This window comes from Bubalus kerabau, chromosome 1 (assembly GCF_029407905.1).
Source record: "Bubalus kerabau isolate K-KA32 ecotype Philippines breed swamp buffalo chromosome 1, PCC_UOA_SB_1v2, whole genome shotgun sequence".
NCBI lineage: Eukaryota > Metazoa > Chordata > Mammalia > Artiodactyla > Bovidae > Bubalus > Bubalus kerabau.
Window position 1 is genome coordinate 63,503,530 of NC_073624.1, and position 60,948 is coordinate 63,564,477.

Genomic DNA, 60,948 nt, shown 5'->3' on the forward strand with positions numbered 1-60,948 from the left:
TCTCTCATTAAAAATGTATGACCCTTTCCAAAGAGAACATCAGCTGTATTTAAAAAAGAAAGGACAAACAAAAACAAAAAACACCTTTTTACCATCGTTTATACTATATAACCACATAAGTAAGGTATTTCTTCTAGGCTCCAAATAAATTTTTACCCTATATTCATTTTTCTCACAAAAATTTGCAAGAGAGTCAATGAGAGTCTCTCTTCTTTTAAAACAATGGTCAGAAAAATATTTGAAAAATAACTAAGAAATAATTTTTTCATCAGTCTTTCCTTTTTTTCCATGCAAACTCCAGTATTACAGATAGAATTCTATAGTCATTCAATACCTAATGGCTCCTGAAGGAACCTTATTAAAAATTGTAGCTCAAATTAACTGCATTGTAGATGCACTGGTTTTTCTTCCTCAGAGAAGTTTTCTTTATATTTCCCTCAAAAAAAAAAAAAAAAAAAAACTCATCTGTAACAGTACACTCAAAATATATTAAATGGGTCAGTTTATTTTGGAGAAAAGCATTTTGGAAAACCTTTATCACTGAGCAATATCAGAAAAGTCATAAAACACATGACACTTAAATTACAAAAAAGAAAAAAAAAATTTTGGACGTTTGCCGACTGGATTTTTTCATCCTCACAGATTGGGTATTTGAGAAATGGTTGGTTTATGACTAGGAAAATGCAAACCAAAGATTTAAATTTTTAATCATGAGTGCACAAATGTGAATTCATTTTATAAAATATGTCAAAGTGAAGGAAATCTTTTCTACCTAAAACATCATGTTTCTCTTATTATATATAATCAGAAAAATATTCAGGTTGAAACCATGACTCGGTTCCATCTAGTATCATAAAGGTGAGTGCATTTTTTCTTTATCTACATCATTAATTATATTTTTGAAATCATATATCTCTAAAAATTACTCTCTTTAAAATGCAGCTTGAAGGCACTCTGTCAATTCTTGCATTATTTTCTCTGCCTATAGCTTTGTAAACGTGTCAGAGCTGAACTCATAAATGTATCACGCTTGCCTGAGGAGGGAGTTAGGTAGTATTTTTTCAGTCAATTCCCTCATCTGCATAATGAGGCCCTTAAATGGACCAACCAAATACATTTTGGGCACAGAGTAAAAGGCTGTTTATATCTTTGTTATAATATGAATAATATTGATAATAACACTAATAGTAAAATTCATTATATTTTGTTATATGATTAATTACTGTTATCATTGCTGTTACTATCTTCCTTTTAATATAGTTTCTTTCCCTATTGTATCCTTCAAAACTAGTTTAATAAACAATACAGCTATCAAATTATTATTTTTGAAAGCAGAACTTGATAAAGGTTGTCATGCAATAACTTTCTGAAATAAGTATATAATCTTATAGGAAACAATATGATCTCTTTCATTTTTTAGTGATTGACTATATTTAAGGAGTCCAACAGGAAATTTTACCCTGTAACTTTGTTTATGGGCTAACATTGGGCTAACAAGAAGCTAAGATTGTGCTTTCATCACCTTTAGTTAAAAAGGAGTGAATAGAATTAATTTTACATAAAGGCAGAATAGAATTGATTTCAATGAATTGCTCATAAATACAATATTTTCTCTTTAACTTTTTACTATGACTAAACCACAACTTATTTAGAAAAAGAATGCATTCCAAATCAAAAATAAATTTTTGAATAGAAAAATTAGCATGTAGAATTTTATGTACTTTATGTTTTCAGAAATACTATATACTCAGTAACTTGATTAATCTTCCCAATGACCTACTTCCCAGTGAAGTACGCTAAGTATTTATCATTATTACTTGCTTTTATGACTGTGAAAAACAACTTTCTGTGTGTTAATAAGTAATCAAAAATATACAGCAGGGAATTATCAAAAGCTGAGATTAAAATCTAAGGTTTTTAAACACAGATTAATTTTTTTCCCCACTAGACAAATTCTAATATGAATTTGCATTCAGTTCAGTTCAGTCGCTCAGTCGTGTCCAACTCTTTGTGACCCAATGAATTGCAGCATGCCAAGCCTCCCTGTCCATCACCAACTCATGGAGTTCACTCAAACTCATGTCCATCAAGTCGGTGATGCCATCCAGCCATCTCTTGCTCTGTCGTCCCCTTCTCCTTCTGCCCCCAATCCCTCCTAGCATCAGAGTCTTTTCCAATGAGTCAACTCTTCGCATGAAGTGGCCAAAGTACTGGAGTTTCAGCTTTAGCATCATTCCTTCCAAAGAACACCCAGTGATGATCTCCTTTAGAATGGACTGGCTGGATCTCCTTGCAGTCCAAGGGACTCTCAAGAGTCTTCAACACCACAGTTCAAAAGCATCAATTCTTCGGCGCTCAACTTTCTTCACAGTTCAACTCTTACCTCCATACATGACTACTGGAAAAAATATAGCCTTGACTAGATGGACCTTTGTTGGCAAAGTAATGTCTCTGCTTTTGAATATGCTATCTAGGTTGGTCATAACTTTCCTTCCAAGGAATAAGCATCTTTTATTTATTTATTTTTTTTTAATCTTCTTTTTTCTTTTTTTAATTTTATTTTATTTAACTTTACAATATTGTATTGGTTTTGCCATATATCAAAATGAATCTGCCACAGGTATACTTGTGTTCCCCATCCTGAACCCTCCTCCCTCATCCCTCCCCATACCATCCCTTTGGGTCATCCCAGTGCACCAGCCCCAAGCTTTCAGTATCGTGCATCGAACCTGGACTGGCGACTTGTTTCATATATGATATTATACATATTTCAATGCTATTCTCCCAAATCATCCCACCCTCTCCCTCTCCCACTGAATCCAAAAGACTGTTCTATACATCAGTGTCTCTTTTGCTGTCTCGTATACAGGGTTACTGTTACCACCTTTCTAAATTCCATATATATGCGTTAGTATACTGTATCGGTGTTTTACTTTCTGGCTTACTTCACTTTGTATAATAGGCTCCAATCTTTTAATTTCATGGCTGTAATCACCATCTCCAGTGATTTTGGAGCCCAAAAAATAAAGTCAGCCATTGTTTCCACTGTTTCCCCATCTATTTGCCATGAAGTGATGGGACCAGATGCCGTGATCTTCGTTTACTGAATGTTGAGCTTTAAGCCAACTTTTTCACTCTCCACTTTCACTTTCATCAACAGGCTTTTCAGTTCATCTTCACTTTCTGCCATAAGGGTGGCGTTTATCTGCACATCTGAGGCTATTGATATTTCTCCCAGCAATCTTGATTCCAGCTTGTGCTTCTTCCAGCCCAGCATTTCTCATGATGTACTCTGCATATAAGTTAAATAAGCAGGGTGACAATATACAGCCTTGACGTACTCCTTTTCCTATTTGGAACCAGTCTGTTGTTCCATGTCCAGTTCTAACTGTTGCTTCCTGACCTGCATATAGGTTTCTCAAGAGGCTGGTCAGGTGGTCTGGTATTCCCATCTCTTGAAGAATTTTCCACAGTTTATTGTGATCCACACAGTCAAAGGCTTTAACATAGTCAATAAAGCAGAAATAGATGTTTTTCTGGAACTCTCATGCTTTTTCCATGATCCACTGGATGCTGGCAATTTGATCTCTGGTTCCTCTGCCTTTTCTAAAACCAGCTTGAACATCTATAAGTTCACAGTTCACATATTGTTGAAGCCTGTCTTCGAGAATTTTGAGCATTACTTTACTAGCATGTGAGATGAGTGCAATTGTGTGGTAGTTTGAGCATTCTTTGGCATTTCCTTTCTTTGGGATTGGAATGAAAACTGCCCTTTTCCAGTCCCATGGCCACTGCTGAGTTTTCCAAATTTGCTGACATATTGAGTGCTTATGCATTATTCTGATGGATAAAGTTTTGTCACTTCCTATTAATGCGTTTTTTATTGTTCTTTGCACAAAATAAAAGCACTATAAATGTATTTGAAATCATATAAGGAGTTGATATCTTCTCTTTTTTTACCTACAGACCTGCAGGATTCAGAGTTTAGTCATGCCAAATAAAGCATTAATCAGAGAATTCATTTTTCTGGGACTTAAAGATGGCCCAGAGGTACAAGTTGTAATATTCTTCTTTATGTTGTTCACCTACTTACTGAGTGTAATGGAAACATGAACATCATCATGTTAAAACTATTCAGTGTCTGTGTGAAGACACCTGTGTTATTTCTTCCTTAGGAATTTCTCTTTCTTAGAAATTTCATTCACCACAGTCTGTATTCCTAGGTTTCTGAGCAGCCCTGCTACAGGAGACACAATAATTTCCTATAATGCTTGCATGACACAAGTGTTTTTTTGTTTTGTTTTGTTTTGTTTTTTCAATTCTGGTCTCCAGAGTTTTTCCTTCTGGAGGTGATGTCCTATGATTGTTATGTGGCTATCAGCAAACCTAGACATTACACAACCATCATGAGTAACAGAGTCTGCAACCAGCTTGTAATCAGCTTGTAATCAGCTCCTGGCTGGCTGGTTTCTTAATTATCTTCCCTCCTCTAACCCACCCTGATTATGGGCTTCCAGCTGGATTTCTGTGATTCCAACATCATTGATCACTTCACTTGTGATGCTTCTCCTATGCTACTGATTGCTTGCACAGACACAGAGTTTCTAGAACTTATGGCATTTTTCTTAGCAGCATTCACACTCACGGTAACTTTAGCCTTGGTGATTCTCTTTTACACATCCTTAGAACAATTCTGAAGATACCTTCTGCCCAGCAAAGGAAAAAGGCCTTCTCTACTTGTTCATATGATTGTGGTTTCTGTTTCTCACAGGAATTGTATTTTCATCGGAGAAGGCAATGGCACCCCACTCCAGTACTCCTGCCTGGAGAATCCCATGGATGGAGGAGCCTGGTGGGCTGCAGTCCATGGGGTCGCTGAGAGTCGGACACGACTGAGCGACTTCACTTTCACTTTTCACTTTCATGCATTGGAGAAGGAAATGGCAACCCACTCCAGTGTTCTTGCCTGGAGAATCCAAGGGACGGGGGAGCCTGGTGGGCTGCCGTCTATGGGGTCACACAGAGTCGGACACGACTGAAGCGACTTGGCGGCGGCAGCAGCAGCAGCAGCAGCAGCAGTACTTAATATCTCTGTTGCTCCCATGCTGAATCCCTTTACATACACCTTAAGAAACCAGTAGGTAAAACAAGTCCTGAAGGACTTGTTTTCACCCAAAAAAAATGTTATTATCAATCAAGCACTGCTGCTGCTAAGTTGCTTCAGTCGTGTCCAACTCTGTGTGACCCCATGGACGGCAGCCCACCAGGCTCTGCCATCCCTGGGATTCTCCAGGCAAGAACACTGGAGTGGGTTAATCATTATGAAATCTGTAACTGAAACCACAAATAAACAACACATAAACACTAACCACTGATTCAGATGGTTGATATACAGAAGGGAACAAAGCACACAAAACCTCTTGATATTGCAGAGTTTATTTCTAGTGCAGGAACAGACTTCAAACAGTCAACATAATTGAAATTTAAATTATTTTGTATTGTAGTAAGTGAAAATAATATGAACAAAATTGATATACTGTAAGGAAAGGAGGGCACAATTCAAATTAAATAGGGTGTTCAAAGATTTCACAGTTATTTTATAGCTTCTTTTATATTTCACTTTTCTACTTCCAAAAGTATTTCTCTGTATTTGTTACTTTTTTCCCCTATAATGTTCCCAGCTCTATGTATCATGTATTCCACAGTTGGCAAACATAGGGAGAGTCTGAGATGTGATTTTAATATTGGTCTTTAATTTCAAAAGACAAGTAGAAAGCTCTAGATAGCTATTCAAGTCCTACATGAGGAATAAATGATTCAAAATAAAATTCACAATAACCCACAGTTAATGAATGGAACCTAAATTCAAGGCTTAGAAAACCATGCTTTATGATTATTTATACCAAAGGACTCTGTCTCCTTCCTACTCTTATTTCCTTTTCTATTGAGTCAGCTATTCAAAATCTGTAAAGGGAAAAAAACAGATTGCAGATAGTGTTTGGATGGACATGTACACACTGCTATATTTAAAGGAGATAACCGCCAAAGACCTAATGTGTACCAGATTGAACTCTGCTCACTATTCTGTAGTAACCTAAATAGGAAAATAATTTTGAAAAAGAATAGATTCATGTATATGTATAATTGATTCACTGTGATGTACACCTGAAATTAACAGAACATTGTTAATCAATTATACTCCAATATAAAATAAAAATTAAAAATAAATAAGTTAAATAAATATAAATAAGTTTTGTTAAAAAGATTAAAAAAAATTATCCTCTACTGTGAAAATAGATTAAGTTGTCCATAGCACTTTCTTGCAGCTCTGCTTCATCAGAACTATTTATTTATATTTTTCCAAGTTATACTCATCTTGTTAGGCAATAAACTGGAGTTGTGAGAGACTGCAGCTGTTTGATGGGTGATTTCTTCCAGTGAGTGATGTCAACAGAAATTATGACTAATTATTAAATATTAATTATTAATGAAATCATTATTGCTAAATATTAGGGATAACTGCTTTTACATCACATGCAGTGACCTTTGTTTATCCATATCATAACATCAGAAAAATTTTAACATTAAATAGTCAGAAGTAGGTAATCATAAACAGCTTAGTCCATGAAATTACTGAAAATCAGTGCAAGATGCTTACACACCTATTTAACATACATATATAAGGATCAGAGAACACAATTATTGGTATACAAATTAGGGAAATTCAAAGATAAATCACACACCTTTACCGTTTTCAATCACTGTAAGTATCTCACACCATTTAATTAGAAGGAATGGAAATATTGAAATTAAATGTGAAGTTTAATTAAAAATTGAAATTAAAAAAAAATCAAATGTGGAAAACCCGACTCAGGGTTCGAAGCCAACCCAGGGACTGAACCCACGCTTCCTACATTGGCAGGAATAGTCTTTACCCTGAGCCACCAGGGAAGCCCAAAGCCAATGGTTAACTATTGGCTAAAATGAAGATTTCCTATTAATTATCAAGTGCTTGAAGTAATGTATATATCACATGAAGACAAATTCTTTAACATGGAAAAACATCATTTTGTGTTTTTATAATTATATTTATACTTACAGTGGTGATAAAATATCTAATAATTCAACTATTAGTTAAGCCTCTGCTTTGAAGTATCATTATTGGGTACACAAAAGTAATTTAAGTATCTTAGTTTTCACTTGTATGATATATTCAACAACAAGATGCTATTTTGAAGAAGTTATCTTTTTCTGCATTGTATTTACTCACTGTGGAATGAACTGTGCCTCATTTGCTCATTAGTAAGAGCAGTTTTGGTACACATTAAAGTGTATCTTGGATTCTATGCCAATACATTGGAAATAATACAGAAACATAAAGGTGAAATTTCGGTTGTTTCTAATTTTGGTGTATACTAGTTATTTAGCTCAATTCATGAAAGTAGAAGTACTTCTTAAGGAAATATAGCTGAAATGATGCAACTCAAAAGATTTAATAATTTTAAAGTTATTTTATACATGATGAGATCATGTCTTTCTTCATTAATAGTCTTCTGTTTGTTTTGCTTTCATATTTTAAACATATACCATACAGTGTGAAGGATATACCCATCATAAAAATATGATCAGGAAATGTTGGTTTATTTTCACTACACTTCCCACCTCACCAAATACTTGACCATCACCCTGCTGGATAATTTTCTCAACCTTCTCCTGGGACATAGGTCCCATAATATCAATTAAATATACTCACCAAAGCTAATCTTGTGCATGATTCATCAGTGCCCTATTATTATTTTCCCAGAAGTCATTAAAGATTTATCTAAAAGAATATTTTTGAAGCCAAAAAAATATATATTTCTGTAACAAAACACTTTAAATTTTCTAGGTTTACTTTTTTCCTAAGAAAAATAAATGGAAATGGCCTTCTGTGAATTATCAGAAGAGCTTATTACAAAAGACTTCTCAAATGTTTTTCCTTTTTAGCTTTCACATGAAAATATTGCTGCTAAGATAGCTGGTGGGATATGTTCAGGATTCCATATTTGGGACAAACGGTGAAGGAAAATATGAGAAAACTGTTCCATTATCTATTTAGCTCCTGAAACATGAAGGGTTTTATGGAAGAATAGAGAGATTTATGGAAAGACAGGGAGAATAGTCATTTCTCCATGAAGCATTAGACTACTACTTTTCTTTTGATTTATCTTAATTGAGCACATTAGTTTGTACTCAATATGTCACACAAATCATCAGTCTTTTGATCATATGTAAGTATTCTGTTTATTTTAATCTGATGCTTCTATTTATTACAAAGCATTGATTATGACCCTCTGTTGTGATTTTATTCTTCTCTGATACATATAATTACATACAGTGTATATAATATTATTACAGTATATTATCTTGCATATATATTCAATAGTTAAACCAATAAACTGAAATGTAAATATATATCAAATGGTGATTTCTATCAATTAACAGAAATGTGTAGAACACACCACATTTTCCTTAATTTTGGTATAATCACACTTTACAAAAACTTGATACATATTCTTGGCCTGGATGTCCAAGATAGCCCTAAATGACGTATATAAAGTGTTTGCATATTTCATATTTTAATTTTATATGAGTATTTCTGATCTTCATTAACACATTTGTAAATATATTGTTTAAGCTATTAACTCAATCTGTAAAACTTATTTTATTAGAAGTTTTTAAACAATCTATTAAAAATCACTACATTAATTGCATATCATGAAAAGTTATATTTTTAAGAAATCAAGAATAAAGGTAAGGGTTAAGGGATTCTAAATTCTGGAAATTGAATGGACTTCTGGGTTTTAAAATATGGATAATATTATATAAACAATAGTTCAATATAAATAAAAGTCTATAATACATTACAATGACTTGGTCTCTGTATTTTTTTAAAAGGGCAATAAATAAATTAACAGTGTTAGTACTCACTACTTCTCCAAAAGAACATTTAGAATTTTCCCTATGAAATATTAATTAAGTTTAGGCAGATCACTGATTTCCATTATCAGTCAGAATTTTAATGCCTGGAAAAGACAACTTGAGAACATAATTTCCTCTGTATTTTAGCTTAACAATGAAGCATGAGAAGAGCTCATGTTCAATCACCAGATTTTCCAGGTAACAAGAGTAATAAATGAAGACACAATAGACATGCAGTAAGGATCAGAGGACATTACGTCCTACAGATGAGACTAATATTAAACAAAAGAAACACTCCTAAGATGTATAATAAAATTGGGAAAGAAAATATATGTATAAAAGTCCAGAAACTTTTTGTGAAAATAAAATCATTACTTGAAAAACAGGTGCAGACATTTATGCTTATCTAATCAATTTATTACTGTCTTGTATCTGCCAGTAAGATTTGTCAACAATCAGCCACCAGAAATGAGAAACAGAACATCAGTGACAGAGTTCATCCTTCTAGGTCTGACTGATGATCCCAAAATGCAAGCTGCTATTTTTTTCTTTTTATTTCTCACATATGTGCTGAGTGTTAGTGGAAATCTGACTATCATCATTCTTACACTGCTGGATTCCCATCTGAAGATGCCCATGTATTTTTTCCTCAGGAATTTCTCCTTCTTAGAAATCTTATTTACTTCTGTCTGTAATCCTAGATTTTTGATAAGCATTCTAACTGGAGACAAATCTATTTCCTATAATGCTTGTGCAGCTCAGCTCTTTTTCTTTATTCTTCTTGGTTCAACAGAGTTTTTTCTCCTGGCATCTATGTCCTATGATCGTTATGTGGCTATCTGCAAACCTCTGCATTATACAACCATCATGAGTAACAAGATCTGCTACCAGCTTGTAGGCGGCTCTTGGCTGGCTGGATTCTTGGTGATCTTTCCTCCACTGACCATAGGGCTGCAGCTGGATTTCTGTGACTCCAATATCATTGACCACTTCACCTGTGATTCTGCTCCTTTACTGCAAATCTCCTGCACAGACACCAGCACACTAGAACTCATGAGCTTTGTTTTAGCTGTGCTGACGCTCATGTCCACCTTGATGTTAGTAATCCTCTCCTACTCCTACATCCTCAGAACAATTTTGAGAATCCCTTGTGCCCAAAAAAGAAAAAAGGCCTTTTCAACCTGCTCCTCCCATATGATTGTTGTCTCAATCTCTTATGGAAGTTGCATCTTCATGTATGTGAAAACCTCAGCAAAGGAAGGGGTTGCTTTGACAAAGGGAGTAGCTATGCTCAACACCTCTGTGGCTCCTATGCTCAATCCGTTTATTTATACCTTACGGAACCAGCAGGTAAAACAAGCAGTTAAGGATGTTGTGAGAAAGATGTTCTCAAAACATTGACCTGACTTAAATTTTAACTAAAACAAATACAATTTTAACTAGAGAACCAACGAATAATATCTTTTCTAACATATATTCTACCTTATTCTATTTCTTTACAGAAATAGCATTGTTTAGGCTATTTTGAATTTAATACTCTTATTGTAAATCTTCTTTGTGTGAACTTTAGCACAGTATCATTTCGGAGTGTTCCTATGTGATTTTGTATTATAAACCTAAATTTAGAACTAAAAGCCCTTCACATATTAATATGTGTGTGAGTGTGAAGTCGCTTCACTCACGTCCAACTCTTTGTGTCCCAGCAAACTGTAGCCCACCAGGCTTCTCTGTCCATGTGATTCTCCAGAAAGAATACTGGAGTGGGTTGTCATGCCCTCCTCCAGGGGATCTTCCTGACCCAGGGTTCGAACCCACGTCTCTTAAAACTCCTGCATTGGCAGGCAAGCTTTTTATCACTAGTGCTACATGGGAAGCTCCATTTATTAATTTCAAATAATATGCATGACATTAAACATCACCTAAAATACTTGAGTAGAATAAAATTACTATTAATTCATATATGTCTAAATTCAAAAGTACATACTCATGTCTCTAGAAGCATGCAAATATGTATATATGTGCTCTATGAGTATACAATCATATATATATATTTATATACGTATATATATATATTTACACATACTATACTTTTAATGGTTTTTATCAAGTGAAATAGAGGAAACTCAGTCATAAAGGTGTAGAAATAACTAAGTAATATAGGAGTTAGGCAATGTTGAAAAATAATATTTTGAGCATGAAATTTAACTTACAGTTTATTTACATTCTACATAAAAATTTGGCAAATCTAATACAGTTATGTAAAGTTTAAAAATAAAATAAAATTAAAAAAAAAAAAAAAAAAAAAATAAAAACATTTAAACTCAAAAAAAAAAAAAAAAAAAAAAAAAAAAATGTTTAAATATTCTATGTATTTGTCATCAGGACAACAGATTAGTAACAGAAAAATACTTTTCTACATTTATGTTTGTTTTAGCAATTCATTGTATGAGAATTTAGATAAGAAAAATAATGCAGAAACTATTTATTTAATAAACATTTCTTGAATACAGAACTTTTATAGAGCTAATACTTAAAGAAATTGCAATACCACATAAATAGATTTTTAGAAGGTAGTTATATACAGAGATGTCAGTGTTTGGCTTGGAAATATTTTATTTTCCATTATGAGAATCTTACTTCATACATACAAATAGTATTTTTTCTCCATTGGTATCTTTAATAAACTTTGATAAGATTTGACCAATATATTTTGTGGGATTATATTGCTTGCCAAATAAACATTAAAAGTAAAATCAAGTTAAGGGTGAAATAAGATACAGAACAAAAAACTCAGGAAGATTTGTAGGATCCCAGAAAATTCTGCTTAACTCAGGAACTGGAAAGATAGATTCACTTATCCCATAACTATTTATTGCTCATATTTTCTCTCAAATGCTTCCCTTTTTCTCTGTTAAAGATTTTAATTTATCTTCATTTGGTTTAATTTTGTTTCATTCTTCCAGAATAAATTGTTCTTCATCACATAATAGATAGTACAGTTCCTTGTAGACTTCACTTCATCCTTTTCAGTTCATGATAAAAAGCAAGACTCCCTGCCACTCAGCTCAATAAAAGTATCAGTTGGAAGAAGCTTATTGATACCCCTCTGAGTAGATGTTGATTAAAGAATCATCTCTTTGATCCCTGACCATGAACTATGTTTCATAGCCATAGGATGCTGCTTAAATATATATATGCTAGAATTAAGTTGTCTAGATTTGCCTCTAGTTTTGCCATTTGTAGCTTGAGTTTCTCTTGGTTGCAAAATTTTCACATGCAAAGGAAAGTCAATAATTCTGTTTAATCATAGATTTGTTATGTTACATATAGTTTAAGCATCTAAAACTGCTAGTAATTGAGTAATGGTGCAATAATGTTAAAATTTATTATTATTATTGTTATAGTGATTAATTTCAGTCACATAGTCTGAGTCACATTGTCAACTGAGATGTAGGTGGAGATGGCAGAAAATCCTGCTTGACAATGAGAAGGAAGTAGTTTTGGAGTAACTACTCGATTTTATTTCAGCCAACTTCATTTTGCCAGTTTGGTTGTATGGAAAACATGTCTACCTCCAGAGATAGAAGCACTTCCTAAGGTAATAGCCACCTACAGATACGCTTAAAAGGATAGCATAGACCAAATAGATTTATGAAAGCAAAGAATTGGCCCTTTGCCTTGTCCAAGTGTCATGTTTCATCAGACTTGCAATCTTACCAATCAGAGTCAAAAAGATCATGTAGTAAAATCCAGTGTGAATAAATCACCTTTAAAAAGGTTTCAGGGACTTCCCTGGTGTTCCATTGTTTAAAAATCCACCTGTCAATGCAGAGGACACAGGTTTGATCCCTGGTTCAGGAAGATCCCACTTGCCCTGGAGCCACTAAGCCCCTGTGCCACAACTACTGAGCCCGGGGGCAGTAACTACTGAAACTCACACGCCTAAGGCCCATGCTCTGCAACAAGAGAAAAACACTGCAGTAAGAAGCTGGGACACTGCAACAAAGAGTATTCCCCGCTTGCCCCAACTAGAGAAAAGCCCACGCTCAACAACAAAGACCCAGCACAGTCAAAAATAAAAATAATACTACTACTAATAATTTTTTTTAAAAGTTTTCAGTGCTGAATATTTCATGTAGAGGTAGACACATTCTTAGCAAGCATATACTAATGAAACTGAGTACTTTTGAAAACAGACTGGTATAGAAAATGAATATCATTGCTTTTTTCTTGTGTTTTTGCTGCTATGGTTTGCTTTTAACCAGACAAGCAGATATATGATCAGGCTGCCCTTCCCCTAAAACCAGCTCTGACTAATCAACGATGGGCACAAATGTATCTAACTTCTCAATGTCTTGATTTTTATTGAAGAACTACATTTATTTCTTTTCTCTTCCCTTATTTAGTGCTTAATTTCTCAGTTTACCCCTTAGAACTAAATGTTTGTGATATTTCTCTTTTTCTGTGTACCTCTTTTTACCATTTTTTCAGATTTTCATATTACCATAAAATTCTATTTTACAATAATGAGCTCTATCAGTATGAATAAGCCACTTCTACCAAGTACATGGGGCCTTGTATCTCATATTAAAATTTCATCATGAAGACATGGCTTGGGTAAGCATCACACTGAAGGGTAAACAACCTTAATTAAAATTATAAAATCAATAATATATTACCAAAATAGAATATCCATTCAGAAACAAACATCCAGACATTTTTTTTTTCTTTACAACATTGATATGAGTTTAAACTATCCTGTAGCACTGAGCTGATGGTAAAATAGCCATTCTTATAAACATGAGATAAACACAAACAGTTGTATAGGAATCTGTATGAAAATTTTAAGGAAAAGTAATTTCATTTGTAGAATCTACATTCAAAATGAAATAGAACAATTATGTAAAAATGTCTGTGTGTCACTTATTCTAACATATGATTTAATTTTAGAAATTTTTGATCATTCATAATACCCAACGTAATAATTTGATTGATTATGGAGTTTGAGCAAGCTCCAGGAGATGGTGAAGGACAGGGAAACCTAGCTTGCTGCAGTCTCTGGGGTCACAGAGACCAATACAACTGAGCAACTGAATATCAAAATGGTATTCAACTATGTAACTGAAATAAATGCATATGCTCACTTTGAATGCTTAAATATTACTTTGTGACAGGGGAACTAATATTACTAAGTGCCAAGGGCAAATTTCCAAAATTAGAATGTGTTTAAAGATGTATCATGTATACCTGTGGCAGATTCATTTTGATATATGGCAAAACCAATGCAATATTGTAAAGTTAAATAAAATAAAATTTAAAAAAAACATTAAATGTGTATTATAATTTGTTAAGAGCACTTACCAGTGAAAGTAAATATTTCAAAATAAATATACACTTCAAGTAGATTTTCTTAAAAGTAAGATCACATGAAGGCAAAACAAGTTCTTTGAAGTGGAAAGATACACGTGATGTTTTTATTCATGTTATATTTGACATTGTGATTGTGATGTATTTTAATAACTTTTATTGATTAGACTTCTAGTACTAAAATGTTATTATTGATTGTAAAAAATGTTATTGAATAGATTTTAATTATATGATATGTCCATTACCAAGATATTATACTAATGCATATTTCTAGCACTGAATTTGGTCACAGTGGGATAAACTCCACTTAATGTGCTCACCTGGAAAGAATAGCTATGTGTGTGTGTGCTTAGTCACTCAATGCTGTCCAACTCTTTGTGACCCCATGAAGAATAGTTTTGATATACATTACATATATATTCTTTTTATTTGTTTGTTTTGTTTTAATTTTATTTTATTTTTTAACTTTACAATATTATATTGGTTTTGCCATATATCAAATGAATCCACCACAGGTATATATGTGTTCCCCATCCTGAACCCTCCTCCCTCCTCCCTCCCCATACCATCCCTCTGGGTCGTCCCAGTGCACCAGCCCCAAGCATCCAGTATCGTGTTCTTTATATAAATGTGTCTTGGATTTCATACTCAGAAGTCGGAAGGAATAAGTAAATGTAAAAATGAAATCTGATGTGCTTCTAATTTTAGTGACTTTGCTCAAGTATTGAAAGGCAAATTCATTCTAAAGAAATATTTGCTAAAATGCTCTATCTCAAAAAGTCCTTATAATTTTAACAACGTTTCACAGCCCATGGAACTTGGTGTTTTCTTTAGTCGTTCTGTGCCATATTTTTTTTTCACATTAAACAGATTTATGCACACCATTTAAGAATCATGCTTAGATCATATGAAAATAAAAATCAGAGCATGTTGGTTTGCTTAGCCTCAGTTCTCCTCAAATATGCTAACATCCAGCTGCATGATTTCCTCAAACTTCCCCTGAGCCATAGGTCCCATTATCAACCAATTAAAACATGATTGCCAAAGCAGATCTTGTACGTTATTCACTAGTGCCCCATTACTGTTTATCCCAAAAGTCATTAAAAATTTGTCTCAAGGAATATTTATGAAGTTATATGTAGCAAAGCACATTAAAAGTGCTAAGTTGACTCTTTTTCAAAGAAAAATAAATGGATATGCCCACTTACCTCAAAATATCAGAGAAGCCTATTAAAGAAATATTCTCAAATTTGCAGCATTAATAGCAGCAAACTTCTTTCATCTAGAGATTTATGTCAATATGACAGGTGAAATATTTCAAGATTCCAGGCTTTTGGACAATGTTGGGAAAAGATATGTGGAAAATATCTCATTAGGTTTTTGGAGATGGGATAAAAAGATATTTATGAGGGATTTATAGCTCTGTTGGAGGGAAGAAAATATATCTATGATTGATCACTTCTGATTTAAGAGAATCAAATATATCACATTAAATATCTAACTCTAACCATCAAGCATTTGACAATAAGTATTGTCAACTTATTTTCATAAGATGCTCAGCTTTTTTTTTTAATTTAATTTAATTTTTTAACTTTACAATATTGTATTGGTTTTTCCATATATCAAAATGAATCCGCCACAGGTATACATGTGTTCCCCATCCTGAACCCTCCTCCCCCATCCCTCCCCATACCATCACTCTGGGTTGTCCCAGTGCACCAGCCCCAAGCATCCAGTATCGTGCATCGAACCTGGACTGGCAACTCGTTTCATATATGATATTATACATATTTCAATGCCATTCTCCCAAATCATCCCACCCTCTCCCTCTCCCACAGAGTCCAAAAGACTGTTCTATACATCTATGTCTCTTTTGCTGTCTCGTATACAGGGTTATTGTTACCATCTTTCTAAATTCCATATATATGCGTTAGTATACTGTATTGGTGTTTTTCTTTCTGGCTTACTTCACTCTGTATAATAGGCTCCAGTTTCATCCACCTCATTAGAAACGATTCAAATGTATTCTCTTTAATGGCTGAGTAATACTCCATTGTGTATATGTATCACTGCTTTCTTATCCATTCATCTGCTGATGGACATCTAGGCTACTTCCATGTCCTGGCTATTATAACAGTGCTGCGATGAACATTGGGGTACATGTGTCTCTTTCAATTCTGGTTTCCTCAGTGTGTATGCCCAGGAGTGGGATTGCTGGATCATAAGGCAGTTCTATTTCCAGTATTTTAAGGAATCTCCACACTGTTCTCCATAGTGGATGTATTAGTTTGCATTCCCACCCACAGTGTAAGAGGGTTCCCTTTTCTCCACACCCTCTCCAGCATTTATTGATTGTAGACTTTTGGATCGCAGCCATTCTGACTGGCGTGAAATGGTACCTCATAGTGGTTTTGATTTGCATTTCTCCGATAATGAGTGATGTTGAGCATCTTTTCATGTGTTTGTTAGCCATCTGTATGTCTTCTTTGGAGAAATGTCTATTTAGTTCTTTGGCCCATTTTTTGAGCTTTTCTATCTTACATAACATTGATTCTCTGCTGCCTGTCTCTCATATACATGAATATAATGTATACACATAAGTATACATACATATTAATATAATAGCTATATCGATAATCTAAATAGTTGAGAACCTTAAATGGTGATTTATGATCAATTTTATGTAAGTATTCACAATTTATTTTCATATGTTTTCAGCTCTTATATTCTATATAGCATTGATTCTCTGATGCCTGTATCTCTCATATATATGAATACATAAGAATACATATAAATATATATGCATATTAATATTAAAGTTAAAATCAACTATCTAAATATTTGAGAAATTTAAATGATGGTTTCTAGATTTTAGCACTTTCAATGGCAATTAGTAGAAATATGTGCAGCATAGGTTGCTTTTCTTAAATTACACTTATACTTTAGAGGGACATGTGGATACTCCTGGTATTGATATCCACAATATGTTTAGATACCTGTAAAGTATTTGTGCATTTCTCTTGTAAATTCACTTGTGAATCATTCTTAGAGATCATTAGCATACTTTGTGAACACATTGCTTGATACCATTATTTGGTAGATTTTCAAAAGGAATTATTAGGCATTATGAAACCATGAGAGCTTCCCCAGTGGCTCAGCAGTAAAGAATCCACCTGCAATGCAGGAGTCACAGGAGACATGAGTTTGATCCCTGGGTTGTGAAGATCCCCTGGAGGAGAGCATGTCAACTCACTCCAGTATTTTTATCTGGATAATCCCATGGATAGAGGAGCCAGGTGTCCTATAGTCCATAGGGTTGTGAAGAGTCAGACATGATTGAAGTTGCTTAACACACGCATGCCTGGAACCAATAAGTAAAAACATGAACTTAAATTTTCATGTTAAGTAAAGGAAAAAGAAATTTAGGGGTTCAGAGGCCTCATTAATATATGTGAAAATGATATAAGTATTTGGTTACAAAATATTTTATGTTATTTATATAAATCATTTTAATATGCCTAAATGTTCTGAATACATTAGAATGACTTATACTCTAATTTTTAGAAGAAATGGGAAATATATGAACAAGTAAGTGTATGATTGGCTATTTTCTCAGAGAACATTCAGAATGTCACTGACCTATATTAATTAGATTTGGGCTGACCAATTATTTCCATCATCAGTTAGTACTTTTAATCCTAAAAAGCTTAAATAACAAAAGAGTAATGTTCTCTCCATGTTAGCTCAACAGTGAAGCATGAGAAGAGCTCATGTTCAATGACTAGATTTCCCAAGTAGCAATTATAGTAAGTGAAAGCAGAGTGAAACATGTGGCAAGAAATCAAAGGACATTATGCAGAGTAATAAGACTGATATTAAACAAAAGACACAAATCTAAGATGAATAATGAAACTTGAAGAAATGAAGAATGTACATACTTTTAGTGAAGATACAATTATTACTTTAAAAAGTAGATGTTAATATTTATGCTTGTCTCACCCATTTATTGTTGTCTGTCTTGATTATGCCACGAGATTTGCCAAAAATCAATAGCCAGAAATGAGAAACAGATCATCAGTGGCAGATTTAATCCTACTGGGTCTGACTGATAATATAAAAATACAAGCTGTGATTTTCTTCTTTCATTTCTCACATATGTGCTGAGTGTTAGTGGAAATCTGACTATCATCATTCTTATACTGCTGGATTCCCATCTGAAGACTCCCATGTATTTTTTCCTCAAGAATTTCTCCTTCTTAGAAATCTCATTTACTTCTGTCTGTATCCCTAGATTTTTGATGAGCATTCTAACTGGAGACAATTCTATATCCTATAACACTTGTGTAGCTCAGCTATTTTTCTTGATTCTATTCAGTTCAACAGTTTTTTCTCCTGGCATCTATGTCCTATGATCGTTACATAGCTATCTGCAAACCTCTGCATTATATGACCATCATGATTAACAAGATCTGCTACCAGCTTGTAGGCAGCTCTTGGCTGGCTGGATTCTTAGTGATCTTTCCACCACTGATCTTGGGGCTGCAGCTGGATTTCTGTGACTCCAATATCATTGACCACTTCACCTGTGATTCTGCTCCTTTACTGCAAATCTCCTGCACAGACACCAGCACACTAGAACTCTTGAGTTTTGTTTTAGCTGTGCCGATGCTCATGTCCATCTTGATTCTGGTAATCCTCTCCTACTTCTATATCCTCGGATCAATTCTGAGAATCTCCTCTGCTCAATAAATGAAAAAGGCTTTTTCAACCTGCTTCTCACATATGATTATTGTCTCAATCTCTATGGAAGCTGCATCTTCATGTATGTGAAAACTTCAGCAAAGGAAATGATTGCTTTGACAAAGAGGGCTGCTATACTTGATGCCTCCTTGGTATGCTGAATCCATTTATTTATACCTTATGGAACCAGCAGGCGAAACAAGCATTTAAGGATATTGTGAGAAAGATACTGTCCTCCAAAACATTGATTTCATGAAAATTTATAACAAACACACAGCAACTTTTACCAGAGAAACGATAAATAATTGTTTTATCTCTTCTGTCTTCTTTTATTGATTCTCAGAAATATAATTGTTTATGGTGTCTTGGATCCAATATTCTTAAAATACAATTCTTCAGATATGTATATAAGCACAAAATCATTATGGAATGATCCGTAGCATTTCCCTATGATATTACGTAAGGAAATGGCTGAAGCTAGTCTTCTATTAATGTAGGTACTTCCAATAATATTCATTGTGATGATATTTATCACAACCTAATTTATTCAAACAGCATATGGCATTAGTATTTTTAGCTATAAATGTATAAAAGGATCGTTTAAGTGTATTAAATCATATAAATGTATAAAATGATGTACCTACACAATGTGGATGATGACTGAGGCCATAAAATGAAAAGATGCTTACTCCTTGGAAGGAAAGCTATGACAAACCTAGACAGTGCATTAAAAAGTAGAGATATCAGTTTGCCAACAAAGGTCTGTACAGTCAAAACTATGATTTTTCCAGAAGTCATATTTGGATGTGAGAGCTGGACCATAATGAAGGCTGAGTACCAAAGAATATGTGCTTTTGAACTGTGGTGCTGGAGAAGACTCTTGAGAGTCCTTTGGAAAGCAAGGAGATCAAACCAGTTAATCTTAAAGGAAATCAACCCTGAATATTCATTGGAAAGACTGGTGCTAAAGCTGAAGCTCCAATAATTTATCCTCCTGATGCAAAGAGTCAACACTTTGGAAAAGACCCTGATGCCGGGAAGAATTGAGGGCAGGAGGCAAAGGGGGCAACAGAGGATGAGATGCTTGAATGGCATCTCTGTCTCAGTGACATGAGTTTGAGTAAACTCGGTGAGACAGCACAGGACAGGGAAGCCTGGTGTGCTTCATGGTGTGTTCATGGAATCACAAAAAGTTAAATATGACTTAGCAACTAAACAACAATATACACATGTACTTACATTGTATATATATTTACTTGTATATGTTTTTATTTATTTATGTAAATATAATACATATATCCATTGCCTTAATTTTTTCTTTAAAAGAACTTGGAAAAATTTATGGAATATAGTAATATCTTATATACAAGCAAATATCAAATTTTATGTGTCAAACAATGTTAACTAGAGAAATATGAAAACAGGAAAAGCACCATCTTTGCTATGAAAATTACCTGAGATAATTATCCTAGTGATGAAATCAGATATGGAGATTGCTTTTACAAACCATCCTTTCCACATGCATGTCTGAAACTGCCAGCATTAGCAAACTATGCACATCCCATGGGCTTTCCAGGTGGCTCAGTGGTAAAGAATCCACCTGCCAATACAGGAGACTCAAGAGACACACGTTTGATCCCTGGGTCTGAACAATCCCCTGGAGAAGGAAATGGAGACCCACTCCAATATTCTTGCCTGGGAAATCCTATGGAGAGAGGAGCCTGACAGGCTACAGTCCATGGAGTCAAAAAGAGTTGGACATGACTTAGTGACTAAACAACAACAAACAATGGAAGAACTAGAGGCAAAGGAAGTGATTGCTGTCCAACTTTTTACTGACCCCATGGTCTGTAGCCTGCCAGACTCCTCTATCATATAAAGTTATGAAGTATCAAATTTGTAAGATACAGAAAAAGTGATGACTAGCAGCATATTTGGAGTCCAAATCCCATTAGAAAAAAAAATTAATACAATCTTGAAACCAATTATATAAGCATTAATGCAAAGGAGATAGGCAAGACATTAAACTTAACTAAACTTCAATGATAAAAATAGCAAAGAATAAAGCAGAAATTATAGAAAAAGAAAATAGAGAATAAGCAGAAAATGAACGACAGCAAGGCAAAAGAAAATAAGTGGACTATTGGGATAATTAAATCTTTTTTGAGTGATTAAAAAAAAAAGAGAAATCCAAACATTGTATTGAGAAATAGCACATCACTGCCCATAAATATAGACATGAAAGTAGGATAATTATAATTTTTCCAATAAGTCTGTAAATAGTTGTTCTATAAAATATATTATAACTGGTACAGAAAAAATATAAAATTTGAATACTTGTATAGTTATTAAAACTCATTAAAAAATCCAGAATCTAGTGGTTTCTACAAAGTATTTAGCAAATGCATACAAAAAAAAAAATAATAATACCAGTTCTCCACAGAGCTTTCCAGGCATAACTAAAAGAGTATGTACAAATTTCAAAAAATGAAAGCAGTACAATCTTGATATAAGACTTGACAATGATATTACAAGGGGCTCTCAATGGTTAAACAAAGTCAAGTCCACTGGAAAAAGGAGCTTGTGCCTAGTTCTCATGGGTCAGCCTCCTCCAGCACAGAGCAGGTTGAAGAAGAGTGCAAACAGTAACTAAGTGGTCCATTACTTCATCAGTTAGCAGTTGAGAAGGATGTGATTACAGAGGACAAACAGGAGGTTTCTAAGGTACAGGGGATGTTCTGTTTCTTAACCTGTAGTGTGGATACCTCTATGACTGTACACTGTTTTTCACACATGATAGATTTCATAAAAAATAGAAGTTTCTCTTTAAAGCTGTACAATAATATAACTCTATGGTAAGGTAAATTCCATTGGCAAACCCTTATAAAGAAACTATAATTTATTCCTAATGTGGTTACATGTTTTTGAAGAATAGTAGAGCAAAAATATAACTTGTTATAAGACATATTTATTAAGATCATGGTCTTTACTAATTGCAAAAATATTGGTTAGATATATCACATATATACATTAGCAAAAAAAAAAAAGAATAGTAAAGGGGATAAAAATAGAATAATAAAATACCTAGGACTAAATCCATGTGTAGTTACATAATAGTACTTTCTCAGTATGATTCATTCTTACATGAAGTTCTACATATAAAATCATAACTTTTATAAATTTTAATCAAATGCACTGTTTTTTTTAACCTCTTCTAGGTCCTAGACCAAAAATTTGAATAATTCTTGACATGATAATAGCCAAATCCTATAATATAGTCTTCAATAACATAAATCCTAATAATAAATAAAACTAGATTACATTAGATTGATCAAAAATTTCATAAGATGTTATTGAAAATCCAAAATGAAAGCAAAATAGGTTAATTATTAAAACCTCATATTTTTAGGAAATGTAGCAGGGGATTAAATCTGTTTGTCTGTTTGCTTTTCTGTTAGTAAAATGGGAACCTGCCCTCTGTATGATGCTGTTGTTCCATCTACTCTCAAAAAACAGTGCCCCTGCTGTTGCCTGTTTTTCTTGCTTTGCCAAAGTTCATTAAGCAAAAGGTTCGTTAGTGATGTCAGAACCTACGTTACTGAGGATTCTTTACTTTATTCATGCAGATGATCCCAAGGCACCTCCAGAAAATTGAACAGAAGACTGTAAATATCCTTAATGTTGGAGTAGGAAAGCCAACTCCCTGCTTAGAACCATCAGAGTTCTTCCAGATCCCAAAGGAATTCCTTTTGTTCTCCTTCCTTATTTCTGGTCCTCCTTGCCTCATGACAAAGTCCAAAGGAAAGTGTTTCCAAGGTTTAAAATAATAGAGTCTCTAATGAAAGTCTCTATCTGATATGAAAATGGAAGATGCAGTATTGAAGAACCTCCAAAGATGACCAGAGAGAAAATGTACGGTGAAGATCCTGTGAGACCAGTGCCGAGGGGCATCTCCCTTATCACACACAGGCAAACACAGTAAGGAGCTGCCAGCTGAAGCCAGGAAAAACTGTCAAATGAATAAGGACCATAAGGGAGCTAGGAGAACTACTTTCTATTTTGAGAGATAAGAGTAAGAAATATGTGTTGTTATTTTTTTGTCTGATGTGCTTAAACTTCTTTCAGTTTGTAATATGGAAACTTGCAGCAGACATAGTATGAATTATCCAATAGTCCTTTGTAAAATTCAGGTCATAAACAGGGCTATATTTTTACACTGATAAGTTGGCAACCATGCAGTTTAATTCAAGAATACACAGAAACACACCTTTCAAATCCCTGGGACTTGTAGCCCAAAAGAATATTTAATGCTTAAAATAGCAACATTTTCTCACCCTCTGCTCGCTGGGGGGAGTTGGACTTCAGATAGACGTCCACCATCTCTCTCCAACTTACCAGAATCTGAAATAAAGTAAACTTTGCTTTCAAAATAAATAAATAAATTATAAATCTAAATTCTAGATTGTATTTTATAATGAAAAATTTAACCAGAAATATTTTAATTTTTCCTCAGCATCTATTTTCTGCATGCTAAGTCGCTTCAGTTGTGTCAGACTCTAGGCGACCCTATGGACTGTAGTCTGCCAGGCTCCTCTGTTCTTGGAGATTCTCCAGGCAAGAATACTGGAGTGGGTTGCTATGCCCTTCTACAGGGGATCTTTCTGACCTAGGGATTGAACCCTAGTTTCTTATGTCTCCTGAACTGGCAGGCAGGTTCTTTACCACTGGAGCCACTTGGGAAGCCCTTTATATCTAACTTATTCAACAGACAGTAATTTGATGACTCAGCAAAGAGATACACTTTTTGCTGTTTATGAGGCACTGCAGAGGATAAAGCAAGGTTGAGGAGAGTATTTCACTAACAATATTGGCGCGGTGTGTATTCAGAAGGAGAAGTATAAAAAAAAGACCACAGCAAGGATAACAGATTTTAGTACTTCACAGCTTATTCTACGTATTATGGCCTTCTTGCTGTCTTGAAGTAGTTAAGAGAAAATTAATTCTTAGAGAAACTACAATCAAGGACAAGTCAAAGAATAAGGCATGATGGATTAGTAGTATGCTGTTTTATTTGCTTAAAAGAGAAATTGTGAATAAATTGATCTTACTTAACAAAGGCAAAATAGGAATTACATAGCAAAAAAGGATTGAAGAGATAGGAAAAATCTCACAGAGTTTGAAAACAAAGAACATTCTTTTTTTTTTTTTTAACTTTACAATATTGTATTGGTTTTGCCATACATCAACATGCATCCGCCACGGGTGTACACATGTTCCCCATCCTGAACCCCCCTCCCACCTGCCTCCCCATACCATCCCTCTGGGTCATCCCAGTGCACCAGCCCCAAGCTTCCTGTATCCTGCATCGAACCTGGACTGGCGATTCATTTCTTATATGATATTATACATGTTTTAATGCCATTCTCCCAAATCATCCCCCCCCTTCCCTCTCCCACAGAGTCCAAAGAACATTCTTTTACTCTCCTTGTATAAGCTATTGATGGTATGAGAGGCTCACAAAGAGACCACTCCTTTGGAGGGCAGAAGGGTCACCAAAGGAAAGTTTCCATTACTTATTGATGTATTGAAAAATCTTGAGAATTTAAGAGCTAGGGTGTAACTAGTTGATGTTGGCCATTAGCTTTGTTAGTGTCTTCATCTTAGTTGTGCCAGATCTGCACTTTTTACTTTTTAGAGTTTTTCATTAGTTTCTTTGCATGAATGTCCATTTACCTGTGATGATTCATTTAAAGCAAGGTTGGCCTTGCCATATATACCTCAAGGGATTTTATAAGGCACATGTCCAAAGGAAGAGAGGACTTAGTCTTTTCAGATGCAGAGGTTCATGTGATTTGCAGGAAATATTTTAAAACCAATGGAGTGAACAATTGTAGATATAACCAATTGATGTCTTCAGGGAGATACTATTTAATTCAATTATGGAGAAAGAGCAGGAACCCAGAGACTGTTTTCAGATGGGACATATTTTCCTAACTGTCATTGTAAATAATTAATACCAGTTATTGTTCCCTGAACAGAAATAGAATTTTTCTTCTTGCTGAAGAATATACATAATTGTCACAGATAATATCAACAAAATGAAACTTATAATACAGGGGAAGAAGCTACCTTGTCCTCTTTCATGTGTATCTGAAATTATAATGTGAAATTATAATGTGTATCTGAAATTGCATGTGAAATCCGGGCAGCCTGATTGGAAGACAAGTGTAGATAGATGTAAGTGATGATGTTCAAGTAAGGCAACAGACTTCCTTAATTGTCTGGGTATATCTCAAGCATTAATATGCATATAAAACCCTTGGTCATCATACCAAAATAGTCCTGTTTTTATTCTTTCATGGGCACCTAACCTCTCCACCCCACTACCTGGTTAAAAACATTTAAGTCTCTCTGAGAAGAGGAATCTATACTGTGACCCTCCTTGATGAATCCTATTCAGAGTAACACATGTTAAATAAGGTAGTTAAATGCAAATTTTTTATGGACGAAGCTGCTAAGTCACTTCAGTCGTGTCCAACTCTGTGCGACCCCATAGATGGCAACGCATCAGGCTCCGCCGTCCCTGGGATTCTCCAGGCAAGAACACTGGAGTGGGTTGCCATTTCCTTCTCCAATGTATGAAAATGAAAATGAAAAGTGAAAGTGAAGTCATTCAGTCGTGATGGACTCTTAGCGACCACTTGGACTGCAGCCTACCAGGCTCCTCTGTCCATGGGACTTTCCAGGCAAGAGTACTGAAGTGGGTTGCTATTGCCTTCTCCAATGGAAGAAGAGGATAGCACATTAATAAATAGCTACAGTGAGAATTCTAGTATAAGTTGAATGAGTTTTATAATACAGAACCTAGCTCTGTGCTTGACAGGTAGTAGACACTGGATGGAATATTTCCATTTAAAATAGGCTGCCTCAAATTTCCCAATAACCAGGTGGAAGCAACTCCTGACATAGAAGTAAATGGATGTGCTTTAATGGAAGGCAGGGGTGACAGAAAAGTTCGGTGTTGCTTCATTATATAAGAAGAGTAAGTTCAGGAGAATTTCAGAGTGTAGGAGTACAGGCGTGGTTTGCACAGGTCTCAGCCTATGGATAAGACTGGACCTGTGGCTCTTATGATTACAAGACTCCCTTTAGCCATAACCATCAGAAAACTTTAAAAATATATATTTCTTACAGATCCTAGAAAGCATACAACACACTTGCAGCCACACACTGAGGTGATGGGAAGAGAAATGGAAAAGGGTTAGAGGAGACTAGGTATTCTGCTTCTATCATGGTCCAAGGTCAGGACTAGAGTCTCAAGGGCTCGCTCTTTAATGGTGAACTTAAGACACAAGTGAGGAATTTTAAAGCCTGGGAAGAGAAAAAACAAGAGAACCAAATGATCAGTTATTCAGACAGTAAAGAATCTGCCTGCAACCTAGGAGACCCAGGTTCAATCCCTGGGTGGGGAAGATGCCCTGGAGAAGGGAATGGCTACCCACTCCAGTATTCTTTTATGAGAATCCTATGGACAGAGGAGCCTGGTAGGCTACAGTCCATGGGGTCACAAAGAGTACGACAAGATTGAGTGATTAATACTTTCACTTCATTTTCAAGCTCTCTAAAACAAAAGAGCCTGACGGGGGTGTGGAGAGTGATGTTGGCCTGGATTTATACCTAGTCTGGTGGCTGGCAATGTGTTTATTGAAGCCTTCTTTGAAATGGATGCCCTGACTGTCAAAGCATAAATCAGGCACTTGTGTTATGAAAGTAAAAGTCAACAGTCAGGGCTTACAATACCATCAATGCACAACCAAGTACACCATGAGAAGTCAGGCAGAGAGAGGTAGGGCTTTCAGGAGGTGAGCTGGGAGGACGAAGGCCATTAAGACAAACATCACCTTTGCCCTTGCATTTGAGGGAAGGTTTCTGAAAGGATAAGACCAGTATAAATTAGGAGAATGACAAGACGCTCGTCTTCTGAAAAATGAGAAGATATATTCATACTTATTTAATAAAATATGAAGATGGAAAACATGACTAAAAGTGATATTGTGTTTCTGAAGAGGAAAAATAAAACAAAGGCTGGTTAAATTTAAAGTTTGGATAAAGGATGACTTAGAAAACAGGAAAAATTAAAAAGCAAACTACAGGTCAAATAAGTAGGTAAATTTTGCCATTAAGACAGTCAGTGAAAAAGCTGGCTTAAAACTCAACATTCTAAAAACAAAGATCATGGCGTCTGGTTCCATCACTTCATGGCAATAGATAGGGAAACAATGAGATACTTTATTTTGGGGAGGCTGCAAAATCAATGCAGATGGTGACTGCAGCCATGAAATTAAAAAAAAAATGCTTACTCCTTGGAAGAAAAGTTATGACCAACCTAGAAAGCATATTAAAAAGCAGAGACATTACTTTGATGACAAAGGTCCAGATAGTTAAAGCCATAGTTCTCCCAGTAGTCATGTATGGGTGTGAGAGTTAGGCTATAAAGAAAGCTGAACACCAAAGAATTATGCTTTTAAACTGTGGTGTTGGAGAAGATTCTTGAGAGTCCCTTGGACTGCAAGGAGATTAAACCAGTCAATCCTCAAAGAAATCTGTCCTGAACATTCATTGGAAGGACATGCTGAAGCTGAAATGCCAGTACTTTGGATACCTGGTGCAAAGGACTGACTCATTGGAAAAGTCCTTGATGCTGGGGAAGATTGAAGGCAGGGGGAGAAGGGGATGACAGAAGATGAGATGGTTGGACAGCATCACTGACTCAATGGACATGAGTTTAAGCAAGCTCTGGGAGTTAGTGATGGACAGGGAAGCCTGGCATGCTGCAGTCCATGGGGTCACAAAGTGAGACATGACTGAATGACTGAACTGAACTGAAGACAATCAGAATTAACATCCTGTTCTTCATTCCAAATAATATTGCTTCTCTTATTAGAGAAGCAATATTATTCTCTTCTCTAATAAGAGAAGCAATATTAACTGTGTAGCTGTGATTTAGTCACAGTCGGTTCATGAGATAATGAGATCAGTAGCTGTGGAAATTGAGCAGAAAACTATTTTGCAGTATGAATAACAGCTTAATAATAACTATGACATTTATAATTTATTGAATGTTGTTATGGATCTCTGTATAAGTCAGAGTTCTTTTTTGAGTGTGTCTGATTCCAAACTCTTGAGATTTCTACTATATTTAAAAAACTCAACCATACTCCCACCACCTAGGGGTAATAGAAAGGCCATTCTATATTTGGCTTCTAATCGAGAATCAGTGCAAAAGAAACCAATCCAGTGCTAATATACTGCTAATATTGTTCAGTTGATTCCTGAACAACAAAACTTTGAACTGTGTGGGACAATTATAGGCATATTTTTTTCAATAAATATAGTGGGAACACTTTGGGAGATTTGCTACAATCAAAAAATTAAAAATTCACAGAGGAGCCAAGTACCCTAGAAATAACAAGACATTTACAAAAATGTGGTGTGTGTCATAAATGCAAAAATATATGTGAATACTAGTGCATCTTTGTATATGAAGAAGGCATTGTTGTTGTTCAGTCACTAAGTCATGTCCAATTTTGGAAACATAACCCACTTACCAAATTGTTACTGTTCAGTTACCAAGTCGCCTCTTTGCGACCCCATGAACTGCAGCACACCAGGCTTTCCCGTCCTTCACTATTTCCCAGAGTTTGCTCAAGCTCACATCCATTGAGTCGGTGATGCCCTCCAACCATCTTATCCTCTGTCACCCTCTTCTCCTCCTGCCTTCAATTCTTCCCAGCATCAAGATCTTTTCCAATGAGTCAGTTCTTCGCATTAGATGGCCAAATTATTGGAGCTTCAGCTTCAGCATCCAATGAATATTCAGTGTTGATTTATTTTAGGATTGACTAGTTTGACTTCCTTGCTGTCCAAGGAACTCTCAAAAGTCTTCTCCAACATCACAGGTCAAAAGCATCAATTCTTCAGCTCTCAGCCTTCTTTATGGTCCAACTCTCATATCCATACATGACTACTGGAAAAACCATAGCTTTGACCATCCAGACCTTTGTCAGCATAGTGATGTCTTGCAACATCCCTGCCAGTAGGCCACTGACCCTGTCCCTCTGGATCCAGAGGGGAAAGCCTTTCATCCTCATAGTCTATGAGGTTTCTGTGAAACATCTAACTGGTGATATACACTTAACAATGATTTTTATTTGGAAAACTCCTGACCTTTGTAACCCACCAAATAAAGGACAGATCAATTCTACTAACTGAAATGTGCTTGGAGAATATGCAAAAAGAAGAATACCAAACAGAAAACAAAAAGGAAGAGCTCTCAAGATTGAATACTAGGAAGCAGCGATATTTCGTAGATGAGTAGAGAATGAAGAGAGTGTGTAAGACACTAAAAAAAAAGAGATTCAAAATTAGAAAAATCAGAATTATGGTGTGGGATCCCTTTGAAAAATGACTAATTGGGTCCCCAGTTTCTTGCCATGATCATATAGTGGTTAGTACTTTTAGATGTGAAAAATGACTGAAATTTAATTTAAAGAACATATTGATACCTGTGGTGGAATCATTTTGATATTTGGCAAAACTAATACAATTATGTAAAGTTTAAAAATAAAATAAAATTAAAAAAAAATAAAGAACATATTGACTCCAGGTAAAATAGCTACAAAAATGTGCCATTGATTTCAAATGTAGTAAAAGTTTTATAGGTGTTAGAAGATCAGGGGGTCATTGGAATTGAAAGTCAGGTTGAAGAAGCTTAAAGGATAAACTGAGCAGGGATGAGATAAGAAGATAAGACACTAATATCTTTTCAAAGGCATTGAAACCATAATGAAAACAGGCACAGCATAGAAGAATAATTTTGATAATATTAAAAAAGTTGTCACTTCAAAGCTTTAGGAACACAGTCATTACCCAAAAAATAACATGAATGCACATGAGCATATTTCTTTTGCTAATAGCACAATCTTACTTCACACTATAGGTAAAATGAGTGCTCAGTCATGTCCGACTCTTTGCAACCCCAAGGACAGTAGCCCACTAGGCTCCTCTGTCCATGGGATTCTCCAGGTAAGAATGCTGGAGTGGGTTGCCATTTCCTTCTCCAATAGATAAAATAGTAGTGCTTGAAACCAACTATGAATTAAGAATAGGAAAACAAGTAGAAAAGAATAAATGGACAGTGGAAAGTGTCAGGACCCAGGCTTGTGTTTTGTCATTATTCTTCTTTGTTTTGCAGGAGAAATACATCTTACTCTTTAAAGAACCCTTATAAAGTAACAGTCGAAGATAATTCATCTTCATCATCTGGATACATCCCATATCCAAAGTTTGTCTTGGATAAAAAAAAGTAGTAGTATCTTTGGTAGTAGATAATGAAGTAGTATTATCTTTTTTCACTACTTTTTTGTAAATTTAGTCCATGTCATGAATTAACAAACATTTGTAAATTTTGAGGGGCCAACAATGATCTTAGAAAGAGTTAGTTTGATAATAAAATAAATCCTAAAGGAATAATCCTCTTTCACGCTTGTAAATTCAGAAAGACTGTCAGAACAGTGATGATATTAATTATAATGTGAAGGGCTAACTAAATGTAGACCAATGTGAAGGGATAAATAAATGTAGACTGACGTGAAGGGATAAGTACATGTAGACTGGTTTGTTTGGCTGTAACTGCAGTGTTTTGGTACAGAATTCATTTACGAACCTTCTCATAAAATCTCTTTGATTTTCACTTGTCAATTGGATAGATTTCAAAACTCAGTGATGAAAAACCACACAGCAATAACAACTTTTATCCTTCTGGGACAGACAGATGACCCACTGCAAATTCTGCTTTTCATCTATTTCTCACTTACTTGTTGAGTGTAACAGGGAACTTGACGATCATCACCCTCACACTGGTAGACTCCCATCTTCAAACTCCTATGTACTTCTTCCTCAGAAATTTTTCCTTCTTGGAAGTCTCATTTACCACTGTCTGTATTCCTCGGTTTCTGTACAGTATATCAACTGGGGACAATACCATCACCTACAATGCTTGCGCAAGTCAAATATTTTTTTGTTATTCTGTTTGGAGCAACAGAATTTTTCTGCTGGCAACCATGTACTACGACCACTATGTGCCCATCTGTAAACCCCCACATTGCACGACCATCATGAACAATAGAGTCTGCACCTTCTTAGTCCTCAGCTGTTGGGTTTCGGGTTTGATAATCATCATTCTACTCCTTAAGCTCCAGCTGAAATCTTGTATTTCCAATGTAATTGATCATTTTGGTTGTGATGCCAGTCCCCTCCTAAAGATCTTGTGCTCAGATATATGGGTAATAGAACAAATAGTTATCCTTGTAGCTGTATTTGCCCTCATTATCACCCTAGTATGTGTATTTCTGTCCTACACACACATCATTAGGACAATTCTGAGGTTTCCCATGGTCCAACAAAGGAAAAAGGGCTTTTCTACCTGCTCATCCCACATGATTGTAGTTTCCATCACCTATGGAAGCTATATCTTCAACTATGTCAAACCCTTGGCAAAGGAAGAGGTGGCCATAAATAAAGGTGTCTCAGTGCCCACCACTGCTGTGGCCCCTTTGTTGAACCCCTTCATTTACACCCTGAGGAGTAAGCAAGTGAAGCAAGCTTTCAATAACTCCATAAAGAGGATTACATTTCTCTCAAAAGAGTCCAAGTTTTCATCAGAGTAGAATGAAACTCTTCTAAATATTTAACTATAGCTTCTAATCGACTTCACTTTCACTTTTCACTTTCCTGCATTGGAGAAGGAAATGGCAACCCACTCTAGTGTTCTTGCCTGGTGAATCCCAGGGACGGAGGAGCCTGGTGGGCTTCCATCTATGGGGTCGCTAAGAGTTGGACACAACTGAGCAACTTCCCCTTCTAATTATTTCATTGCTTTGTACCTATAATTTCATCATTTTATCCTTCTCAAAGTCATTTAATAGTGCTTCCTAATCTCACCGTAATCAAACTTCTCTCAAACCAAACTCATATATGGTGTTTTCTTTTATTGTGAAACTATAAAATATACTTCCAAGTAATTAAACTTGTCTCCAGTTCTGACCTAGTCTTTTCTTCAATGATCTAAGAGAATTAGGCGAGTAATAATATTTAATGTACATAAATTCACAGAAGATACATTATGTAATAATACTAATTTTACTAATAGTACTCTAAAGTACTAATAATCAAATAAAACAAGTCAACAACAATAAACATGTATTAAAAATAAATTTGTCCAAACAGGTATTCCAGGCTAATTAAAATAATGAAACAGCATATAGGGAATAACTATATCAATGGGAGTTTCAGAATTATCTGAATCCTAAAAAATGGAAGCATCTTCACAATCACTAATAAGAGGCATTAGCTATATAGTTTCTATTCACTTAAAAGGGATGCATCTAATTTAAAATAAATTTAAACATGACATCACTTATTATGAGTTACAAAATTAGATGTATGAATGATTTAGAATATAAAATGTTAAATGCTCATAATACAACTACACATTAATACAAGGGCAACAGAATGATTTTAAAAGATATCAGAGGTATCCTAAACAGAAATAGAAAGTTATAAAAGCAAGTAAATATTAGAATTATGATCAAGGGACAATTGAAGATAATATTGCTAAATTTAATAACTTAGAATTTGAAGCAAGTAACAGGTGGGCTTGTCAATTAAAAAAAAAAGGAAAGAAGGAAGGAATGAAGAAAGAAAGAAAATCTTCCTTGATAATACATTTACTTTTTCATTATTTTCATTGAATGTAAACAATTACTTCTACTGGCTAAGAAACAAACAAAACAAAAAAAAACTGTTCTAAAAATTTGAAAAATTATGCCTGATATTAAATGAAAACCTCAGAAACTATTTATTTTTAAATGTAAAGTGGGCTTTGAAATTGCCAGTATTCTTTTAAATTATTTCTATTGGCATAATTCTCCTTTTACCAATCCCATGAATATTTTAGTTATACTAAAATGTAGATGGAAGAACACTGAGTAAATTAACCAATATATTACAGGTAGCAAAGAGTGGAGTCTGGATTTTAATTTCAAGTCATGTTTAATCTGCTGCAGTACATAACATATCAAGACACAATGTGGTTTTGGTGGGGCAGGGTTGGGAAAAGACCTTGTAATTGAAAAATAAATGAAAGTAATTGAAAGACACTGTAATTGAAAGTATACACACCAGCTAGTAGGAGAGATCTTTATCTGCCATAATACACTCTTAAGTTATGTATGGTTATGAGAGTTGGACTATAAAGAAAGCTGAGTGCAGAAGAATTGATGTTTATGAACTGTGGTGTTGAAGAAGACTCTTGAGAGTCCCTTGGACTGCAGGGAGATCCAACCAGTCCATCCTAAAGGAAATCAGTCCTGGGTGTTCATTGGAAGGACTGATGTTGAAGCTGAAATGCCAATACTTTGGCCACCTGATGTGAAGAGTTGACTCATTTGAAAAGACCCTGATGTTGGGAAAGATTGAAGGCAGGAGGAGAAGGGGACGACAAAGGATGAGATCATTAGATGGCATCACCAACTCAATGGACATGAGCTTGGGTAAACTCCAGGAGTTGGTAATGGACAGGGAGGCCTGGGGTGCTGTGGTTCATGGGGTTGCAGAGTGGGACATGACTGAGTGACTGACATGAACTGAACTGAAGTTATCAATATGCCTAATTATCTCTGTTAAATTTCTTTATTGATATCAAAGAAAAACATTGTTGTCTAAACATTTCAGAATTTATATAAAAGACTTTACATAGCATGATCTGTCCTATTGCAGCATATTTAGGAATTTATGTTTTTATAAGAAGGAACATGAGATAAAAATGGAGTTATCACCTCCCTGCAACTTTGAAACATAAATCATTAACATGACCTCATGATCCATACAACAGAGAGCTCTTAGGTACTAAAGTCACTGTGACAAATACTGGAATAAACAAATCTGCACAAGAGACACTAAAGTATTCATAATTGAAACCAGAGTAATTATGTGACACTTAGAAATGTCTGGCTATAAGTCAATAAATGATGAATATAATTATTATATTATATATAATTGCAAAAGAGACAAATAATTTTAATTACTTAATTTAGATTAGGCTTTCCTGGTGGCTCAGACAGTAAAGCGTCTGCCTATAATGAGTGTAGACCTGGCTTCGATCCCTGGATTGGGAAGATCCTCTGGAAAAGGAAATGGCAACCCATTCCAGTACTCTTGCCTGGAAAATCCCATGGACGGATGGAGCCTGGTAGGCTACAGTCTGTGGGGTCACAAAGAGTTGGACACGACTGAGTCACTTCACTTTCTTTCACTTTCACTGTAAAAGCTATATGTTAAAACAAGAACAAGTTCAGGACATCAATATCTAAAATTCAGAAAGTATAGGAGTTGGAGACAAAAGTTGCTCTAATTTCTTTACATGTGGAATTTTAAGTGTCACACGGGCAGTGCGTGCTCAGTCATGTCTAACTCTTTGCAACCCCATGGACTGTGGACCGCCAAGCTTCTCTGTCCATGGGATTCTCCAGTCAAGAATACAAGAGTAGGTTGCCATTTCTTCCTCCAGGAGATTTTCCCCAACCAGGGATCAAACCTGCATCTCTTAAATTGCAGGCATATTCTTTATTGTGGAGCCATTAGATAACCCATCAAAACAATGATAATAAGCAATTAATATTTGAGCTACTGAGATTTTATTGTCTTGAAAAGTAGCATCCTTTTAAAATGGAGGTGAAAGAAGTGAAATGGTGGCAGCATTGTAGTTTGAAAGAAAGAAGGCTAAGAAAGCTTAACATAGAGAAGGTCCATTTGGTTAGGATTGCTTACTAGCACTGTTTTTTGGTTTTTTATGGTTTTTTTTTTTTCTGGTGTTATGTTTCCCTAATTGTTTGTAATATCTGTGGCCTTTGTTGATGTCTGTACATTTGAAGAAGTGGGCACCACTTCCAAGTTTTACAGATTGGCTTTGAGATGGAAAGCCCGTCACCACTCAGCCCTCCCAGAGATCCTGGACTCACCATCTGGTAGAGTTCATGGATGAGATTGATGCTGAAGTCCAGTACCACTTATTGAAAAGAGTATTGTCGATCAAAAAAATAACACACACGTGAGAGTTGTGAGTTATGTTTCATTTGGGGCATAATGAGGGCTGTAGCCTGGGAGACAGCATTACAGATAGCACTGAGAAACTGACCTCACTGTGGACTCCAGCATTAGGGTCACCCAGCTACCTCCTATGCCAGGCTGGGCCCATGGCCCAAAGCTCTAGGCCAGCACCTGCTCCAACACCACCAGCCCATGTAGATCCAAGATCCATGAAAAATGTTGAAAATCGCTGATTACTAGAGAAATGCAAATCAAAACTACAATGAAGTACTACCTCATACTAGTCAGAATGGCCATCATCAAAAACTCTACAAACAATAAATGCTGGAGAGGGTGTGGAGAGAAGAGAACACTCCTATATTGTTGAAGGGAATATAAGTTGATGCAGTCACTGAAAAAGAGTATGGAGGTTTCTAAAAAAAACTAAAAATAGAACTAATGTATGAATCAGCAATCCTACTTCTGGGGACACGCCCAGAATAAACGAAAATTTGAAAAGACACATGCACCCCAAAATTCATTTCAACACTATTTACAACAGCCCTTACATGGAAGCAAACTAAACGCTCATCAGAAAATGACTGGATAAAAAAAAGTGTGGTACATATACACACAATGAAATATTATTCAACCATTAAAAAAGAATGAAAAAATGCCATTTGCAGCAGCATGGACAGACCTAGGGATTATCACAATGAGTGAAGTAAGCCAGACAGAGAAAGACAAGTATCATATGACATGGCTCAAGTGGTAAAAATCCACCTGCAATGCAGGAGACAGAGGCAACGCAGGTTTGATTTCCAGTTCAGAAGATGCCCTAGAGTAGGAAATGGCAGCCCACTGCAGTATTCTTGCTTGAAAATCGGGTGCACAGAGGAGCCTCTTGGGTACAGTCCATAGAGGCACAAAGAGTCGGACACAACTGAGCACGCAGTCATGACACACAATTGCTTATATGTGGATTTTTTTGTTGTTGTTGTTGGCAAAGAAATGTCTCTGCTTTTTATTTTTTTTTAATATAAATTTATTTATTTTAATTGGAGGTTAATTACTTTACAATATTGTATTGGTTTTGCCATACAGTAACATGAATCTGCCACATATAAATTAACTTACTTACAAAACAGAAATAAACTCACAGACACAAAAAACCAACTTATATTAACCAAAGAGCAAAGGAGGGGTAAATTAGGAGTTTGTGATAACATATACACACTACCATAATAAAAATATACAACCAACAAGGACCTACTGTACAGCACAGGAAACTGTGTGCAGTACTTTGTAATAACCTATAAGGGAAAAGAGGCTGAAAAAAAGAACATATATAACTTAATTATTTTGCTGTACACCTGAAACTAATACAACATTATAAATCAACCATGCTTCAATTTAAAAATAGGAAATTATGCATGTTTACTAAGCTGACAAAAATTTTAAAATTGATTCAAAAAACACTTTACAAAATAAGACTCTACATTACACTTTTAAAGAATAAGTTCTCTTGGAGAATCTTAAACATATTTAATAATTATGTTTAAGAATTTTTAAAACTATGGCTTTTAAATGAATCATGGAACATTCATTTAAATTACTTAAGAAATAAAATACTCCAAAAATTTATATTCCATAATACAACCAAATCCCTCCATTCATTTTATTCTACATTCTATTAGAGAAAATAAATTTTGCAATTTTATATTTCCAACACAGAAATACTTCATTTTGAAGAACAGAAAGTTAAATTCAGATATATAGAATGGAAATGGTTTCTAAGCTCAGGTAAGCATAAGTGATATCAAAAATTAAATATTAGAGATCAATTCTTGTACTAGAAACATCAAAATAGTTTTTGTTCAATGTTTCTTTTATATCTTCATGTTGATTATTTCAATAAACAGTATTACTTGTCTGAAACAGAAAATATCTTTCTAAATACATCTCTGAAGGCTTGTTTAACTTGCTGGTTCCTCAGAGTATAAATGAATGGGTTCAACAAAGGGGCAATTGAAGTATTTAACACAGCCACTCCTTTGCTTAAAGTGATCCTTTCATTTGCTGAGGGCTTTATGTAGATGAAAATACAACTACCATAAGTGATGGATACAACAATCATGTGAGAAGAGCAGGTAGAAAGGGCTTTTTTCTTTTGTTGAGCTGAAGGGAATTTAAGAATTGTCTTGATGATGTAAGAGTAAGAAAGAATTATCAATAGCAGTGTGACCACGAGGATTATCGCAGCTAATACAAATGCAATCATTTCTAGTAAATATGTGTCTGAGCAAGAAAGTTGTAGAATAGGAGAAATATCACAAATGAAATGATCAATAACATTTGAATCACAGAAATCCAGGTGAAGACCCAAAATCAGTGGAGGGAAAATGACCAGGAAGCCAGATGCCCAAGAACTGAGTACCAGCTGATGACAAATTGTGCTGCTCATGATGGAGGTATAACGCAAAGGCTTGCAAATGGCAACATAGCGGTCATAGGACATAGCCGCCAGAAGGAAAAATTCTGTAACTCCCAAGAATATGTAAAAAAATACCTGAGACATGCAACCAATATAAGAAATTGTCTTTTCTTTGTTTACAGTGGTGATTAGGAATCTGGGGATGCAAGCACTTGTGAATGAAATTTCCAGGAAAGAGAAATTATGGAGGAAGAAATACATTGGGGTCTTGAGATGGGAATCCAACAGAGTGAGGGCAATGATGGTTAAGTTTCCAATCATGCTTAATGTGTAATTTAGAAGCAGAAACAAAAAAATTAGGATCTGTAACTGAGAATCATCTGTCAGTCCCAGAAGGACAAACTCTGTGTGCCTTGTATGATTCTTCATGTTTCCTCTGTGATTTCAAACAATGTCTTGTAATAAAAGGGTATAAAAATAAGAAACTACAGAAATAGATTTATCTTTAAGATATGATATATTAAAATATACATGTGCACAAACATACCCAATTGCCTGAGTTTGAAGATATGCTCTAGAACTGTGCTGCAAATACTATTATTATCAAGGTCAACTCAGTTTTGGAAATTGACCTATAAAATCCATAAGAGTTGATTTTTTTCAGGCTTATTTACAAACTTCCAGTCAATTACAACTGATTCCAATTTGTCCATTGTTAAATAAATTAAATAAATCGGCTCAGATTTCAAAATAATTCATTCATTTTTAATTAACTTCATCAAAATAAAATTATACCAGTGAAGTGAATTAAAACCTACAGTTAAATTCTGATACTTTAGATTTCATATTAAAGGAACATTTGATTCAGTCCCAGTTAGTCACCTAGAGAAGCAACTTCTCTAGGAACTACTGATGAAGGCATAGAAAGGACAAGAGAAAAAGAGAACATAAGAGTGTAGTACCCCAGCAAAATAAATAAAAGTCGAATCTAGGAAAATCTGAAAATGAATATAAAGCAGATATAATCACATTTACAAAAAATTAACAATGCATTGAGAACTTCAACTTTTTGCCACATGTAATGGAGACCAAATAATAAAAGAGAAAACACAGAAAAGATCATCACAATCTCCACCCAATTACACATATTCAGAGTCTAACATCACTTGCCATTAAATTATCTTTTAATCAGATACTAAATTACAGTGGAAATCTTTCAATAAAACGTATTTTTATTCTCTAGTTTTTTTATAAAAGCAAAAGAATTTTGGTGAAGTCAGAGTACTAATTGGTTATATATTTTAGAGCCATGTTTTCAACTAAAATATACCCAATGATGAAGTTCATTTTCCTCTTACTCTGAAGAAATCTTTGTCAACCATTTGTGAAACAGGTAGACTATTTCCAAATAAACTTAGAATATAAATACTGAAAAAAAGGAAAACAGACTACATCATAGAGTATACAATATTTTCTTCATTTTAAAATAAAATAATGTAAATTACCTTCCTTCTCAGCAATTATTATGCCAATCAATATTTTTGCCTGTTCTGAAGCTTTTCTTCCTTTTCTTATTGAATATATAATACTTTTCCTTCTACATGATTTGGCCTGTTACTTCACATAGGAATTCACAAACTCCACATTATTTAGATATATAATTTTATTTATTATTTAAAGCAAATCTTTGTTTTTCATTTCATGTATATTAGCATATTCTTCTCCTCTTAGATTAATACTCCAATGAATTAGCTCCAGGCTGTTAATGGAAAAGGCAGCTCTTAGAGAGCCACATGAGTCTAAACCTTCCTTCCTTGATCTGGTCTTCAAGGAAGACCAGATCATGCTCTTTCCCTAATTTCTACTTTTTTCTGAAAAATATATTGAACTTTCTTGTAGGTTAATTGTCAGTATCAGAGTAATTTCAAAATCAAGAAGCATATATTTGTTCTACAACCAGTACAGATTTGAAAATCCATAATTATAAGTGATAAATTGTCATATATCAAAGTGTTGGGTCAGAATTAGTACTCCTCAGGGATTTAATTTTTCTGTTTTTTCAAAAATGTATTAAAACATGTGATATAAATTCTCTAGGAAAAAGATTCCCCAACCTTGTAATGTTTGATTGACATCTAGAGTTGCCAAGGTTCTCTTTGTCTAGAACAGTAGAATAGTCATCATTCCCTTCACATTCCCACACAGCACAGTGTCTGGTGAAAACCATGAAGTACTAGAAATGTAAGTGCAAATACATATCTCAAGCTTCATGTTCTTGCATTTACAGATTCATAAATAGATGAGAAATAATCAATGCTTTATTCAAAGAGAATTAATGTCACCTTTAAATCGCTGTTATTTATTTGTATGTTATTTACAGGGTAGCAATAAGTATTCTTAAATATTTAAGAGAAAAGTAAGACACTACTTACCACCATTAGTAAAATATGTTGCTATCATTTTTTTTTCTCTAGACTATGTAAATAAACATCAACCATAATATAGTCAAACATATTTATTGGAAAATAATATTAAATAAACTCTCATGTTAATTCCAATCAGAGAGTAAAGTGTGACTATATTAGTAATGGAATTTTCTTCACTATCACATGAAACTGAATATATGTCTTGAATAATAAAGATTTCTAGTAAACTTCTCTCTGTTACTAGAAAATTTAGATCTGTTCAACCAATCCCACTGTACCAGCATCCATAATGATGATCACAGCTGAGATGACTAGCTAGTTTAGTACTTGGGAAATATCTGCCAGGTTCAAATTATTTAAATGGAGTGAGTGCTTCTTTACAAGAAACCTAAGGGGATAGTGTCTCTAAGGGAAAGTAGAAAAGATGAAATAATGCTGAAAAAGCCACACCAAACACCATTTATCCCTTGTTTTTATCATTTAATTAAAAATAAGCTTATTGCTCCAAGCATGCTGATATGAGGTATTGTGAGACTCATCACATTAAAAAATACTAATTTCATTTTTTATTTTTTTTATTTTTTAACTTTACACAATCATGTATACTCTGCAAACCAGCAGGTTGCCAAGATACCAGGATAAATCCTCTTGAGGTTATGTTTTTTCCAAAATGTGAATTATCGCTAGGAGATCAGCATGTTGCTACCCACCACAAATACTATTACTGTTTTCTAAAAAAAAAAAAAAAAACTCTATTCAATATTAAGAAATTAGAACTTCTGTATATTACTATGATTTGAGAATGGATATTTTATTTTGTGATTTGAGGATGTGCACCTACATTCAAGCTTTTTGAAATATTACTAATTATTATAATGTCCACATTTGGTTTAAAATTTAGTATGCATGAAACACTGCTAATTGCTATATTTACATTATTTTAATTAGTCATCAATAGGCAATGGAGGAGCCTGGTAGGCTGCAGTCCATGGGGTCCATAAGAGTTGGATACGACTGAGTGACTTTACTTTCACTTTTCACTTTCATGCATTGGAGAGAAGGAAATGGCAACCCACTCCAGTGTTCTTGCCTGGAGAATCCCAGGGATGGGGGAGCCTGGTGGGCTGCCATCTATGGGGTCACACAGAGCCGGACACGACTGAAGTGACTTAGCAGCAGCAGCAGCAGGCAAAGTACACATATTTATGACCTTTGCTTTTTAAAAAACTAATACTTAGGGAAATCATTTCACTAATTCACACTCATGACAAAGTTTAAAACCCTATGCAGGATACAGGAAGCTTGGAGCTGGTGCACTGGGATGACCCAGAGGGATGGTATGGGGAGGGAAGTGGGAGGGAGGTTTAGGATTGGGAACACGTGTACACCCGTTGCAGATGCATGTTGATGTATGGCAAAACCAATACAATATTGTAAAGTAAAAATGATAATAATAATAATAAAATAAAATAAAAAGAAATGTAGTAGAAATCAAACAAACAAACAAAAAAAAACCATGGAGTCATGATTGCAATCAGATTCATGATTCCAAAGTGTAGCTTGTTACCCATTATGCAATACTTCCAATTAAGTAAATGAATGGTTAGTTGACAGGCAGACTATAGCTAGATATTATGATAGATAGGTAGGTAGATAGATAAATAATCTAATGGCTTAAACCATACCCAGAATTTGAATGCTTAATTTTGAGTGCATAAATATATGATAAATGAGTGACATTTTCATACCACTGTCAACGGGAAAAAAAAAATGCACATAAGAGTTCTGAATTAAGTTTTACTTGAGGCAAAATGAGGACAATAGCTCTGGAGACAGTATTTCAGATAGCTCTGAGAAACAGCTCCAGAGAGGGAGGGATGAAGGTCATCATTATATATGATTTTAGTGAAGAGTAATACCTGCAGTCAAGCACACATCTTGGGCAAGGCTTGCTGCTAGTCCCAAGGAACAGATGTCACCAATAATGATTTTAGTGCTGTCTAGATACAAGGAGATGCAAAAAGATGGGCTCATAAAATCTTTTGAAAATATCTATCTGAAGGCCTGTTCTATCGGTTTTTTCCCAGAGCACAGGGTGCCTCAATCCTGATCTCCACCCCAAAGTCCTTTCAGGGGTGTTGAAGGTCAGCAGCTGCAGTGCCTCATGCTTTAATCCTTGTAGAGGTAAACTGCAAATGCCAGTTTGTAGTTGTCATCATACATGCAAACATTTTGTCAAGAAAACGTTTTTTCCCTTTTAATCAAAACTGGGATTTTTCAACCATATCATTATTTTATATAAAGTTTAAAGTATCATATTGCAAGAAAAAAACACTGAAATTGAATAAAAATCAAATGAAATAACAATATTATGCTGTGAATAAAAGAATCATAGGAGTTAAAAGCAAAGAAAGAAATAAAAATAATTTAGTATTTGACTTTTTAAAATATCATGTTCTGATCATGGACCCACTGTGGGGCAGTCTAAAGTGTAAAAGGATTACAAACATAGCTTTAACTTCATACATTTTGTATTTTATCATTGATAGTACTGACTGAGTAATTCTGATTTCACCTTGTCTGAATTTTAGCATTGGGTAAACTAGTAAATATACTGATGTTGAGAACTAGGAATTTGACTGAAGGGATAAAAGGAGGAGGGGGGAAGAATCAAATATGATGAGAAAATAATTCAGTGGGCTGAATTAAAATTAGAAGCAACAGTGTAAACTAATGTGTTCTTAACATGTTTTTTTCCTAGCTTTGTCTTTTGAAAGATTGACAACACTACTATGCTCCAACACTGAGTGGGAAATTCCAAGATGACACAGAAGACTTCTTGAAGATCAAATTTGCAAAATAGTGAATGCTGGGAAAAAAATCACCTTAGAAATAAAGAGTCATAACAGCTAAGAAAATAATTCATAGTGACACCAGTACTAATATACATGGATAGTAATGTGTATGTGTAATGTTTATGGATAGTAATGTGTATGTGAATTTATAATGAAGAAGGGAAACTCTATAGGAGAATGATAATGCCAAATTATTCACATATAAAGAATGAAAAAATTTTAAAATCAACATTTCCAAACCTCATAGCACATGAAACCCTTTACATTTGTTTTCCATGATACCACGCTCACCTAGGGTTTGTCCCTCCTACCTCACAATGGACTTTTTCTATATATTTTCTTTTGATACTGCCTTATTTTATTGACTTCTGCATGTTGGATGCTGATGTTAATGTAAAGAAAATAAATAATAAAATAGGAAGAAAATGTAAGCAAATATATGACAACATAAGAAACAGTAAACCATAATGACAAAAGATTCAGAAACAATAAAACAAAAAGAAGCATATTTTACTACAATTCAACCAAATTTTCAGGATACCACCAGCACCGTAAGTACTGGTTTAGCCAAAACGTTCAATTGTTTTTTTCTGTGAGCTGACTCTACTAATGCTTAGTTATCTTTAGCATCATTCAAAACAATTATTTTTAGATTGTAATGTGACAGCTATTATATCAATGTGCGTTTTTAAAAAAACATCAAAATTGGTGAATTTTTGTGAGGCATTTTAATATTGATGATGGAAGAAAAAACATTTTCAGCATATTATACTTTATTATATCAAGAAAGGTAAAAATGCAACTGAAGCACACACACAAAAAGATTTGTGCAGGGTGTGAAGAAGGTGCTGTGACTGACTGAAGGTGTCAAAAGTGGTTTTCAGAGTTTTGTGCTGGAGATTTCTCACTGGATGACATTCCACAGTCAAGTAGACTAGTGAAGTTGACAGCAGTCAAATAAAGACAATAATGGAGAGCAATGAATGTTACACCAATAGGAGACAGCTGACATACTCAAAATATCCAAATCAAGCACTGAAAAGCATTTGCAACAGCTTGGTTATGTTGAAGTGAAGTGAAAGTCATTCACTCGTGTCTGCCTTTTTGTGACCCCAGGTACTATAGCCTGCCAGGCTCCTCAGTCCATGGGGATTCTCCAGGCAAGAATACTGGAGTGGGTTGCCATTCCCTTCTCCAGGGGATCTTCAGTACCCAGGGATCAAACTCAGGTCTCCCGCAATGTAAGTGGATTCTTTACCATCTGAGCACTGCTGCTGCTGCTGCTAAGTAGCTTCAGTCGTGTCCAACTCTGTGGGACCCCATAGACGGCAGCCCACCAGGCTCCCCCATCCCTGGGATTCTCTAGGCAAGAATACTGGAGTGGGTTGCCATTTCCTTCTCCAATGCATGAAAGTGAAAAGTCAAAGTGAAATTGCTCAGTTGTGTCCGACTCTTAGCAACCCCATGGACTGCAACCTACCAGGCTCCTCCATCCATGGGATTTTCCAGGCAAGAGTACTGGAGTGGGGTGCCATTGCCTTCTCCAATCTGAGCACTAGGGAAGTCCATATTGGTTATGTTAATCATTTTAATGTTTGAGTTGCACATAATTTAAGTGAGAAAAAACTTCTTGACTATATTTCCATATGCAATTCTCTACTTAAAAATAATGAAAATTAAAACAAATTGTGGCAAATTTGCCACAATTGTGGATATTGTACAGTGAAATTGTACAATGGATATTGTACAGTATCCACAGTACAGTGGATACTGTACAATAACATGAAATGAAACAGATCATAGGACAAGCAAAATGAACTATCACCAACCACAACAAAGGCCCATTTTCAAAGAAGGTGATGTGTATATGGTGAGATTGGAAGGGAGTCCTTCTATTATGAGCGCCTTTTGAAAAATCAAACTATTAATTCCAATAAGTACTGCTCCCAATTTGACCATCTAAAAGCAGCACTCAATGAAAAGCATCTGGAGTTAGTGAACATAAAACATGTGTAATATCATGTATGAAAAAAATAAATAAATAAAAGTTAAAAAAAAACATACATTGTAGAGAACAAAATAGACATTTAATAAAATAATCATTAAAATAAAGAAAAAAAAAAGAAAACCCATAATATTCCATCAGGATAATGGAAAACTACATGTTTCCTTGAATACCAGGCAAAAACTGTTATAACATGGCTTGGAAGTTCTGATTCATCTGACATATTCCCTGGATATTGCACCTTCAGATCTCAATTTATTTCAGTCTTTATGCAACCCTCTTAATGGAAAAAATTCCAATTCCCTGGAAGACTGTAAAAGGCACCTTGAACAGCTCTTTGCTCAAAAGTATCAAAAGTTTTGGCAAGATAGAATTATGAAGTTACTTGAAAAATGGTGGGAAGTAGTGAAACAAAACAGTGAATATGTTGTTCAAGAAAGTTCTTAGTGAAAATGAAAAATGTGTCCTTATTTTTGCTTAAAAACTAAAAAAACTTCTTGGCCAACACAATGGTAAATGTTAAATAACAAAGAGTGAAATAGGATTTACAACATTAGACTTTCAAAGATTGATAGCCTTGAATGTATACAAATATCTTAGAAAAGCATAAGTCAGTTCAGTTCAGTCGCTTAGTCGTGTCCGACTCTTTGTGACCCTATGAACCGCAGCACACCAGGCCTCCCTGTCCATCACCAACTCCCAGAGTCCACCCAAACCCATGTCCATTGAGTCGGTGATGCCATCCAACCATCTCATCCTCCATTGTCCCCTTCTCCTCCTGCCCTCAATCTTTCCCAGCATCAGGGTCTCTTCAAATGAGTCAGTTCTTCGCATCAAGTGGCCAAAGTATTGGAGTTTCAGCTTCAAAATCAGTCCTTCCAATGAACACCCAGGACTGATCTCCTTTAGGGTGGACTGGTTGGATCTCCTTGCAGTCCAAGGGACTCTCAAGAGTCTTCTCCAACACCACAGTTCAAAAGCATCAATTCTTCAGCACTCAGCTTTCTTTATAGTCCAACTCTCACATCCATACATGACAACTGGAAAAACCATAGCCTTGACTAGATGGACCTTTGTTGACAAATAATGTCTCTGCTTTTTAATATGTTGTCTAGGTTGGTCATAACTTTCCTTCCAAGGAATAAGCGTCTTTTAATTTCATGGCTTCAATCACCATCGGCAGTGATTTTGGAGCCCAGAAAAATAAAGTCAGCCACTGTTTGCTCATCTATTTGCCATGCCGCCACACTTGTGTGCCCAGAAAAGCATAAGGAGTCACTTTAATTCAAAAAACAGTGAAAGGATCATAACAGTCTGTTAATAAACAAAGCATAAATTATGAATAAATATTTGAAAACTATGATTATTAGCAATTAAAAATGCGAATTAACATGAAAAAGTATGATCTGGGTCATCATTTTGCAAAGATGTAGTACCATGAAGATACCTCCTTACCTTGGTGTTATTAATGCTCCTCCAGTCTCATAGGACTGTCCCAGTTCCTGGGTGTATTTGTTAGCTTTGCTTTTGCTTTTCTATATTATCATATTTTGCATTCATTAGTGATTTTTAAGCATGGTCACCAAGGACACCAAGGACACTTTTTTCTAACTTAGTTTATCTTACCTGTTACAGGTTGACCACATAAAGAAAGCATCCTCAATCATATCTTTAGTGATACTTTTCAGGGAACCACTCTCTGCTAAAAAATTGTTGGACCACAACATCAACTTCTCAAGAATCAGAAAATTTCTGATTTTCTTTTGCCTTTTTACTAGTCTTTCCTTCTATGTAACTCTTCAGATTATAAGGAAATAGTTCATTTTTAAATTTAGACTCATATTGTCATTCACAGTAAATGCTAAACATTTGAATATAAAAACTTATACTGCCTGTTAATGTATTTCCATTGCTGTCTTTGAGTGCAAGTGAGAAAGAATCACTAGACTATATCTATGTCAATACTAACAATTCTTGTTTAATTGTGAGACTATGTGGGAAGAAAACAAAAATTGAAGCCTGAATGACAGACTAAAATATAAGTATGTGTATATTTCTCAAATCAATATTTTTCTATTCTGAAACTTGGAAAACTAATTAAAATAGTTCCTATCAATTTCCTAAGGATACATACAAACATTTATATATAAACAGAAAAGACTCTGATGCTGGGAGGGATTGGGGGCAGGAGGAGAAGGGGACGACAGAGGATGAGATGGCTGGATGGCATCACTGACTCAATGGACGTGAGTCTCAGTGAACTCCGGGAGTTGGTGATGGACAGGGAGGCCTGGCGTGCTGCGATTCATGGGGTCGCAAAGAATCGGACACGACTGAGTGACTGATCTGATCTGATCTGATGTAAAATATATATATAACCTCTGCTTTTTTTTTAATTTGGATAGTTCATAGGATGTGAGAAATTCATTTCTTGAATGTCATCATGGATGTCTTTGGGCCTGTGGCAAATGAAGTCTCTAGGCCTATGTTATAAATTGGATTTTTGCCCTCAAAAACTGTAATGAAAGGATTTGTATCATACAGGATTTTTCCTGTTTTTCAGTGTTAGATTGAAACATACAATTAAACCCTCTGAGGCTACAGTTCTCTTTGTTGGATGATTTATGTACCTGTTTAATGTTAGAGATAGGGATATATAGGTTAGATATTTCATCTTGAACTAGCTTTGATAGACTGCATCTTTCATAGCATTGATTCATTCATTTAAGTTGTCAAATCTACTTTGTAGAGACATGATATTTTTCTGTTTTTATATCTGTATAATCTGCAATGATTTCTCTTTTTTTCCATAGCAGCCACAATAACAGTTTATCAATATTAGACACCCTCTCCAAGAATCAGCTTTTGATTATATTCATCTTCTCTCTTTTTCATTTCTTTTTTTTTTTTTTTTTTTGCTTATTATTTCTTTTCATCTGTTTGGATAACTTTTCTTTGGCTTTTTACATGTAGATCATCTAAAACATCAAAGCTGGTAATGAGAAATCACAGTCATAACAACGTTCATCTTGGGATTTACAGAGGACCCACAGCAGCTAGTTCTGATTTTTGTCTTTTTATTTCTTACATATGTGATGAGTGTTACTGGAAATCTGACCATTATCATTCTCACATTCATGGATTCTCATCTTAAAACACCTATGTATTTTTTCTTTAAAAACTTTGCCTTCTTAGAAGTCTCATTTACAATGGTGTGTAGTCCCAGATTCCTGTACAGCATAATAAGTGGGAACAATACCATTACTTTTAACACCTGAAGAAGTGAAGTGAAATTTGCTCAGTCGTGTCCAACTCTTTGAGACTCCAAGTACTGTAGCCCACCAGGCTCCTCTGTCCATGGAGTTCTCCAGGCAAGAATAATGGAGTGGGTTGCCATTCCCTTCTCCAGGGGATCTTCCCAACCCAGGGATCGAACCTGGGTCTCTTGCATTGCAGGCAGATGCTTTATCATCTGAACCATCAGGGGCTTAATGCCTGTGCTGGTCAAATATTTTTTGTTGGACTCTTTGGAGTCACAGCATTTTTTCTTCTGGCAGTCACGTCCTGTGACCACTATGTGACCATCTGTAAACCCCTTCATGAACAGTAGAGTCTGCATCATCTTTGTGCTCTGCTGCTGAATCTCTGGGTTGATGATTGTCATCACACCACTCAGTATGGGTCTCTGGATAGAATTCTGTGACTCCAGTGCCATTCATCATTTTGGGTGTGATGCAGGTCCCCTCCTAAAGATCTCAAGCTCAGATACATGGTTCATAGAACAGATCATTATGATCTGTGGGGTGGTGACATTCATCATCACACTGATAGGTGCATTCATCATTACATTGATAGGTGTTTTTCTTATATATATGTGTATCTATATATTCAGTTCAGTTTCTCAGGCATGCCCGACTCTTTGTGACCCCATGAACCGCAGCACTGCAGGCCTCCCTGTCCATCACCAACACCCAGAGTTTATCCAAACTCATGCCCATTGAGTCAGTGATATCATCCTACCATCTTATCCTGTGTTGTCCCCTTCTCCTCCTTCCCTCAATCTTTTCCAGCATCAGGGTCTTTTCAAATGAGTCAGCTCTTCGCATCAGGTGGCCAAAGTATTAGAGTTTCAGCTTCATTATCAGTCCTTTTAATGAACACTCAGGACTAATCTTCTTTAGGATGGACTGGTTGGACCTCCTTGCAGTCCAAGGGACTCTCAAGAGTCTTCTCCAACACCACAGTTCAAGAGCACCAATTCTTTGGTGCTCAGCTTTCTTTACAGTCCAACTTTCATATCCATACATGACTACTGGAAAAACCATAGCCTTGACTAGATGGACCATTGTTGACAAAGTAATGTCTCTGCTTTTGAACACGCTGTCTAGGTTGGTCATAACTTTCCTTCCAAGGAGTAAGAGTCTTTTAATTTCATGGCTGCAATCACCATCTGCAGTGATTTTGGAGCCCAGAAAAATAAAGTCAGCCACTGTTTCCAGTTTCCCCATCTATTTGCCATGAAGTGAAGGGACCAGATGCCATGACCTTAGTTTTCTGAATGTTGACTTTTAAGCCAACTTTTTCAATCTCCTCTTTCAGGTTCATCAAGAAGCTCTTTAGTTCTTCTTCACTTTCTGCCATAAGGGTGGTGTCATCTGCATATCTAAGGTTATTGATATTTCTCCAGGCAATCTTCATTCCAGCTTGTGCCTTGTATGTATCTCCCTACAAACTTCCCTGAAAAAGTACATTTAGTTACAACTCTCAAAATTGTATACCTATAATTCAAAGTCAGCTCACAGGAGTATACACTCTATGCCTACTGATTTCAAGGTATGGCCAACTGTATGAAATGCCCATCATTTGGCTAAACTCTTTCATGTGCCATAAATGTAAGACTTTGTCCCTGAAGTTAACAGTGTCTCTCAGGTGCTATTTTGCTGAGTCATTCCAAGTGCAGTTTGCCTTGGATTCACCTAAAGGTAGCCTTTCATTTTTGAAAACAAAATTTTCATATAAAAACATATAAAAATTATATGTTTATAATTAAATAGAATTGCCATAGGTAGTATGTAAACGGTAGATTACAAGTTTTTACAGATTTAGTTATGTACTTTTGGTTGAGGGGAAAAATCTCTGACGCTACTTTTATAACATAATTTATGCTGGTAATTGCTATGTCATTTTTTTTCCTTTTTATGTTCATATTTTTATAGTATCCATGAGTTGTTTAAAGAAAGTGGATAAAGGCTTGTTATGCCTATTTAATTGCCTTAGATGCTGTGAAAAAAAATCAAGCATTTTATCAAATGACATTTATTATCCTGCACCATCACAGTGTGTCTAATGCTATTGTTGCATTTTCTTGTCCTCAAAGACACTGTTCCCACTGCTACCTTGTGGAAAGTTGATTGCCAAAACTTATATTTATAACATTCCTTAATGACTTTTAAATGCGGGTCTCCACGGACTCTCTTGTTATTGACTCATTATAGGTGGGATACATGAATTAATTAGCCATAACATTTGGTGCCAAATATGTTTTCCTGACCAACAAGTTCATCATATCAATTACTCCTAATCAATTTTTCTCCCATGTTTTACGTTTAGCCCTTTAGACAAGACATTTCTTATTTGAGCTAGCAAGAGGAGAACATATATTCTCAGTGTAAAATGGCACAGGGCCTCTCACAGAGGGAGCTCTGTATGATATAGGAGGGCTCTGGGCATTTTCAGGGATTTCCTAGCTGAATGCGATTCCCTGAAAAAACAGAATTCACATGTCTCCTCTAGCATATTCCTGTTCAGAATGTGTATCATTATGAGCATCCTCAAATGAACTGTCAACAGGTGCCATGAAATAACTTCATGGTGACAGGGTAAATATGAAAATGTTTGCTCCTTCAGTTATTTACACACTATGCGTACATGTTTTCTGGCAGAAGGTGGGAGGTGGATGGGGAATGTCATGATAGATTTCTCTCTTTAAGCAAAGTGTCAGACCTTTTTAGTTGATATTTAAAAATTTTACTGGAGTATAAATTTACATTGTCATGTTAGTTTCGAGTGTACAGCAAAGTGAATCAGTTACTGTGCTCATTGTGTTCAGTGGCTTAATCATGCCCAACACTTCCGAAACCCCATGGACTATAGCCTGCCAGGCTCCTCTATATGGGATTTTTCAGGCAAGAATACTGGTGTGGGTTGTCATTTCCTCCTGCAGGGGATCTTCCTGACCTAGGGATCAAATCCATGTCTCCTGCGTCTCCTACATTGATAGACAGATTCTTAATCACTGAGCAGTCTGGGAAAGCCCTGAATCAGTTATACACATACATATATCCTCTTTTTTTTTTAGATTCCTTTCCCATATATGTCATTACAGAGTATTGAATAGAGTTCCCTGTGCTATATAGTAAGTGCTTATTGGTTGTTTATTTTATATACACTACTGTGTATATGTCAATCTCAATCTCCCAATTATCTCTCACCCTCCCCGTGTGAGACTTAAATAACCAACAAATAAGGTGAATATTAATGTTAGTATTTGATGGAAATATCTGACAGTCATCTTTCTAGAATGATGGTCCCTAGAAATCATTAGCAGATTTGGTTTGGGAATAACACACACACACACAAACACACATATCAATAGCAGAGATTTTATTAATTTTTTTAACCTTTTTCAAAATTAAAATTTTTGTTTTAAAAAATTTAATTAAAAGTTAAATTTTTGTTTTGTTAAAGTTAAATACTTAAATCAGGATTTTTCAATTTAAATATGTCAGCATTATTAAATATTTATCTATGAACAGCTGGACTCAGAGAAAAACAATATATTGATTACTAAAGATAAGATCATTTCAAGACCCAAGCAAATCTGAATCAGATATGAGGGGAACTATTGGGTAATGATCTCCATTCATGAAAAGAAGGAAACAAGACAGGGACTCTCAGTGTGAGCTACAGGCACCATCAGATGACAATAAACTGTTCAAGAGGGTATCAGCCTTTCAACCAACTTTACCTACCCTGGGCCTCAATTAATATCCCCCCCCTTTGATGGGGTCTGTCAGCCACTGCACCTATAGTAGCAGAAGACAGGGTTTAGCTGCTTAAACTAAGGAGAAAGATCTTGCTCAAAGCATTGGAAACTAAGTTAAGACAAACACTACATGATGTCACATACATGTGGACTCCAAAAAACAGAAACAAAAACACACCAAAAACCCCCAAGCTCAGAGATACAAGGATAGATTGGTGGTTGTCAGAGGTAGGGTGGGGGCAGGGGAACAATGAATGAAGGGGCTCAAATGATATAACCTTCAATTATAAAGTAATAAGTTCTGGAAATGTAATTTACAGCTGGGAGACTATAGATAATTACATTGCATTACATATTTGAAACTTACTAAGACAGTAGATATTAAAAGGTCTCATCACAATGAAAGTATTTTAGGTAACTAAGTAAAGTGGTGAATGTTGGTTAGACTTGTGATGATTATTTTACAATATATACAAACAATGAATTGTTTTACTGTACATCTGTAACTGAAATGGGGTCTTCCTGCTTTCCACTCAAAAGACATTAAATAGGCCATGTTGGTAGAGAAAAGTTTGTTTTATTTTGGATGCCAGTAACAGGGTGGGGGAATGATGATGCCTGTCCAAAGACGGAGTCCACTTCACGGACCATCAACTAGTTAGAGCTTATATACATTGAAGGAGAGGGGCTACTGGCAGAAACAGCAGTCAGCTCTAATAGTCATATTGATATTGGTCACCAGTAATTTGATCAGCATTATCTTGTTTTAAGTAAAACTAGTCTTCAGTTCCAAGGTTGGTTTGTTTCCATTTCCTTGAGGCTAATTCTTAGAATGTAGCGGCTTATGTCATGGCTACATGGCTAGTCATCATATAGTTACTTCTTCACCTGGTGGAGATTCAGTATTTGTAAGACAGCTCATGGGACATGGCTCAGAATATCACCCCCAGCCCCAGAGAAGGAACTAAATGCCCTCCACAATGCTTAATGACTGAACTATTATTATTTGGTCTCCTTTGCCTGTTTTCCTTTGTTTCTTCATTTTCTCACTTCTCTGATTAAACTTATTCATTGGCTAAAGTTTTTCCACAAACAAAAAGCAGGTCAAGGACATAAGGGTGAAGCACCATACGGTCCTGCTCTGTTTCACAGGTGAAACTAATATAAAGATAAATATTGACTATATATATATATGTATATATATTATTATTCCTTTGGTTCTGTAGGGGATTCTAGGGAAACAACAAACTGTTTTGAAAATTATCAAATAAAAAAAAGAATCAAAAATGCTCTGGTAGTACATGTCTCAAGGCTTTTTGAAAGGAATATTCTAAAAACACAACAAAGTGCATTACTCACAGAAGATCCATCTTGCATTTAGTAAAATAAGAAAACTTGGAGCACTAAAGACATTCCTTGCAAGTTCAGTTCAATTCAGTTCAGTCACTCAGTCGTGTCCAACGCTTTGCGACCCCATGAATCACAGCACGCCAGGCCTCTCTGTCCATCACCAACTCCCAGAGTTCACTCAAACTCATGTCCATCGAGTCGATGATGATGCCATCCAGCCATCTCATCTTCTGTCGTCCCCTTCTCCTTCTTCCCCCAATCCTGCCCAGCATCAGGGACTTTTCCAATCAGCCAACTCTTCTCATCAGGTGGCCAAAGTATTGGAGTTTCAGCTTTAGCATCAGTCCTTCCAATGAGCACCCAGGACTGATCTCCTTTAGCATGGACTCGTTGGATCTCCTTGCAGTCCAAGGGACTCTTCAAGAGTCTTCTCCAACACCACAGTTCAAAAGCATCAATTCTTCAGCCCTCAGCTATCTTCACAGTCCAACTCTCACGTCCATACATGACTACTGGAAAAACCATAACCTTGACTAGAAGGACCTTTGTTGGCAAAGTAATGTCTCTGCTTTTGAATATGCTATCTAGGTTGGTCATAACTTTCCTTCCAAGGAGTAAGCGTCTTTTAATTTCATGGTGACAATCACCATCTTTAGTGACTTTGGAGCCCAATAAAATAAAGTCTAGCACTGTTTCCCCATCTATTTGCCATGAATTGATGGGACCAGATGCCATGATCTTCCTTTTCTGAATGTTGAGCTTTAAGCCAACTTTTTCATTCTCCTTTTTCACTTTCATCAAGAGGCTTCTTGGTTCCTCTTCACTTTCTGCCATAAGGGTGGTGTCATCTGCATATCTGAGGTTACTGATATTTCTCCCAGCAATCTTGATTCCTGCTTGTGCTTCCTTCAGCCCAGCGTTTCTCATGATGTACTCTGCATATAAGTTAAATAAACAGGGTGACAATATACAGCCTTGACATACTCCTTTTCCAATTTGGAACCAGTCTGTTGTTCCATGTCAAGTTCTAACTGTTGCTTCCTGACCTGCATATAGGTTTCTCAAGAGGCAGATCAGGTGGTCTGGTATTCCCTTCTCTTTCAGAATTTTCCACAGTTTATTGTGATCCACACAGTCAAAGGCTTTGGCATAGTCAATAAAGCAGAAATAGATGTTTTTTTCTGGAACTGTCTTGTTTTTTCCATGATCCCACAGATGTTGGCAATTTGATCTCTAGTTCCTCTGCCTTTTCTAAAACCAGCTTGAATATCTGGAAGTTCATGGTTCACATACTGCTGAAGCCTGGCTTGGAGAATTTTGAGCATTACTTTACTAGTGTGGGAGATGACTGCAATTGTGTGGTAGTTTGAATATTCTTTGGCATTGCCTTTCTTTGGGATTGGAATGAAAACTGACCTTTTCCAGTCCCTTGGCCACTGCTGAGTTTTCCAAATTTGCTGGCATATTGAGTGCAGCACTTTCACAGCATCATCTTTCAGGATTTGGAATAGCTCAACTGGAATTCCATCACCTCCACTAGCTTTGTTCATAGTGATGCTTTCTAAGGGCCACTTGACTTCACATTCCAGGATGTCTGGCTCTAGGTCAGTGATCACACAATCGTGATTATCTGGGTTGTGAAGGTCTTTTTTGTATAGTTCTTCTGTGTATTCTTGCCATCTCTTCTTAATATCTTCTGCTTCTGTTAGGTCCATATCATTTCTGTCCTTAGAAACCTATATAATCTATCAAATGGAGGACATATGAAAAATAACTCTCACCTAGATTGATCTTAACCCAGAATAATATGATCCTTTGTCTTCAGCCTTAGTATTTCTGGAGATAAATATTGAGCAAACATGGAAGAATCAACACACTAACAGGAAAAAGAATAAAATGGAAAATTAGCCAGTTGAACTTTGTAATCTCCATCAGTTCTGATATTATAGATGAACTCAGTGGTTGCATATAAACTGAGTGGCATACATTTAGTTTTTGTTCTAAATAGCCCATTTATACCAGTTGTAGCAACACAATTATTATAACCGCCCCTCTTTGTTTCTCAAGTTACCTTTGTTTGACAATAAATATTATAGTAGTACTATCTTTTTTAAAAAATAGCAATACAAATACTGTTCATGAAACCAAGATATTCAGGTAAACGTGCATCAATGATCAGAATGCAACGATTCAAGCCTGGGACTCTGGAGTTGCTCTGTGTGGCTACTTAATATTAGAAAATCTTGAAAATAAACTTTGTCTCTCTCTGCCTCAGTTCTCCCACTTTTAATGTGGAGCTAATATACCCATGGATAAGGAAATGGCAACCCACTCCAGTATTCTTGCTTGGAGAATCCCATGGACAGTGGTGCCTGGTGGGTTACAGTTGATGGGGTTTCAAACAGTCGGATATGACTGAGTGACTAACACCTTAATATATCTCCTACTACATAAGATGTTCTATTATATAGCTAACATATGTAATAGACAATTGCATGGAGAATAGAAAGAAACATAAGTATATAGTATTATCAATTCAGTTCAATTCAGTTGCTCAGTTGTGTCCAACTTTTTATGACCCCTTGGACTGCCGCACACTTACTCCTTGGAAGAAAAGTTGTGACCAAGCTAGACAGCATATTAAAAATCAGAGCCATTATTTGCCAACAAAGATCCATCTAGTCAGGGTTATGGTTTTTCCAGTAGTCATGTATGGATGTGAGAGTTGGCCTGTAAAGAAAGCTGAGTGCCTTAGATTAATGCTTTTAAACTGTGGTGTTGGAGAAGACACTTGAGAGTCCCTTGGACTGCATGGAGATCCAACCAGTCCATCCTAAAGGAAATCAATCCTGAATATTCATTGGAAGGACTGATGTTGAAGCTGAAACTCCAATACTTTGGCCACCTGATGCAAAGAACTGACTCATTATAAAACACCCGGATGCTAGAAAAGATTGAAGGCAGGAGGAGAAGGGAACAACAGAGGATGAGATGGTTGGATGGCATCACGACTCAATGAACATGAGTTTGAGTAAACTCCAGGAGTTGGTGATGGACAGGGAAACCTGGTGTGCTGCAGTCCATGGGGTCACAAAGAGTCAGACATGACTGAGCAACTAAACAGAACTGAACTCCACCATGCCAGGCATCAGTGTCCATTACCAACTTCTGGACCTTACTCAAACTCATGTCCATCAAGATGGTGATAATATCCAACCATCTCATCCTCTGGGGTCCCCTTCTCCTCCTGCCTTCAATCTTTTCTAGCAACTGGGTCATTTCCAGTGAGTCAGTTCTTTGTATCAGGTGGCCAAAGTATTGGAGTTTCAGCTTCAGCATCAGTCCTTCCAATAAATATTCAGGACTGACTTCCTTTAGGATTAACCGGTTGGATCTCCTTGCAGTCCAAGGAACTCTCAAGAGTCTTCTCCAACACCACAGTTCAAAAGCATCAATTCTTCGGCACTCAGCTTTCTTTTTGGTCCAACACTCACATTCATACATGATACTGGAAAAACCATAACTTTAATTATATGGACCTTTGTCGGCAATGTAATGTCTCTGATTTTTAATATGCTGTCTAGATTGGTCAAAACCTTTCTTACAAGGAGCAAGCATCTTTTAATTTCATGACTGCAGTCACCATCTGCATTACTTTTGAAGCCCAAGAAAATAAAGTCTATCACTGTTTCCATTGTTTCTCCATCTATCTGCCATGGAGTGAGGGGACCAGAAGCCATGATCTTTGTTTTTTGAATGTTGAGGTTTAAGCCAGCTTTATCACTCTCCTCTTTCACTTTCATCAAGAGGCTCTCTAGTTCCTCTTCTCTTTCTGCCATAAATGTGATGTCATCTGCATATCTGAGGTTATTGATACTTCTTCGGCAATCTTGTTTGTGGATTGTGCTTCATCCAGCCTGGCATTTCGCATGATGTACACTGCATATAAGTTAAATAAGCAGTGCAACAGTATACAGCCTTGACACACTCCTTCCCAATATGGAACCAGTCTGTCATTCCATGTCTGGTTCTAACTGTTGCTTCTTGACCTGCATACAGACTTCTCAGGAGGCAGGTATGGTAGTCTGGTATTCCTATCTCTTGAAGAATTTTCTACAGTTTGTCATGATCTAAACAGTCAAAGGCTTTGGCATAATCAATAAAGCAGAAGCAGATGTTTTTACTGGAACTCTCTTGCTTTTTATATGACCTAATGCATGTTGGCAATTTGATATCTGGTTCCTCTGCCTTTTCTAAATACAGCTTGAACATCTGGAATCTCATGGTTCACGTACTGTTGAAGCCTGGCTTGGAAAATTTGGAGCTTTACTTTGTTAGCATGTGAGATGAGAGCAATTGTGCAGTAGTTCAAGCATTCTTTGACACTGCTTTTCTTTGGGATTGGAATGAAAACTGAACTTTTTCCAGTGCTGTGGCCACTGCTGAGTTTTCCAAATTTCCTGTCATATGGAGTGCAGTGCTTTAACAGCATCATCATTCAGGATTTGAAATAGTTCAACTGGAATTCCATCACCTCCACTAGCTTTGTTCATAGTGATGCTTCCTAAGGCATGTAGTATTATGATTATATTTAATTATATGGATATATGACTTAGATTGAAGTAAGTCCCAGGAAGATACATGATGGGGTGCTTTATAATGTCTATTGAGGTTCAAATCTAGACAGTAAGTGTCTGAGAAAAAATGCAACAGGAAAAAGTAAAGGCAAAAATGTGTACTTGAAAGAAATGAAAATGGAGTAAAGAGAGTTTCTTGATGAGGATATTCATCAAGTTTTGTATTGACTTTTTAACCATAATAGAGCATGTAAATGTGCTTCAATCTGAGTGTTAAATGAAATCATCAAAGTACACCTTTTACATCCTTCAGCAGTTCATTCATTGCACTCAGCATTACCTCACAATGTGATGAACAGTGTAACAAAATAGGCAGATTGTACTACACAGTGTTATCCAATGAGAAGATTCAAGATACAGGTAGTTTATCTTACACTTTAAACTTAAGATTACAAATGTAAATGCTTTAGAATAAAGATATGTTTTGCCATTATAATGAATTATCAATCTTTAGAAAGCAAAATTTATGTTTTAGATAAAACTGAAAGTTTAAAATCCCAGGTGGCACAGTGGTAAAGAACCTGCCTGCCAATGCAGGAGACACAGAGATGTAGGGTCAGTCCCTGGGCCAGGAATATCTCCTTGAGGAGGAAATGGAAAGGCATTCCAGTATTCTTGCCTGGAAAATTCCATGGACAGAGAATCCTGGTGGGCTACAGTCCCTAGGGTCACAAAGAGTCAGACACGACTGAGTGAGCACACAAAATTTTATTTTAGGATTTTAACATTTCCCAAATTATAAAGCAAAGGAATGAAATTGAAGTTAATATTTTTTTAATTTACCTTATGAGTTAAAGGAAACATTTGGCCGTATAAAAATATCTATAATATACAAAATGAAAAATTAATGTAATTAATATACCACCCAGGCTAAAAGTTAAATGCTTAATTAATTATAAATTAATTTGGGAGTTTACTAAAAGAAAAGTTAGGCTGTAAATCAGCAATTAAAACATATTTAAAAGTTTCATTTGATCATTAGGTACACGTAGATGGGGAAATTCAGCTCATGTAAAACAAGAAATGTATTCCTTAGATCAACAAGTAAAGCCCGTGGATGTTGGATGAGTCAAATAAGCAAGAGAGTTCTCATCATTGGCAGTTTTCATCATTGAATTCTGCAGTTCAAATCTCTCTGACATTTACAGGTAGGTTTGGCAAAATCCAGGAGTCAATAATGAGAAATCACACCACAGTAACAGTATTCATCCTTCTGGGACTGACAGATGATCCTCAGTTGCAGATTTTACTCTTTATTTTTCTATTTATCACCTACATTTTGAGTATATCTGGAAATCTGACCATTATTACCCTAACCCTGACAGATCCCCACCTTAAAACACCCATGTATTTTTTTCTCCAAAATTTCTCTTTCTTAGAAATCTTGTTTACAACCACCTGTATTCCAAGATTCCTCTACAATCTATCAACTGGGGATAGAGTGATTACCTATAAGGCATGTTTCATACAACTATTTTTAACTGATCTCTTTGGGGTAACTGAATTTTTTCTCTTGGCAACCATGTCGTATGATCGTTACGTGGCCATCTGCAAACCCTTACATTATATGATGATCATGAGCAACAAACTGTGCAAAACAATGGTCATCTGCTGCTGGATGGCAGCACTTATGACTATCCTCCCACCACTCAGCTTAGATTTTCATCTGGAATTCTGTGATTCAAACATCATTGATCATTTTGCCTGTGATGTGTCACCTCTCCTGAAGATCTCATGCTCAGACACATGGTTAATTGAGCAGATGGTTATAGCCTGCTCCGTACTGATCCTCATCATCACTCTTCTTTGTGTAGTTCTCTCCTACATTTACATTATAAGGACAATTCTAAAATTCCCTTCTCTTCAACAAAGAAAAAAAGCTTTTTCTACATGTTCTTCCCACATGATTGTACTTTCCATCTCTTATGGCAGTTGCATCTTCATCTATATCAAACCATCTGCAAAAGAAGAGGTAAATATTAACAAAGGTGTATCACTGCTTATTTCTTCCATATCACCAATGTTGAATCCTTTTATATATACTCTGAGGAATAAGCAAGTTAAACAAGCCTTTGATGGCTCACTCAAAAAAATTGCATTTCTCTTAAGATAGTAAAAGTATCTGTCAATAGGCGAGCTCAAAAAGTTCACATATATCTCATTTTCACAAATTTAAGAGAGAATTTCATATTTTTTTTAGCTTGTAGACCAATCAGGTTGACTTCAGAGCCACTTAATCATTAATTTTCCCTTCCATTCATATACTGAAGAACTAATTATTGAACAATTGCTCTATGAAGAACAAAATATATCACTTGTAATTCTTTAACCAGACCTGCCATGTTTAAGTCATTCCTTTTGCTTCTTTAAAATTATATTCCCAGTAATTTTATATTATTGGCATAGAGAAGTCTTTCCTGTTTTAGAATTATAATTGATATACACTATTTATTTCCTTCAAATGCACAGTGACTCCATATTTTTATACATGATAAAATCATCACCATCATTACCACAATATGTCTAGTTATTGTCAGTCTGTTGAGCTTCCACATGTTAACATATCAATAAGAGATGATTATTGGCAATGTTAAACCAATATTTTTAACATCTTAGGTGAAATATAAAAGTTACTTGAAAGATAAATATTACAAACCTAACTCGAAAATAAATAGAGAATCTTTCTTTTAGTACCTTTCTTTCTGTTTCAGAAATTAAATTAAAATTTAAAAATCTTTTCACAAAGAAAACTCCAAAATCATGTTGACTCAAAATCATGTGGATGAATACTATCAAAAGACAAATAACACATTCTATGCAAATTATTACAGAACACACAAAAGATAACACTTTTCAATCTTTATGAAATCCATATAAACTTGATACAAATACCAGGCCAAGAAATTACAAGAATAAAATTGTAGATCAACACTCCTTATGATGACACATGCAAACATCTTTAAAAATTTGTTATCAAACCTC

At 35.5% G+C, this 60,948-nt stretch overlaps 3 protein-coding genes and 3 pseudogenes across 3 annotated transcripts; 5 read left to right on the forward strand and 1 right to left on the reverse strand.

The window, feature by feature from the left end:
* LOC129646179 (olfactory receptor 6C65-like) overlaps positions 1–7,997 on the forward strand; it is a 10,211-nt pseudogene extending 2,214 nt beyond the window's left edge.
* A 1,432-nt stretch (positions 7,998–9,429) lies between these two features.
* On the forward strand, positions 9,430–10,362 carry LOC129641559 (olfactory receptor 6C76). The gene has a single exon (XM_055566241.1). The coding sequence runs from the start codon at positions 9,430–9,432 to the stop codon at positions 10,360–10,362; it is 933 nt and encodes a 310-aa protein (XP_055422216.1).
* Positions 10,363–18,387: 8,025 nt separating this feature from the next.
* Positions 18,388–19,324, forward strand: LOC129646216 (olfactory receptor 6C76-like; annotated as a pseudogene).
* An 11,528-nt stretch (positions 19,325–30,852) lies between these two features.
* On the forward strand, positions 30,853–31,796 carry LOC129646275 (olfactory receptor 6C2-like; annotated as a pseudogene).
* A 5,342-nt stretch (positions 31,797–37,138) lies between these two features.
* On the reverse strand, positions 37,139–38,077 carry LOC129641560 (olfactory receptor 6C70-like). The gene has a single exon (XM_055566242.1). The coding sequence runs from the start codon at positions 38,075–38,077 to the stop codon at positions 37,139–37,141; it is 939 nt and encodes a 312-aa protein (XP_055422217.1).
* Positions 38,078–59,143: 21,066 nt separating this feature from the next.
* LOC129641561 (olfactory receptor 6C68-like) lies at positions 59,144–60,079 on the forward strand. Its single transcript, XM_055566244.1, has one exon. The coding sequence runs from the start codon at positions 59,144–59,146 to the stop codon at positions 60,077–60,079; it is 936 nt and encodes a 311-aa protein (XP_055422219.1).
* Positions 60,080–60,948: the final 869 nt, after the last annotated feature.

Coding starts and splice junctions, on each gene's coding strand:
- LOC129641559 (XM_055566241.1), top strand. CDS start 9,430: ATGAGAAACAGAACATCAGTGACAGAGTTCATCCTTCTAGGTCTGACT.
- LOC129641560 (XM_055566242.1), bottom strand. CDS start 38,077: ATGAAGAATCATACAAGGCACACAGAGTTTGTCCTTCTGGGACTGACA.
- LOC129641561 (XM_055566244.1), top strand. CDS start 59,144: ATGAGAAATCACACCACAGTAACAGTATTCATCCTTCTGGGACTGACA.